Source organism: Cheilinus undulatus, linkage group 8, assembly GCF_018320785.1.
Source record: "Cheilinus undulatus linkage group 8, ASM1832078v1, whole genome shotgun sequence".
NCBI classification, from domain to species: Eukaryota; Metazoa; Chordata; class Actinopteri; order Labriformes; family Labridae; genus Cheilinus; species Cheilinus undulatus.
Genome location: NC_054872.1, coordinates 50,274,123 through 50,343,918, shown reverse-complemented (window position 1 = coordinate 50,343,918; position 69,796 = coordinate 50,274,123). Strand labels below are relative to the sequence as shown.

General features: G+C 40.7%; 2 protein-coding genes across 2 annotated transcripts; one reads left to right on the top strand and one right to left on the bottom strand.

Moving 5' to 3' along the window:
- Positions 1 to 10,039: 10,039 nt before the first annotated feature.
- bcan (brevican) lies at positions 10,040 to 56,784 on the top strand. Its single transcript, XM_041792549.1, has 15 exons — positions 10,040 to 10,159; positions 34,400 to 34,482; positions 35,367 to 35,759; positions 37,894 to 38,068; positions 38,439 to 38,566; positions 38,760 to 39,053; positions 39,574 to 40,485; positions 42,840 to 43,568; positions 46,599 to 46,826; positions 49,545 to 49,649; positions 49,744 to 49,902; positions 54,054 to 54,136; positions 54,274 to 54,418; positions 54,527 to 54,709; positions 55,282 to 56,784. The coding sequence occupies exons 1-15, from the start codon at positions 10,155 to 10,157 to the stop codon at positions 55,416 to 55,418; spliced, it is 3,759 nt and encodes a 1,252-aa protein (XP_041648483.1). The 5' UTR covers positions 10,040 to 10,154; the 3' UTR covers positions 55,419 to 56,784.
- Positions 56,785 to 59,673: 2,889 nt separating this feature from the next.
- hapln2 (hyaluronan and proteoglycan link protein 2) lies at positions 59,674 to 68,101 on the bottom strand. Its single transcript, XM_041792550.1, has 6 exons — positions 67,962 to 68,101; positions 67,681 to 67,785; positions 65,869 to 66,225; positions 62,825 to 62,941; positions 62,557 to 62,739; positions 59,674 to 60,241 (listed from the first exon to the last, which is right to left on the bottom strand). The coding sequence occupies exons 2-6, from the start codon at positions 67,757 to 67,759 to the stop codon at positions 59,964 to 59,966; spliced, it is 1,014 nt and encodes a 337-aa protein (XP_041648484.1). The 5' UTR covers positions 67,760 to 67,785; positions 67,962 to 68,101; the 3' UTR covers positions 59,674 to 59,963.
- Between the last annotated feature and the right edge of the window lie 1,695 nt (positions 68,102 to 69,796).

Here is a 69,796-nt window from a genome sequence, read left to right as displayed (position 1 = left end):
TTGAAAATGTTCTGTTCCAAAATCCAAACAATTTCCCTAAAATTTCAAAGAAATTACTGGACATTTCTGTTCCACCACTTTCCACATTATTAAGCAAATGACATTTTTCTCTTATTTTCCTAAATATTATTGCAAATGATAGAATATTTTTCAAGTCATCAGCCGTTAGAGCATAATTTAAATGTTTTTTAACAAATTTCATAATGATAACCATTAGTTTTTAAAAAATAAAAACCTCAAAATGCACGGTTCAACATTATTATGCAAAACAAAGTTTTAAAACATTTTGTAGGTTGTAAAGAACTGAAAATGGCCATTTGTTGAATTTGCAGTATTAGGAGGTCATATTTACTGAAATCAAAGCTATTCAATCAAAAACATCTTAACAAGTCCCAAGTTAACATAGGAGCCCTTCTTTGATATCACCTTCACTATTCTTGCATCCATTGAACTTGTGAGTTTTTGGAGAGTTTCTGCTTGAATTTCTTTGTAGGATGTCAGAATATTCTCCCAGAGCTGCTGTTTTGATGTGAACTGCCTCCCACCCTCATAGATCTTTAGCTTGAGGATGCTCCAAAGGTTCTCAGTAGGGTTAAAGGTCAGGGGAGGATGGGGGCCACACCATGAGTTTCTCTCCTTTTATGCCCATAGCAGCCAATGACACAGAGGGATTCTTTGCAGCATGAGATGGTGCATTGTCATGCATGAAGAAAATTTTGCTACAGAAGGCACGGCTCTTCTTTTTGTACCATGGAAGAAAGTGGTCAGTCAGAAACTCTATATACCTTGCTGAGGTCATTTTCACACCTTCAGGGACCTTAAGGCCTTGTTGGGACATGGTGGCCATCCACCAACCATCCACTACTCCTCCATCTGGACCATCCAGGGTTGCACGGCACTCATCAGTCAACAAGACTGTTTGAAAATGAGTCTTCATGTATTTCTGGGCCCACTGCAACCATTTCTGATTGTGAGCATTGGTTAGGGGGGGGCTGAATAGTAGGTTTATGCACGACTGCAAGCCTCTGGAGGATCCTACACCTTGAGGTTGGTGGGGCTCCAGAGGCACCAGCAGCTTCAAATACCTGTTTGCTGCTTTGTAATGGCATTTTAGCATCTGCTCTCTTAATCTGATGAATTTGTCTGGCAGAAACCTTCCTCATTATGCCTTTATCTGCACGAACCCGTCTGTGCGCTGAATCAGCCACAAATTTCTTCACAGTACGATGATCACGATTAATTTTTCATGAAATATTTAATGTTTTCATTCCTTGTTCAAGGCATTGCACTATTTGACACTTTTCAGCAGCAGAGATCCTTTTTCTTTCCCATATTGCTGAAACCTGTGGCCTGCTTAATAATGTGGAAAAGTGCATTTTGAGGGTATTATTTAAAAGAAAATAATGGTTGTCATTATGAAGTTTGTTCAAAAACATTTGAATTATGCTCTAACGGTTGAAGACTATTTTAAGCCAGGTATACACTATGTGATTTTTGTCCAATTCAGCCACGAATTTTGACTCGCACAACTCACTTTGAAGTCAGGCCAACTTTCAGTCGGATTGAGCGTCGTTTGTTGTGCTGTGTACAGGGGTGTACGATGGTTGCCCACAGCCCGACTAAGACTCGATGAGCTGCACCTGACTGGTTGGATGGATTTCTGGCACTTTTGATATTTTGGTCGTACGACTCCAGACGCTACACAGTGAGAGCAGGACCTCGAGCAGAATAAACACCTTCGGAGGATTGTTTTCCTTTGTAAACTCTCCTAAAATGTCCTAAATTACCATGAAAACAGCTAGGATGACTTTCTGATGCATCCCCACCATGATATAGGAAATACACATGCAGGAAATATTCCTACCCGCGGACCTGCAGCTGACACGGATGGTGGCGATGTTTGTGTGTGGGTGGTAGAGAGAGATAGTGGGAGAGAGAGACTGGGACTGGAAACACTTCATCCTCAGTGTGTGAGACTTTTTAAAAAGGAAACTCCACAGATTTACGTCACAGTCTGTCCTGACTTCACTCGTACAGTGTGGGCACTCAGGCCGTGCACGACCAGGGGATCATACAGTGTGAGCACATAAATCATGCGTGGTAAGTGATTCAGTCCCACAGTCTGAGTTGACATTCTGCCACGACTGTCGTACGGTCAGCTTTCGTTTCTTCAGTGAATGAAATTCCTTTTACCTCCTGTCAAAAAATTCTCCTGTTGTGGTCAACAGACTTCGTACTTTGTCTTCATATTCCTCCCAGGGTTTGCAGAGCCTTATGCTGTCATTCACTTAAGTCTTTTTACTTAAAGCTGTGTTCTCTCATAGAAAAGTGGGCTTTAGGGTGTCCTTTGACACTTCATCCAAAGAAAGAGGAATGATCACTGGCTGTTTGAGCAAGATACAGATGGATATGGAATCATTTTTGCAGTTAAAATCACTTCTGGTGCACAAAATCAGAATAACACTGCAGAAATTTATAGATCCATCCTGGTTAAATTCTTTAGGTCACAAACCAGTTCACACTGGAGTCTGACAGAGGCCACGTTTTAAAAATAGGTGAAAAGACAAAAAATCCAACATGAGCAAAAACATCAAAATTATTTTTTCTTGCAGTGTGAGCTCAGCCTTACAGTGAGATGAATGTCAGAGGGGTGAAAATGCATTATTTCCCAGTTTTGTTTCTGCACTGAGACTTGTCTTCAGTTTCAGTACAAGGGTTGAAAAATATCTAACCAATGTTAAAGAATTTGCATGAGGAACATTAAATCCTTTAAAGATGAAAAGACTGACTAAAAGCTCCATATTTGAGTTTCTCTGCAGAGTTGACGTTAGCCACCACCTTGTCTGTAATCTGTAGTCCTCCGTTTGACTCTGCTCCACTTTTTTGTATCCTCTGGCAGGTGTTTGTCCTCAAAGGTGAGCGATCAGCACTATTACCCCGCTGTGAAAGCAACACCAGCTCATTAATTATACAGCACGCCATCCGTCCTGAAAAAGACACACCAGACACAGCCGCTGGCACCGAGAGGCTCATTAAAGAGGAGCAAAAACACACCAAACCTCACCATGATGCAGCAGCACTTTAATGTCTGATCAGGCACATTTTGAAGTGAACGTGGAAGTCTGTGTGAGGTTTAAGTGCAGCCATGCATCCTGGTTTTTGGCAGAATTTTAGTGGAGTCACATCTTTCCTCTACAATGGGGCGGTCTTGTTCATTGTCTGCAGACCTAACAGGCTGCTGAAACGTCCCCAGTATCACCACAGAGGAGGCCAAAGCATCCCACGGTCACAGTCTAAGTAGCTGGCAAAAGAGGCCAACAAATCCCCGCTGGAAAATTCCTAAGCTGTGAACTCCACAGTGTTTTAAGGACTGAGTGGAGGGGAGGAATATACTAGAAATCCAGAGCCATGTTTTAAAAGGGCTTAAAGTATTTTAAACAGGGATTCAAACCAGGAACTTTTTAGTGTGAAGTGACGGCGCTGACCACAGTAACACTGCTCAGCCCTGGCCTTATTTATTCAAAATAATATCTTATTGACTTTACACTTCATATTTAACGGGGTATTAAACCCTGCACCATGTTTGATCTTAAACACACGAAGGATTTGATCATTTAAGATCATTTAATTGTGAGTGAAAGCCGACCTCCAAATCCAAGGCCATGGTTCTCTACTGGAAAACGTTGGATTGCTCCCTACTAGTAGGGAGTGAGTCTTTGCCCCAAGTGAGGGAGTTTAAGTATCTTGAGGTCTTGTTCATGAGTTAGGGTAAAAGGGAGCGTGACATTGACAGGTGGATTGGCTTAGCATCAGCAGTACTGCAGGCATTGTGCTGGACTGTTGTGGTGAAGAGGGAGCTGAGCTGAGAGGCAAAGCTCTCAATTTACTGGTTGATCTACCTCCCAACCCTCACCTGTGGTCACGAACTCTGGGAAATGGCCGAAAGAACGAGATCACGGAAACAAGCGACCAAAAAGAGTTTTCCCCGGAGGGTGGCTGGGATGGAGCCAGGAGTACAGCCGCTGCTCCTTCGCATCGAAAGCGGCCCGTTGAGGTGGTTCAGGCATCTGATCAGGATGCCTCCTGGTCGCCTCCCTGTTGAAGTTTTCCAGGCCAATCGGCTGGGAGGAGACCTCGGGGAGGACCTAGAATGCACTGGAGGGATTACATATCCTGTCTGGTCTGGGAACACCTTGGGATTCCCCAGAAGATGTTGGAAAGTTATTGTTTGGCTTTAAATGTCTGCAGCTGCTAAACCCACCCCAAAATTAATATAACATTTAATATTGAAAAAGTTTAGAGTGACTAAACATTTGATCTGTAATCATCGATTATAAGTACATTTTTTAAAAATATGGTTTAAGACTGGTGGAAATGTCGCAGAAATGTCCAGAGAAATAGGTAAAAAGGGGTTAGATGGCAGCAAAATGGGGTGTTGGGTGGCTCAAAGGGATAAAAAAATTGGCTGGAAAAGTGGTGAAAAGAGGTTAAACATGGCTTAAAAGAGGAAATGAGGGGAAAAAGGGGCATAAAGTATCAAATATGGGTTAAAAAAAAGTGGCCAAATAGTTGAAAAGTGGCACAAATTTATAATAAAGTGGTACAAGGGGATAACAAATGAAGGAAAAGTGGTAAAAAGGGGTTAAAGCACAGGTGTCAAACTCAAGGCTCGGGGGCCAAATCGGCCCATGGAACGATTATATCCGGCCCACAAGATCATATCACATTTGTATTTTAACCGGCCCACCAGTGTAAGGTATACAGATTTCTTCCAGTATAACAATGTAAACTTCAGCTTGATTATTTAAAATATCCTTGTTAAGACATAAGAATCTGAATAATTTGTGTTTTATTTCATTTTTTTCAATTTTGCATCTCAAGATTATGACTCAAACTTGTGATTTGACATTTCATTCCATGTTTTGACCTTTTCAACTCAGAATTTAGACTTTAAATGTCACATTTTTATCTTTTAGATTGCCAATTCTAAATTTTAAGTCATATTTTGACCTTTTCAACTCCTTACTTTGGCTTTTTAATCCCATATATTGACGTTTAAACACATGATTTCAAGTTCTTCTCATATTTTGATATTTTTAATTCATAATTTTTACTTTATATATTTTGAACTTTCACCCCCCCAATTTATAATTTAAGTCATATTTTTAACTTTTTAAATCATCATTTTGAATTCTAGCTCATATTTTGACATTTTCAACTCCTAATTTATGGACCAATCGGACCCACAATTTAAAATTTTAAGTCATATTTTGACTTTTAAACTGATGTTTTTAAACTTGATCTCATATTTTCACCTTTCAAATGAATGATTTCAACTTTCTCCTTGTGTATTTGCTCTTTAAAAACATAATTTTCTATTTTGTAATACCGTGTTCTGATCTTTTGAACTAATAAATTTGAATTTTCATCTCAGATTTGAGCCTTTAAACTGATAACTTTTACTTTTTTTAAATTTCCAAATGATTTATCATCAGTGCTGTTTTTATATATATATATTTTTATTACTGGTGAAAATGAGATTGACAGTTTATGGTTTGATGTTGATCCTGTTAGGCCCTCAGGTTAGACCTAAATCCAGAATCCGGCCCCTGCTGTCATTGAGTTTGACATGCCTGGGTTAAAGGATTGCAAAAATTAACTAAAATTGGCAAAAGTATAGCAAAAATAGCCTGGCAAAGTAGTGAAAAGGGGTTAAAAAGTGGCACCTGGGAGCGATATTTGGCATTCAAGTGGCTTAAAGGGGTTAAAGAGTGGCAAAATGGGCAATAAGTGGTAAAACTTGGTTTAAAAGTGGCAAAAAATGTTGCAGAGATGGCTGAATGATGTAGTGAAAAGGGATTAAATAGTGTCAAAAATGGGTTAATATTGGAGCTAAATCACATTTGGGGAGGGCCCATTCCCCAGGATTCGAAAGAAAATACTAATACTCATACAATAATATTTTTATTTGACAGAGTCTCTGTCAAAACTAAATCTGGCCCTTGTGCAAATTAACCCTTTCTAAATCTCTATGAATGTAGAATAACATGAATAATTAGATGTTAAGCGCTGGTATTGGTTCAATGATTAATCAAAGCTTTAAACAGCTTTGGATTGAACTCTGTGGTGTTACAGCCAAACAGAATTCACTCCTTCATTTCAAACATGTTATGGCCTCACTGATCCTTATTTGTGAGATTTAAACCTTTGACTTAAATATTAAACAAACAATAAGATTAAATGTTCACCTGCTGCATTAATCAGACTTAATGAAAGATCCCTGCTGCTCTCGTTAGGACGATACAACAGAGTTTGTTTTTATTGAACTGCCTCCCTGGGTGAAGTTACTGAAGTTAGACTCTACAGATTAACCTTTCCATGCAAACTTCACACAAATGCATTAGTCATGTTTAATTCGTTTTTTATTACAGGAATCTGTTTACGGAGCACAGCACAGCTGACAGGGCCTGCGTACTTCAACAGTGTTTCACATTTGTCAACAGAAAGTCTCAGAAAATATGCAAAAAAATGTTTTCACAACCCCAATTCCAAAAAAGATGGGACCACAGCTGGGAGTAAAATGTACGAACTTAATGCAATGATTTGCAAATGTCATAACATATCAGATGTTAAACTGAGGCATTTTACCATTTCGGGAAGAATATTAGCTCACTTTGAATTTGATGGCAGCAAAACATCTCAAAAAAGTAGGGACAGGGCCAGTCATTGTGTAGCATCCTCTCTTTTTCTTTTAATCAGTAAACGTCTGGGAAGTGAGGAGACCAGTTGCTGGAGTTTTGGGAGAGGAATGTTGTCCCATTCTTGTCTGATGTGGTATACAAGCTACTCAACAGCCTTGGGTTTTCTTTGCCATACTTTTGTTTTCTGATGCTCCAAATGCAGGCAGGCCAGTTCAGGAACCAGAATCTTCTTCCGTGAAGCCATGCTGTTGTGACCATAGACTGTATAAAGAACTGGACAAAGCCTGTGAGACGTCAGTCGTCTGCTACAATAGATGGACTCAAACAGCTCTTGAAGCCAATCCGTGGCGGCTTTAATTTTGAAATCGCGGTCTCAACCGAACTTTGGATCAACCTAACAGCCCGCCCACTAAGCTCAACTTCCTGTCAATCAAATGAGACGTGCTGATCAGTCCACAGTGAGGTTTTTCCTAAATATAATCTAAACGATTGTGGTACAAAAAAATTCACCCTCCCACCCAGCCATTAGCTAATGAGACAAGTTTGGTTTTTTTGAACCAGGCTGTAAACCAGTTTATTTCTAGTGTAAAAACCGGCTTTTTAACGGGTGTCCGGACGGGACTTCCAGTGTTCCTGCAGCCAGCCTAAAGTGGACACTTGCCATATTGCAATTTTTGTCACTTCTGCATTGGCTTCATTTTTCAGAACCGAAGGTTGCCGCTTGGTTGTTACAGATGTGGTATGTGGTTTAGCATTGTATGGCTGAAATAGTCAAGGCTTTCCCTTAAAACAGACATTGTCTAGATCAGTGCTTTTTTCAAACGTTTTTTGAGCCCATCCCAACCTGAGATCATGCCAAAATCTCAGGCACACCATCTTCATATCAATGCTAAACAGTCTCTTTAAATTTTCATACAGTATCTTTAGTCGATGTATAGTTGTAGTTAGAGTGCATGGTTGTTTAACATCATATCACTACACTATTTGAGAACTACTAAAACACACATATACATGCCAAAATGTATATTTTTGCAGCATACTTTTCAGACATATCAAAGTTCTGGATTAAAGCAATGTACTTTAGCAAATCCAAACCATTTGATATCTGTTACAAGTAACTTTTAGACTATATTATAAAAAATATTCAGTAAGAAAATACCAGAAATACCGCAGAAAGTTTGAGTTTCCTAAAATGCATCCAATACTGACCTTCAGCCTTGTCCCTTGCTCACAGAGATTACTCCAGATTCTCTGAATCTGTTGATGATATTATGGACTGTAGATGGTGGGAGATTCTAACCTTACAAAGCAGATGGATACGCCCATTTCTGTGTTTCTCAGTGGAGAATCCATCTTGCAAAGCTCCTTTCTGAACCGTTTGGGCTCGGTTAGAAAGTGACAGGACCAATCAGCGACAAGGGGCAGCACTTTGGGCGTGGCTGAGTCGTGACGTAAGCAAGCAGCAACAAGAGGCTGGTGCAGTTATGGTGAAAAACATGTCGACTGTTGACATACTATTCCTGCGTGAATTCACTTTGGGGTGCGGTGTAGTCGTCCTATGTGGAAATTTTGGGCGAAGGCTGTGACTTTGCAGGGCTCCTGGTCCTGTCCAACTATTTTCAGTTTAAAAATTTGTTTTTCAGCCCTTTTTTCCCTGGTGATGCTCTTATCATGGCTACTAAACTGTGGACACAGCCTCTGACAGAAAGAAGGGCTAACTTATGGCAACCATAAGGGCACACTGTACTGCAAGACCGAGGAGTGACTGAGGAGTGATCAAGCTACACAACTCCTGGGACAAGTTACAGGTCCTTCCGGCTGTGAAGAGGATGGTAAATCAGAAAAAATAGTAAAATAGAATAAAAATCATATAAATTGAATAACCCCTACTGTCTACTTTAATTTAACAAATCCAACAAAGCCTAAGTTGCAGAGTTTAAAGCACATCATATAAGACTAACCTTGCAAAGCAGATGGATACGCCTGTTTCTGTGTTTCTTACTGGCGAATCCATCTTGCAAAGCTCCCATCTGAACCATCTGTGGCGGAGCTGTGACATTAGCAAGCAGCAACAAGAGGTCGGTGCAGTTATGGAGGAAGAGATTAGCATGGATGCTGCTAAAGCGCCAGTTTAATCAGAACTTGATGACATTTCTTTGTTAAAAGAAAAACAAAGAACAGCAGTGAGTTGTTTTCTTTACAAACACGACAAATGTCAAGTACTTACATGTCTGTAGCCGCCATGGTTCGCATTAAGCAGTTCTCTATGGAGCTTACTCCTCGGTAAGCCTTGTCGGTAGTGGCCACGTCACGTGTTTTGTTGCTCTGGTTGGCCTGTTAAAGATGTGATACAGAACGTTAATCCGCTCACCCTCTGGGTTCTTTTTCAAAGACTCTGCCCTTTCCCAAACATTGTGTATGAGTGGTTTACCAGCGTGTCAGGTTAGGGAGATCCAAAGTCCTTGCAAATTTGTGTTGTGGAACATTTTTTGAAATTGTTCCACAATTTTTAGACACATTTTTTTGTTGCAGATGGGTGAACCTCTGCCTATCTTTACTTCTGAGAGACTCTGCCTCTCTAAAATGCTCCTTTTATTCCCAGTCATGTTGCTGCACTGGTGCCAGTTGATCTCGTTAGTTGCCATTCAATTCAAAATGAGCTCATATTTTCATGAAATGGTAAAATGTCTCAGTTTCGACATCTGATATGTTTTCTCTGGTCTTGTGAATCTAATATTGGTTTATGGGATTGAAAAATGATTGCATTTGGTTTTTATTCACATTTTACACAACTTTTTGGAATGGGTAGATGCAAAATTTTGTTGCCGCTCAGGCCTTCCACAGATTTCTTCTTGGACTACATAAGAACCTGCTGGACACCATCAGCCTCGTTCTTAGCTCTGGCATTGTTTATGTTTGTTAAGTTGAGGGGAAAAAGAGTACCCAATCTATTTTTTATTTTCTTCAGTTGAAGCCTTTTTCCTCAATGAGGACTCCTCTGCCCTCTATGTGCCATATTAAAGAGTTCTAGGCACTTTAATGCATATTTATTCTTTACCTAAAGTCAAGGGCAAAGTATCTGTAGTATCTAATCTGGGTTCCTCTGAACGTGGCTCCTTCTGCTCTTTAACTACACAAAGACGAGCATCCTTCACGTTTCTCCTCTCAGCCTGTCCTTCCTCTTTAGCAGGGATTAGGATTTTCAGGGCAGCAGCTGCAGCAGCAGGAGGAGGAGGAGGAGGAGGAGGAGGTGTTGGTCCTTTAACTCTGCCCTCATCATCTGTCTCTCCTCTCTTCACCTCCTCTCCTCCGGCCGGTCACAGCCTCTCTGCCTCTGTGCGGCTCAGAGAGAAGAGATCGGAGGCTGCTGAAGGACTTTAGGGTGAAAAACAGAGAAAAAGATCGAGCTGCACACGCCTGGAGGCTGCACGGATACGGAGAAGAACAATCAAAATGAAGTAAGTCCAAATCTCCAGCTCTGCTTGTCTTTATTGTTTCTGTTAGCCTTGAACTGTGCATGGGAATGTCACTGGGACCAAACTTTGGATCTCTGAGAATGCAAATGATCAAAATCTAATGAGGATAGTTCTGAAAAAAAGAGGGAGATGTGGCTGATTAAGCTCACTGTGTCACCTGCTGCAGCATCACTGTTTAAGTGGCTTTAACTGTGGTATAAAAACAATTTTTAAATGTTTGTCTTTTTAATAAGTGCATTGTTTGTGCATGGAGCTATAGAAGTTTTAAAACCACATGCATTACAGTCTCTGAGATTTTAACAAAGGCTGTCTAAAAAGCTCTAATAGAAATGCAAAGTTTTTGTGCAATTTAGACAGTGAGTAGATGTTTGCATGCAATTTTTAAAATTTAAAATAAGAAATTATGACTTACTAACTTATAAACTCTAAAAATAACATTAAAAAACAAAATAAAATCATGTCCAGATTTTTATAAAGGTGTTTCCCGTGCGCATTAGATGAATATACGTTGCTTTGGTGGTATTATTACTGGAGGTGACTTTACACTAAAAACCCACTGGTGTGAGATCTGAGATCACTTTTTTAAAAGTGTGAATTTAACCTGACAAAACACACTAAAATTGTAATGAAGAGAGAGTCTCTTGCGCTTCACCCCCACGAGTGGAGGTTGGTGCTCACAGAAAGGACCAACAACAAACAAGGGTGTTTCAGCTGATCTACCAGGTAAATCCAGTGAAGAAACTGGAGCACACAAATCACCATGCCGTTTAATCAGGTGCAAAGGACTAACGTTTCGATGTGCACTGTGTCTTCATCAGATAAAACAGTAACGGTGCAGTTTGAAACTTTTAAATACCCTCCTCATAGCAGAGTTTCAACCCTGATTGGTTGTTTAGAGTGCGACATCAGCCCACAGTGGACCAATACTGTGACAGCACTCATGTCTAGCATCTATTCCAATCAGAAACGTGTGAACATAATTTACAACAAATACATACAATATATACAATATGTACTATATACATAGACCAACGATAAGTTGTACTCAGCAACCAAAACTACATATTACAAAAACAAGAGAGGCTAAGTTCTTTATTAAGCCCAAATGGTTAAACCGTGTTAACAGTGTTAATATCGTCGACTAAAACTATGGCTAAAAATGTTCGTTGACAGCCTTTTCTTCTTAAGCAGATGGATACGCCTGTTTCCTTGTTCTTCACTGGCAAATCCATCTTGCAAAACTCCCATCTGAACCGTTTGTTAGAAAGTGACATGACCAATCAGTGACGAGGGGCGGTACTTTCCGGCACAGCAGAGTCGTGACGTAAACAAGCAGCAGCAAGAGGCCGGTGCAATTATGGCGGAAGACATTAGCGTGGATGCTGCTAAAGCGCCAGTTATATCAGAACTTGACAAAATTTCTTCGTTAAAAGAAGAACAAAGAACAGCAGTGAGTTGTTTTCTTTCCGAAACGACAAAAGTCGTGTACTGACATGTCTATAATCGCCATGTTTCGTGTTATTCCTCAGTATGGTCAGCTTGATAGCGGCTACGTCACGTGTTTTGTTGCTCTGATTGGCCCGTAGAGATGTGACAGACAGAACGTTCATCCAATCAAACTCCGAGTGTTTTTCAAAGCCTCTGCCTTTTCTCAAACGTTTCCTATTAAAGCTTTTCCAGATGGATGTGTGAAACACATCCATCTGACGTGTCAGGACAAAAAAACTAGACTAGGACTAACAAAAATAGATCTGTAAAGACTAAAACGGACAAAAGCTAAGTTTCGTTTTCGTCAAGATGACTAAAACTAGACTAAAATGTTTTAAATTTTGTTGACTAAGGCCGGCAACACACTGCAGTATTTCAAGCCCGATTTGCCTCCCCCGATGATTGTGGGGAAGTATCCCGAGAGGAGCTTCGTCAAAAAACGACTGTTTGTCTGAGTAATCTGCATGTGTGTGGTGTCAACACGATTGTTTTACTGCTCCGAATCGCGTCCTAGCCTCCAAAATCATAATATATCCAAAGTGCCTCCCTCCTGAGGAGCTTGTTGACCACGTCACCACCCCTCAGGGAGGGAGAGATTTTCTCAATGCCCCAGAAGCGGAGAGTTGCAGCGGAGCCGTGATTTGCCTGTTTGTAGTGTCATGCTATTGCGTAGTCCATGTTGTTGTGAAGTGTTTGGTGTTAGAAGAGTTTGAGCAGTGACCACACCTGTAGAAACTGGAAGGAGGAAACAATAAAAGCGTACTTCTTCCCCTCTTGCTCATTCGTGCCTGAAGTCTAAAGCTGCAGTACACTGAATGATGTGTACCATTAATTTGTGCAGAGCAACACTGATGCCAACCAAAATCTGATTGGCCACGCCCATACGACCTCGAGAGACAGACTCAATTCACACTGCTTGTTTTTGGGTGGCACTCACCTCTTTGTCACAGATTTACAAGGGGTAGCGCTGAAACTTTCCCCTGACATGAACAACCCTTCAAGATCCTGACATGTCATCAGTTCAGTCAGAATGGTGTTGAGGCTGTTCTGGGATCCACCTGGCCTTCAACGGGCCTACTAGCAGGAACAGCACATATTCCTGCCTCTCCTGTGCCTATAAGGAAAGCCTGAGGCAGGGAGAGAAGCAGCAAAAAACCCAGAGCAGAGCAGGAATCAATAGCTGCGTTTAGAAATTTGAATTACAAAAAACCTCTCAAATATCGCAAAAAAGGGTTTACACTCTCATGATGAGGTTTTTTCAGATGTTTCCATACAGAAGTATATCGCAAAAGTGTAATGGAAACACTTTTTCTGCATTTGCAAGTCACAGGACGTGACATACGGTGTCACATGACCAGTTCACTCCGAGACAACATGACGCAGTACGTGTGGATAGAGGAGGAGAAAGACTTTTCTTATAGTCATACTTACACCCTTATCCGTGACTGTTGCCATACATACGGACTTTGCCCCTGAACTTTCATCTGTTGCCTTCATCTTTTGTTCAAAATTATCAAGGCAACCAAAACCGTACCAACACGCAATAGGTGTTGCTTCCCTGCAGTGGATTCACGTAAGATGAGATTTTACGAGAAATGCAAGGCCTATGCCCAAAACTCCCTTTAATGGATACTCATTCAAAGCTTTCAAACCCAGCTAATGACAACAGAATGGTACTGATTAAATCAGAAGTAGAATAAAGGAGGTTAGGGGGGAGGAGGGTCACAAAAAGAGGCTTGCAGAGGGAGCAGCTAGAGCAGTTTAAATAAGGCAGCAGGAGTGTGATTAGCCAATAGCGAGCTCAGACAGAATCAGCTGGTTGTCAGCTGATGAGGGCTTGTTTGAAATCAGCTGATCTCATTTATATGGCAACACTAGACCCAATGGTCTGCCTGAACCAACGCTATACGCCCAATTTGTCATCAACAGCAGAAGCAGATGGAAGCAAAGAAACATTTCTACTCTGAGTGATCAGAATGATTGAATCATTTAATTTTGATCATGATTGTTGTTGGTATTTTATTGATCTTGCTGCCTGGCATGCTTGAGGCATTTTGGGAGATTTTCCATAACACCTGGTTTGGTGTGTGCCTCTAGAAAATCTCTAAATCTCCACTCAAACAAAAATCGTTTGACTAAAATGAAAATGTAAAAATTAGGGCTCTCAGAATAATAGATTTTTTTTTTTTAAATCCTGATCAAGCACAGAATTTTAGTTCTCAATTGAGTGATGAATCATGTAATTTTATTGCATTTTATAATTCCACTATTTGCATTCAAAACTATTTTTGTAGGGGTTAGCGCTGTTGCCTCACAGCAAGGAGGTCCCTGGTTCGCTTCTCAGTCAGGACGTTTCTGTGTGAAGTTTGCATGTTCCTGTGCACACGTGGGATCTCTCCGGGTACTCTGGCTCCCTCCCACCACCAAAAACATGCTCCTTAGGTTAATTGGTGACTCTAAATTGGCCATAGGTGTGAATGTGAGCATGCCTGTGATTGACTGGTGACCAGTCCAGGGTGTACCGCGCTTCTCGCCCAATGACAGCTGGGATAGGCTCCAGCCCTCCTGTGACCCTGAACAGGATAACTGGTATAGAAAAGGGATGGATGGACTATGTTTGTGTCATTTTGATTTTTTTCTGTTTCCCTGAGGGTAAACGTTATCCTTGTTTATAGGTAGGATGAAAATTTTAGCTCAACTTTGGCCACATGAAAAAGGAACTTGTGATGGAAAGGAAATAAGGGAACTGTTAAAACGAAAACACAAAGTGTGCACTGTGCTAAAATTGGACATTAAGGAGCAGTGGTGGAATTATTTCACATCTCTGTTGCTGCAGGGGGGCCCAGACGTTTAACAAAAGTGTGCTGAAAGGCACGATAAAGCATGCAATTAACTGTGAAAAAATACACAAACTGTCATCTTTAAAGTAGGGGCATTATCCCTTTTTTCAAAGCGTTACACCATCTCTCTGATACCCACGTAGTAGCATTACATGGTTTACAGCTCAAAAAACTCCTCACGTTTCTCACACTGGCGTCCTGAAAAACCCTTTCTTTAACCTCCGTCTGAAACGCTACGTTTTTGCTGCTGTGTCTTTAACACCCTCCACTCCATGGACCTGCTTTCCTCCGATTGGTCGATTTTCCGGAGGCTGGCCAGCAGCAGGACTCAATGTTTTGTGCCCGCCCCCTCTAATGTGGCTAATGTTGTTATGCTGTAAGCTTTGAATGAACCGGTCCGACTGAGTAAAATATGGTGAATTTTGATGTACGTCCGTACGTGTTAGACCCGGAGTCTAAAACTAATAGTTTGAAGAGAGAGGGGGCAGAAAACCAGCAGCAGCGAAGGATAGAGCAGGACGTATCTGTTTGGTAAGTGTTTAATTCCTGTTGCTAAATGCTAAAAGGCCTTGTGGGGGCGGTCTGTTCCACTTTGCTGGCAGCACGGACGAAACAGTCAGGAGATCCTATTGTGATGACCTCATCAGTTTGCTCCATCGAAATCTTGTCTCGGGAGAATCTCGGAGAGATTTTCGATAAACAGTTTTCATCAGTTTACACGCTAATTCCAAGATTACTGCCACATATGTTTATCTTACGGTTTGAAAATTTGCAGGAAGGACACCCAACATTGTGACTTTATATTTATGTTTTAAAAACCGGAAAAGTATAATACCCCCTCTTTAATATTTGCAGTTAATTCAAATACTCTCAACAGCTTTTGTAAGAACTCAACCAAAATATATAGCATAGGAGAAGTCATTTGTAAATTAATATCAACGTGTCAGTGCAAAAACTCTTCATACTGCACCTTTAATCTTTACCTGTAACTCTGCAGATACATCATAAATGGAATCAGATGTGTGCCAAGCAGTGTTAATTTTGGCAGCTATTTTTAATTTTATTTTTACTTTTAGTCTTTAAACGAAATCTATTCTAGTTTGGTCCCTGCTTTCTACAGCTGAGAGGCAGAATAGTTACAGAAGGACTGCATTTTGACAGATTTACCCACAATGGAGAAATATCACAGATTTTGAATGTCTGATGAAAACTACATTACATTTTATTCTAGTTTTAGTCATCTTGGCAAAAACTAAACTCAGTTTTTGTCAGTTTTAGTCATCACAGATCTTTTATTGTAGTTCTGTACTTATGGTCTTTGTCACCTCTTTAAAAGTTTTGCCCTGCGGCACCCAGAGTCGGCTAACAGCTAATCAGACATGGCTGCTGCTGCTGCTGGAGGCCGCCTCGTTCCAAATCAGTCGAGTGAACTAGACGTCTCTCTCAGCACTCAGTCATGCTGGACGACTCTCTTTCTTCCTCACTCTCTGCCACTCTTTTCTCCGAGGCCTCCGGTGCTCCAAGCCCTCCCCGGCTGCTCCTTGCTTCCTGTCAGATTGAGTCAGTCGGGGGGGGGGGGTTGCCCCTGGAGATGGGCAGAGCGAGTCATTTGAGGTGGTGTGATGTGGGACGGGTGGGCCCGGCGTGATGAAGGAGCTGCTCGGGGGCAGGAGGTTGGTGGCGGTGGTCCGTTCTCCTCGTGAGAAAGCAGAGGGGGTCCAGCGAAGGGGAAGTGGAGGCGTTGGGTCGGTCCAACGACGGCCCAGCGAGAGGTTCTGAACTCTTTTCTAAAATCTGAAAGAGAGAGACAAAGCTGGGACAGACCGAGGCTGTGTTCGACTCTGTCGCTGGGTGTGAAAGGCTCGAGGTAGTTAGGGTCGCTCGGTTTGTTCCTGTTTATTGATTTCAGATCTCTTTCTGAATCTGCAAAGAGGTTTAAAGAATATCACATTTTCAACAGTTCCCTTCATAGTGCCACCTCATGTTGAAGAAATGTTTTATTTTTAATGATCATCTGCGTACAAAAGTACCAAAACTTTAAGGGAATGACATTTTTCTCCAAGACAGGAGCATAGGAAAGGAGTGAATCTGTTAAACAATACAACTCATGTGTTTCAAATGCAGAGCATAACTCATCCATCCATCTTCTCATGTTTATCTGCGGTTGGTTAACTTAGCCATAAATTGCACAAATACACTGAGGTGGATTTACTTTCTCAAAACTTTCATGGTGTTAAAAGTAATTTGTCAAAAAATGCACCAACTACAGTAGCAGTTAATCAGCTAATTCTGTTAGATTTTTACTGAAATTACCATTAGGTATTTAAAAAATGGACACAAGCATAAACTTTTTTACAAAGCCAGTAGATCTGAGTTCTTAGAGACCATAAGAACTTACAAAACTCAAATGTGTCTGTACTAAAAAACCTAAAATATTAGGGGTTTAACGGTTTCAAGAAAAAAAAGAAAGAACAAATGTGACAGCATTTACCCGTCAACCTTGGATGCAGCACTGCTGATAAGTGTTTGCAAACTGCTTTTAAACCACCAATGAAGAAGACAAAGTAGCCAGCATTTTAAAACACACGAACAAGGAAAGTCTCCTGGCTCCTGCAGCGAGACCTGCTGCACTTTTCTCCCCCTCCTCATCTCTGATAACCTGACACGCCAGATGGATGTGTTTCACACAAGCATTTGGGAAATCAGAGCAACAAAACACGTGACGTAGCTGGGACCGAGGTGTGCATGCGCAGCTACCGAGGAATAACACGAACCATGGTGACTGTAGACATGTCAGTACTCGACTTTTGTCATTTTTAAAAAGAAAACAACTCACTGTTACTGTTTGTTTTCTTTTAACGAAGAAATGTCATCAAGTTCTAATAAAACTGGCGCTTTAGCAGCATCCACGCTAATCTCTTCCGCCATAATTGCACCGGCCTCTTGCTGCTGCTTGAATACGTCACGCCTCTTCTGCACCCCAAAGTACTGCCCCTCGTCGCCGATTGGTCTAACTGGGCCCAAACGGTTCAGACGGGAGCTTTGCAAGATGGATTCGCCAGTGAGAAAGACGGAAATGGGCATATCCATCTGCTTTGCAAGGTTAGAGTCTTACATGATGTGCTTTAAACTCTGTAACTTAGGCTTTGTTGGATTTGTTAAAATAAAGTAGACAGTATGGGTTATTTAATTCATAATTTATATCATTTTTATTCTATTTTACTTTTTTTTCTGATTTACCATCCTCCTTACAGTCGAAAGGATCCGCGGCTTGTCCCAGGAGTTGTGTAGCTTGATAATACTCCTCAGTCACTCCTCGGCCCTGCAGTACGATGTGCCTTTATGGTTGCCTTAAATTAGCCGTTCTTTCTGTCAGAGGCTGTGTCCACAGTTTAGTAGCCATGATAAGAGCATCACTAGGAAAAAAAATGGCTCAAAAACAAACTTTTAAATTGAAAATAGTCAGACAGGAGCAGGAGCCCTGCCAGGTCGCAGCCTTCAGCCAGCCATGGTCACGTGACCCCCCTCGCCATTTATTTTTTACTAATGTTAGTGCAGCTAATATTTTATTTAGATGTTTGAAATACAATTTGAAACAGTCGATCAATACTTAGTTCCACCTAGTGTTAAGAACTATCAGTGATAGTTGGTTCAGACTGTGAGGTATTAAACATGAGAGGAAAAGCAGGAAAACAAAAAAAATATGCAAAGTGGAAAGTAGCCCAATATCTCATGGTTTACAAAAGTAAAATACATACAGTTAACCTTGCAAAGCAGATGATTCGCCTGTTTCCTTGTTTCTAACTGTCGAATCCATCGTACAAAGCTCCCGTCTGAACTTTTTGGGCCCGGTTAGAAAGTGACAAGACCAATCAGCGATGAGGGGCAGTACTTTCAGAACTGAACAGTGCAAACACATTTGTACTTTCAGTTTTTACCGTAAATTAATTTAACTTAATTTATCCACAAATGTCATGAAGCAGTTTGTCGGTGGAGTTATAGGTCCATCTATCCATCCCTTGCTTCCTTTTATCCGGGGTCAGGTCGCATTGGCAGCAGGCTAAGCATGTCTACCCTGGCGTCTCCTTCCAGTTGGACGCACCCCGAAGACCTCCACAGGAAGGTGGCCAGGAGGAATCCTAATCAGATGCCCGAATCACCTCAACTGGCTCCTTTTGACGCTAAGGCGAAGCGGCTATACTTTCAGATCCTTCCGGATGTCCGAGCTCCTCACCCTCTCCCTAATGCTGAGCCCAGACACCCTCCTGAGGAATCTCATTTCAATCGCTTGAACCCACGATCTTAATCTTTTGGTCATTACCCAGAATTCATGACCATAGGTGAGGGTGGGGACGAAGATCAACCGGTAAATTGAGAGTTTAGTCTTCCTGCTCAGCTCCCTCTTCGCCACATTATGGAACAATCTGCCTGGCAATTTTGCTGTCACTTCTACCCTTACTTGTGAACAAGACCCTAAGATACTTGAACTCCTTCACTTGGGGAAAAGACTCTCTCTAATAGGTCAGTTTATTTTGAAAGGCTTCTATTGAGGTAAACTTGTGGGTTTTTTTAATGTTTATTTAAATGAAAGCTCTTCAACTAGACCAAACATAACCTCAGCAGAGAGTGTCTCTTTAAACAAATGTCGAGATTTTTCTCTCTGTTCCTTGAGGCGGATTGTCCTTTAAATCCTTGCTGACACAGGCAGAACTTTACAGTCTTCTGTCTCCTCAGAATCTGATGAAGCAGATATGCTAGACCTTAATTACTACAGCCCTTTACACAGCTACTGACACAGCTTCTGATTCACTCCTGCTTCTCACCTGAGTCAGAGATACTGTGATAAAATAACCTACTGGTTCTTTTTTTGTGGACTGACCTTGGTGGGTTTATGTTGAGCCTGTATTATTCAGTATTTCAAAAATAACTGAAGATGTTTGTTTTTAGTTTGGATACGTCAAATTCAATATCCATCCCGGATGGTACCCTTAACCTGAAGCAACTTTTCAGGCTTATTTTGACATAATTTATATTTCCACTTAAAGGTACAGTGTGTAGAAGTTGGCAGCATTTCACCGAACAGAAACGATGTAAATGAGATATAATGTTTATATATTTACGTGAAGTATGTTAAAATAAGTGTACAATCATCCCCTTAAAACTTTTGTTTTCTTTTTACAAAATTAGAAAAAAGCTTTTAAAAGTTACATTACTGTGGGTCGTGCTCACGGAGGCTGACATAACGAACCGCCATGTTGTCTACGGCAACGTTTTTGGGACAGAAAGAGCGAAACAGGATTTTTAAATACGAACCTGCCCGCCGGTCCTGAAATCTACCTGGAAGGCAGGCGGAGAAGAAGATTGACCTATAATCTATAAAAATAATGGTTATAAAAATGAATGCATAAACCCTCACCTCGTCAATGCTGTAAATGATGTCTGGCTCACGATCCTTTTCGGTCTTCACAGGCTCTCGTTGCCTAGTGATGTGATGTTTTGGTAACGTTCTAAAATCTGAACGCTAGATGTCGCTAAAATTCCAATTTCTACGCACTGCACCTTTAAAGCTGAGACTACAGGATTGTTTGTGCAAAAAATAGGGACTAGGATTACTTTTTCTGCAACCACAGATTGCATATAAAGACTAACCTACTGGTTAAATTTCACCCTCAGGCATCACTTTAATTTACTACCCTTTAAAGCCATTAAGGACAAAAATGTCCACTTCTAAAACACTGCTTTAAAAACTTAACAGATAAATATTTTTTCTGCCTTTTTTCCATAAACCTCTTAAACTACTTAAGCTGTGCTCAAAACTAGTAAACATTCAATCATTTTGAGGATTTTAACCCTTTAAATACCAGTTTGATTACTTAAAGATCAAAAATGTGTTTTGAATGGGAGTCAATGGGACCTTTCTGTCCAAAAGTGACCCGAAAGGGTAGTAAATTTTAAATCGGATGCTACACAAAACCTGAAAATGCATCAAAGTCAATATTTTGGCTAATGTTTGACATACCCAGGACTGATTTAAAAAAACATCCTCCACCCCCCCAACATTAGTTATCTGGAAAATAATTACTGTTTTGTGTGTTTTTTTTTTTTTAGAAAAAATATGACCATCCTGTAATCAAACGGGTATTTAAAGGGTTAAACTCCTAAAAATTTTTCAGTAATCAATGGTTTTGATTAGAACTGAAGTTGATCAAAAGATTTGACCAAAAAAAGGCAGAAAAAAATATGAATGTATACTATTTTTATTGCCGTTTTTGGAAATTGACGTTTTTGTCCTTAATGACTCGAAAGGGTAGTAAATTTTAAATTGGATGCTACACAAAAACTAATAATGCTTTAAAGTCAATATTTTGGCTAATCATTGATAATTTCAAGCTGGATTTAGAAATAATGCCCCAGCCATCCAACATTTGGTTTAAGGAAGATATCTCTTTTTTTTTTTTTTTTTAACTTTTTTTCATAAAAAACAACATTGACTTTAAGTGATCAAACTGGAATTTAAAGGGTTAAAATCCTCAAAATGATTGAACGTTTGGTAGTTTTGAACACAGCTGAAGTTGCTTAAGAGGTTTATGGAAAAAAGGCAGAAAAAATAGTAATCTGTTTTTATAGCAGTTTTTTTGGATGTGGACGTTTGTTTGTCCTTAATGGCTTTAAAGGGTAGAAAATTTGTTTCAGTGTTCCCCTGACCTATTAGAGCAATTGAAATTTAAATTCAAAAATTTGCCTGGAAAGACACTTATTTGCAAAAAATCAGACCGTATGCACTAACACAGCCAAAATGGTGAGCAGAGAAAGAGGAAACATTTGCCTAAATGGACAAAAATGTCCTTAGTGATGCCTGAGGGCTAAAAGGCCAATGCTGAAATTTGAAAATGCAAACTTTCTAATGGCCAACATGGGGAACTTCCACAACCTGCATAAACACTGGGTGTCACCCGTTTGGGTTCTGTTTGAAAAGGTGGACAGCGGTGATTGCAGTATTCAAATGGATGTTTCCATCTAACACTTAATCAAACTAGTATTCAGCTTTCAGTCATGTGACCTTGCAGAGGTCTGGAAGACAAATAAGCGACGACAATGGCAGCTACCATTGACCATTAAGTATAGCTGCAGCATTTTCTCTTTTCTGATGCTCCAAATGTGTTCTGTAGGTGAAAGGTCTAGACTGCAGGCAGACCAGTTCAGGACCCGGACTCTTCTCCTGTGAAGCCATGCTGTTGTGATGGATGTGGTATGTGGTTTAGCATTGCCTTGCTGAAATAGTCAAGGCCTTCTCTGACAGAGACATTGTCTCTAAATCCTCTCTCTACTTTTCAGCATTGATAGTTCCTTTCCAGATGTTAGAGCTGCCCGCGCCATAGACACTAATGCAACCCCATACCGTCAGAGATGCAGGCTTTAGACCTGAGCCAGGAGAACAAGCTGGATGCTCCCTCTCCTCTTTAGTCTACAGGACACAGCATCTCTGGTTTCCTCTGACCACAGAACAGTTTTCCATGTTTCCTCAGTCCATGTTAAATGAGCCTTGGTCCAGAGAAGATGGCGTTGTTTCTGGATCCTGTTCACAAATGGCTTCTTCTCTCCATGATCCCGCTTTAACTGTCATTTGTGGATGGCACGGCCAACTGTGTTGACAGACGATGATTTCTGGAAGTGTTCCTGAGCCCATGCAGTGATTTCAGTACAGAATCATGCCTGTTTTTAATGCAGTGGCCCCTGAGGGCCCCTTCAGCCTTGTCCCTTGCTCAGAGAGGTTTCTCCAGATTCTCTGAATCTTTGTTGATATTATGGACTGTAGATGGAGGGAGATTCAGTCGTCACAATTTTGAATTTTGGAACATTTTTCTGAAATTGTTCCACATTTCTTAAATGTAGTTTTTCACAGCCAGCATGTCTACATGGGCCCCATATGGGGCCTGCAGTATGGGTCCCATGATCGTGGGTTCCATGGTAGCCCCAGCTGTAGTTGTCCATGCAGACTTTAAGTGGGGTCAGCCCACATGAGACCCATATAGAGAGTCCCGTGCCAGCCCATATGGACTTTGAGTATCCACCTGGGATCTCTGAAGCCCACATTGGATAGTATGTAGTATATAACAGTATATAACCCATATGGGGCCCACGCTGACATGTTGGCTGCATGCCTTTACTGAGAGACTCTGCCTTTCATAGATAAAATGCTCCTTTTATACCCAGTCATGTTACTGACCTGTTGCAAACTAAGAACGGTTTTAAGTGGAATAATAAATGCTTGCAGTGAGTGGAAGCAAAGAAGCAGAAAAGATCTTGTCTGCTGGTTTCTAAGGGTCGTGTAAATGTGAGGATGAGCTGTCTTGTCTGTTTGAGCTCCACTGAGCTCTCCTCAGCAGCACCAGTCCTCTCATTACACACCGGGTAACCTGACAAATGGGCCAAACTCTCACAAAGCTGCTGCAGTCCTTTAAGAATGTAGTTCACCCCCTTCCTCCCCCTTCCTCCCCCTCCTCCTCCTCCTCCTCCATCCAGCCTCAAATGACCTTTCCTGGCAAACCGAGCGGTCAAACACCCTCTCTCTCTCTTTTTCTCTCTCTCTTTTGGCCCCTGTCGCCTTTTTCTCTCAAGGTGAAGTCATTGACTATTCAGCCACTTGTGATGCCTGTCTCTGCACTTGTGATGTTGCCTGGGATGCGTCCTCTGCCCGCTCTGCCTCCCCACATTTAAACCTCCTCTCTCTCGCTCACTGCTTGCTGGAAATGAAGGCATCGTTGATTGGTAGGAGGCTGTCAGGAGGAGATAAACGTGTCCGTCTCTTGTCTATTTGATGGAGAAAGAAGTCTGACAGGAGGCTGAGAGTTTGACAGCTAGTTTATCCATCTACGGTCTCTATACTTGGTCCAGGTTCCTTTCTCTTTCTACTTTGGAAAATTTACTGAAGGTTATTTGTCTTTGTTTGTTGCTCAGATCCATCAGTTTTGCCTCTAAAGTGCGGTACACAGGACAAGATAATCCAGCAAATTTTGGGCCTAAGTCCCTCCTTCCTTCCAAAGTCCTCAAGGCCGGATTATCAGCAGTTCTGGAGATTGTCTTGGCATTCCTGTTGTTGCCATAATTCTACTTGTCTTGCAGCACAATCGCTGCCATGTTTGTGCCAAGTGCAAAGGTATGCTCCATCAGATTGATGGTGCATCCTGGTCAATTGTTGGTATTTTGGAGGCTGGAATAATTGTTTTCTTTTGTTACTTACTCGGAAAGGAAGGGTCATATTTTACTGTGAAGATCCCTAGAGCATTGGTTCTCCAGCCTCAGGACCCACCAGTGTCCCTTAGGACAAATTGTGACCCAAATTTCCAAAATTTTCAACAACACGTTAAGTTAACAGATAGTTGCAGTTTTGAGTGTGATTGGACCAAAATACATGATGTGAAAAGTAGAAAGGGCAAAACTGACAAGTTTTACACCCTATTTTTTTCCAATCTTGCAGAGATCTTGAGAAATTACTTCATTATCATGGGAAAAGAAGCTCTATCATTGTAAGAAAAGGAGAAAAAGTAGTTGAAATATTTACTAAATGTTTATATTTACCTGTTTTCACTGTAAAACAGGGTGAAATGAAAGGTATGGATGAATGTCCACTAAAGACTTCTGGGCATTTTGCCTCCGTTTTTTATCAGACACCTATTCACGACCCACTCAAAACTGCTCTGCAACCCACTTTTGGGTCCTGACCCACCAGTTGAGAACCACTATCCTAGACCATCATAAGTAGCTGTCTGGTACTTTGAGTAAACTATAAATTAATTACTTTTACTTTCACAGATTTATAGACCAGTACTTTTACTTCTCTCAAGACGCTGAAAGGGGGTTGGTGTTCCTTGCTTTCAGAGCCTTTGGACATGGGGTTTGCACCCCCAACCTTAAACTACACTGCATATGGGGCGCAGGTGACTGAGTAGTTAAAGCGCGCTCCATGTACGCGGACGGCCTAGGTTTGAATCTGGCCTGAAGCCCTTTACCACATGTCTCTCCCCCACTCTCATCCCTGTTTCTGAGTCTTTCCACTGTCCTCCTCCATCAAATATAGGCACAAAAATGCCCAAAATAAATAAACCTATAAAGAGATATAAACTACATTGCATACAAACACCTACAAATGACGGAGCCATGCAGGTGAAATACTCCTGACACTGCAGCCTTCATTTGTGAGACTAGAAGAAAATCCCTGTGCAGCAAACGTTGATTTGGTAGGTTAAAGTGGGGGTATTATGCCTTTTTTCAAGGCTTTACACCATCTCTCTGATACCCACATAGTAGCTTCACATGGTTTACAGCTCGAAAAACTCCTCATGTTTCTCACACTGGCATCCTGAAAAACCCTTATTTTAACCTCCGTCTGAAACGTTTCATTTTCGCTGCTGTGTCTTTAACCCGGCTCAGCTTGGAATTACCATCCCTGCTTTATCTGAGGTGAAACGCTGTAGCACTGGTGAGACAAGTGTGGGTCAGTAGACCTACTACTGCAGACTTGGCCTCATGCATGGGACAATGGGTTTCTGGGCAAGGCATTGTGGTGTTATCTGAGGATGCAGGTGAAAGTCACAGTCTTTTGGCCCTTGGTACACCTGGTCTTTCTAAACTCTTCTCAGGCCTGGACACTGACTGTTCTCATCCGCAGATTTATGGGTATCGCTGGCAAGACCATGTGTCGAATGCTGATGTGCTCAGGACCCTGTTGGCTGGACCAGAAGCTGGGGATGACTGCATGTGTCAAGGGCCATCAGAAGGCCAGAGCAGTACAGGGCCAAGGGTGATGCGGCGAAGTGCCAAACTGACATATGCCAGAGGTCGGATGTCGGAGCTGGGAACGTTCATCTGAAAAACTGATTTCCCAGTAGTTTGAGTTCTATTTACCACAACCACAAGGAGTTGGAAAAACATTGGATGCTGTTCTCACTTTAGCCAGTTATTGTTTTTAGCAACATTGACCGGCTGCTAGTCGAAGAGCCTTTAAAGCAACACATTACGCAGTACTGCATTCATTACAAGACTGTTGCTGCACACTACAGGCGACCGCAGGCTAGTGCTGTGTCACAGCAGGGGCCGGATTCTGAGTTCAGGCCTTACCTGAGAGCCTAACAATGTCAACATTAAAGCATAAACCTCATTTTCACCCCAAATGAATTATGGGAAAAAACACTAAGCACTGATGGTACATGATGCTGTGATTACAAACAGTCAAATGATCAGTTTAAAGGCTCAAAATCTGAGATTTAAAGTCAAATTATGCTTTGAAAAAGCAAATATATGAGATGGAGGTTAAAAAAAAAAGGTCAAAATATGAAATCTTCCATTTTAAAGGTTAAAATATGAGATAATTCTGAAATCATGAGTTAAAGGTATAAATATGGGATAAAATGTCAAATTATGATTCTAAAAGTTCAAAATAGGGGATTAAAAGTCCAAGTTAGGAGTTTAAAATGTCAAAATAAAAATTAGAATTAAAAATTTTGACTCTAAAAGGTCAAAATATACAATAGAATTTGAAATCATGAGTTTAAAAGGTTTAAATTTGTTATACAAAGCAAAATTATGAATTTAAAGGACAAAATATGAGATACATTTTTCAATTATGTTTGTAAAAAGTTAAAAAATGAGATTAAAAGTCAAAGTTTGGAGTTCAAAGGTCAAAATATAAATTAAATTTTAAAATTGATCATCTGAAAGATCAAAATATGAAATAAAAAAAGTCAAAATCTTGGATTTAAAATGTAAGATTATGAAATACAAAGTTTTAAAGGTCAAAATGGGAGATAAAATTCAAAGTCATGAATTAAGATGGTTGAAATATTGATCTGATTTTAAATTATGAGTCTAAAAGGTCAAAATTGGTGATTAAAGTCAAAATCATGAGTTTTAAAGGTCGAAATATGAAATATTTAATTTTAAAGCTCAAAATATGGGATAAAATTTATGGGGTTAAAGGTAAAAAAAATAAGATAAAATTTAAAATCATGAGTTTAAGAGGTCAAATTATGAATTAATATTTATAACTGTAAATCCAAAAGGTCAAAATATGAAATAAAAAGTTAAAATTATGAGTTCAAGTTGTAATTGTGACATGCAAAATAGAATTTATGAAATGAAAACACAAATTAATTTCTTACCACATTGCTGACTAATATCTAAATATTTTTACCCTTTATGTTTAAGATTTTTCTGATTTGACAAGGATATTTTCAGTTATCAAGGATAAATGTTCATTTTTATACTGGAGGAAATCTGCAGAGCTCATACTGGTGGGCCAGTTATAATAAAAGTATGATATGGTCCACCATGGTCCACCATGTTGTGTCGTGGAGGTCGGGGTGCTCTGTGAAAGAACGGGTTTACGCTTCTAAATACAACTTGGGGAGACGTTCCATTTTTCACTTCCGGTAGAAACAAGTCGTAATGTGAGTTACGATGGCAGATGGAAAGCAGCATATGTAGGCAATGCCTCGGTATAATACTGGCGTTTCATGCAGTTTAGATAATGTGAAGGAGTTTGGCTGCATTTTTTTAAACTAAAAGCAAATAATGACCTTGTGACTAGTGCTTTTATTTTTGTGACATTTAAGAATGTTGTTTTAAGTCTTCTGCAAGGATGCTGCAGGACTCCAATCTTGTTTCACAGCTGCAGGCCTTTAACCCTAAATTATGTGACAATATGACTATAATAGTATCATCAAAATTCCACTCGGTATTTTCTGGATGTCAGGATCTGTCAGTTTGCAGCTCTGTTTAGAGGAAAAATATGAGCAGCTCAGTTAGATGTCATGTGGCATGCCTGCAACAACCCGCTGCGTTTGGAGTGACGGGGCCGAATTCAGGCGTTAAAGAATTGCTGACAGATTATTTATTAATCCTGGTTTGATTAGAAAAGTGCCTCAGCTCAAACGACATGGAGGGAAGTTTGATTTAAGGCGTCATTTTCCCATAATGCAGCTGTCTGCTGTCTGTCAAAGAAAAGGACTCACTGACATCCAGGAAATGTCACATCTGTTTAGAGACACGCAGATTTTCACCTTCTTTGTACTCACCACAGATCATTTAAACCACATATTAACATGGACTTAGATCCGTTTTTTATTTATGCATTTGGATATCAGGTGGTAATCCTTAATGCTTTGTGATATCTGGATTGATTTCCGATAGATCAGACTGCATATGAAGGTGGTCTGGGATCCCTTCATCCTGATGGGACTGGTCACATTTTAAAGACAACTCTGTCCCTGGATATGCACTGATAGTAAACAAAGACATGGCTTTATTTAACGCCCAGCTTTTTCGCAGAGTGACGGGGGTTGCAGCTCTTTTTAGTGATCTGGATTATTTGTCTAATCTCAGTAATAAGAGTCAGTCTCTAAGCTTCCAAATGGCTCTTCATGTGGTGTTATTTAGCAATTTTTGTCTTTAAAACAACAACAAAAATGTGCACGAAGGAGACCTTCTCTCAAACAAGATCCAGCTCCTGCCTCTCACAAAAAGAGCCAGCTTTTAGAACCGGCTCGTCCACGAATGTCACATCACAACTCCCATGAAACGTTTTAGTCGAACTGAGCTGTCCTTTCAGTTAAACCAGAACCCACCTAGGTTTCTTTTGCTAAATAGTAATGGGTTTTTGGGCCAAAAATCGACCATTTTTGAAACAATCAAGATTTGACCAAAAACCACCAAACCCAACCCTGTTTTAGTTTTTTGGGGCCAGAAATCAACCCCTTTTAAAACAGGTCAAAATTTGACAGAAAAACCCCCAATCGCAGCCCTGTTTCATTTTTTTTTGGCGGCAAATCAACCATTTTTGAAACAGGTCAAAATTTGACCAAAAGTGAGCACCCACTACCCTTTTTCAGTTTTCTGGCAAAATATCAGCCATTTTGAAAACAGGTCAAAATTTGACCGAAAAACACCAAACACGGCCCTGTTTCAATTTTCTGGCCAAGAATGGGCCATTTTAAAAACAGGTCAAAATTTGACCAAAAACCACCAAACTCGGCCCTGTTTCACTTTGTTTTGTGCGACAAATCGACAATTTTTGAAACAAGTCAAAATTTGACCAAAAAACGCCAAACGTGGCCTTGTTTCATTTTTTTGGGCGACAAATCGATCGTTTTTGAAACAGGTCCAAATTTGACCACAACACATCAAATGCGGCCCTGTTTCAGTTTTTTGGGCAAAAAAATTGACCATTTTTGAAACAATCAAGTTTTGACCAAAAACCACCAAATGCAACCCTGTTTTAGCTTTTTGGGGCCTGAAATCAGCCCCTTTTAAAACAGGTCAAAATTTGACCTGTCAAAATTTGGCCACAAAATGTGACCCTGTTTCTCAAAGTTTCACCAAAACACACCAAACGCAGCCCTGTTTTCCTTTTTTTGGGCAACATATCGACAATTTTTGAAACAGCTCCAAATTTGACCAAACAACACATCAAATGCAGCCCTGTTTCAGTTTTTTGGACAAAAAATTGACCATTTTTGAAACAATCAAGATTTGACCAAAAACCACCAAACCCAACCCTGTTTTAGTTTATTCTGGCCAGAAATCAGCCCCTTTTGAAACAGGTCAAAATTTGACCAAAAAACACAAAATGCGGCCCTGTTTCTCAAAATGTTACCAAAACACACCAAATGCAGCCCTGTTTCATTTTTTTGGGCGACAAATCGACAATTTTGAAACGAGTCAAAATTTGACCAAAAAACACCAAACGTGGCCCTGGTTCAGTTTTCTGGGAAAAATCTGCCATTTTTTAAACGAGTCAAATTTTGACAGAAAACCACCAAACTCGGCCCCGTTTCACCTTTCAGGCAAAAAAAAAATCAGCACTTTTTAAAACGGGTCAAAATTTGACCAAAAACCACCAAACGCACCCCTCACATTTCAGTTGAAAAATAGTGTTTTTATTTTTTTATTTTTTTATTTTTTTTTGCTAAATAGTAATAGGCATGTCCTTTCATAGGTATGTAACTGATGATAGGAGAAAAGCTGTTAAAGAGACAACAAGCCTTGGTTGCGACTAATTCACCCCCATTTATTCACCAGCAGCTCTCCTGCACACAGCATGTAGGGATACCACGGTAAGAGAGCCACAGAGATAATGCATGGACTGTTGTTAGAGTAAGGGGAGAGACAGAGAGTTCTGATATCAGCTCGTCAGTGAAGCTGTATTGTCAAAGCATAGCATTGTCACTTACACTGGAGTGCAGTGGTATCTGCATGCTCAAAAGGCACCATTTTGGCTTGATATAGACAGGACCAGAGACTTAAAGGCATGATTTGGCTCCTCCAGGTGATCTGTTTGTTTATTCATGTCTACAGGTCTGACCGGTCTCTCCTTTGTAGGTGAGGGGTCAGCACAGTGTCAGAGGTCACCAGCTGTTTCCTGCTTGATCTTGTTTGTTTGTTCCTGCATAATTAACAAAAATGAAGTCGACTGGATGCACAGCAGGTACTTGCAGGTTTTCTCCTTCCTGCAAAATCTTTGGTTAGTTAAACAAAGTTTAAAAGTAAAACTAAACTCTCACCTTTACCAGACAGTGATGCTCTTTCTGAGATATTTTAAGCCTAACTAAAACATGCAAACATCACTTCTTCTCCCTTGTCTTTCTTCACTGCTTCCAGTTGAAGCTGAAGACACGGTGACTTTAAAAAGCATTCAATTTCAAATGTTTTAACCTTTCATTGATTTTATAAATCAGTTATAGTCAATATAATTTGGCTATTTTGACAAAGAAAAATTAAAGAGACAAAGTGAAAACAGTCAATAAGTCACTGGATAAATATTCACCCCCTTCTAGTCAGTCTTCAGTAGAGTCACCTTTGTCTGCAGTCACAGCTCTGAGTCTGTGTGGATGGGTCTCAGTCAGGCTCAAACATCTGGACTCTGAGATTTTACTCCATTCTTCTTTGCTAAACTACTCAAGCTCTGTCAGGCATGAACAGCCCAGCCTCAAATTCTCTTTTGGATTGAGGTCTGGGCTTTGGCTCAGTCACTCCAGAACATTCCCCTAGTTTTCTTTCAACCATTTCTGTGTAGCTTTCTCTGGATGCTTTGGTTCATCTTCTTACTGGAAAATAAGTCTTCTCCTAAGCTGAAGTTCTCTTGATTGTCCTCCAGGATTTTCCTATTTTTTTGCTGCATTCATTTTACCCTCTACCTTTGCAACCCTTCCAGGGCCAGCTGCTGAGAAGCATCCCCACAACATGATGCTGCCACCGCCGTGCTCCACAGTGAGGATGGTGTGTTTGTGGTGATGTCAGTGTTTGGTGTCTGATGGCTCCATTGTGGTCTCATCAGACCAAAGAACTTTCTTCCTCTTGACCATGGAGTCTCCCACATGTCTTTTGGTGAACTCTAGTCCAGATTGAATCTGACTTTTCTTCAACAGTGTCTTCCTCTTTGCCACTCTCTCAAAAAGCTTTGACTGGTGAAGAACCCGGCCAACAGTTGTTGTCTGCAGAGTCTCTCCCATCTCAGCTGCTGAAGCTTGGAACTCCTTCAGAGTAGTCATAGGTGTCTTGGTGTCCTCTCTCACTAGTCTCCTTCTTGCACGCCCACTCAGTTTGTGAGGACGGTCTGATCTAGGCAGAGTTACACATGTGACATATTCCTTCATTTCTTCATGATGAATTTAACTGAACTCTGGAAGATGTTCACAACCTTGGAAATGTTTTTGTATCCATCCCCTGACTTATACTTTTCAATCACCTTTTCTCTAAGCTGCTTGGAGTGTTCTTTTGTCTTCATGGTGTAATGGTAGCCAGGAGAGTGAGAGTACTAGCACCAGCTGGCTGGACCTCTGTTAATTAGATCGGTCATTTTAAAAGAGGTATAAATTTACACAGTCACTTATCTAACATTACATATTATTGTTTAATTGACATTACCTTTTAGAAATCTGTTTTCACTTTGACATTAAAGGGGAGTTTTTTTTTGTAATTTTTTGGTAAAAAAGGCCAAATTATACTGACAATGATTGATTTATAAAATCATTAAAAGGGTAGAAAAACCAAGGGGTGAATACTTCTTATAGGCACTGTAGTTTGTAGAGTATTCCATTCTATTTTTGCATGCTAGAAACATTCTGTTTTACTGAGCTCTTTAATGTCAATTAGTGCGTCTGTATTGATTGATAAAAGCTACTTTTTCTGTTGCAGTAGAGGGGAAATTTCTAGAGAGAAGTGAACTTCAGATTTGAACAAAAGAAAGGAAGCTGTAGTGCAGACAACAACCAAAGCTTGTAAGGTTGATACACCTGTTGAGATCTTTCAATTTTGACACTCGGTATGGCTTTCATGTAGATCTATAGCAGCCAGAAATACAATGTAGAATCTGTGTTTGTTAGAAGCTTTTAAGGGAACTCAGCAGCTCTGTGTAGTTTAACAATGCTGGCCTCTACCTCTGCAGAATTGAACCACAACTGTTTTCATGAGACGCTGTTTTGTGGCATTTTCTCCTCTGCAGCTTCTTGTTAAGATTTCAGTTACCAGTTGTTGCACAAAACTCTTCAAATCAGGGATCAGCTGGTGAGTTTGCCCGTTGAAGTAGAGAGAAGAACAGAAGAGAAAACTCAGAGCAGGACAAAAGGTGCAAGCAAAGCTGTGCAGAGGAAGCGGGATCACAATAGGACAAAGAAAAGCAGGATGTTACCAAAAAACCTCAAAGTGAAAGTATGGCAGGATTAAAGGAGAGGTAATAAAGGTAAATCTAGTTAAGATGGTGTTGGGCTTCAGTCCGACCCTCCAGGGAGTTTTAGAAAATCAGGATTCAGCTCACGGTCTGCAGATCCTCCAGTCTGACTCACAGTGGGGAGAGAGAGAGAGAGATCCAAGGACACACAAGTACTGTTTATATAAAAATGCACGCATACGAATGGTAATCTAAAATATCTCCAACATTATTACACTGTAATACTGTTTCTTTGGATTTTTTTTAGAGCAGGGGCTCTCAAATTTTTCAGCCAGTGACCCCCAGACCAGGGACCGGGACCCCCACTGTACCTGAAGGTGGTTGAACAGCCATGCACAATTCAGAATAGCCATGTAGAGACAAGGCTGCCCATAAGGGAGGAAAAATGGGAGATCTTTCTGGCACCCAGACAAACTGGGGAACCATGGAGGTCAGCAGAATCATGGTCCACTTCAAAGTTGAGCTGTGATATCCATATTTTATATTCAACCTGAAAAAAAAACCACTTTAATTAAAGAAAAAAATATACTTTTTTTATCATTTGTGTTAAAATGGGTAAAAAGTTGGATAAAAATGGCAAAAAATGACCAAACAATGGCAAAAATGGGTTAAGGTGGCAAAAGTTGAAAAAATATGGCAAAAAATGACCAAACAATGGCAAAAACTGGTTAAAGTGGCAAAAGTTGACATAAATAGTGGCAAAAGGGAGTTAAAAAAAGTGGTTGAATCGGCTTTTAATTGGCAAGAATGGGTGGAAATTTGGTGAAATGAGATGAAAATTGATTAAAAAAACAACATAGGGTTAACTAAGAAAAAATAGTCCAATATTGGCAGGAATTGGTTTAACTAGCAAAAATGGGCATATGAAGTAGTGAAATGTGGTTAAATTGGGAAAAGTTGGGCTTAAAAAGTGGTAAATAGTGGCAATAATGGGTCAACAGAGGCAAATTTAGGTGGCAAGAATTGGTTTAGGCATGGCAAAAATAGACAGAAAAAAAAGTGGTGGAAAGGATTTAAGATGGGCAAAATAGGTGTTACATGGTAAAATTGATGGGAAAATAATGATAAGGTGTTTTAATTTGGAAAAATTGGTTTAAAGGGCAAAGGTGTAATTTAAAAAAGAATCTCAGTTTTTTTAGGGCATCTGGAGACCCCCTATTGGTGTCTCACACGGCGATGTAATTTCCGTGCCTGCGCCAGATTCTGACTCAACCCATACACTGAAATACGTCACCACTGAGCCAAGTGACGGTGCAGTAAATCAACACTTTGTTGGAGAAGTACAGTTAAATTCAAAAGAGTGAGGAGCACGAACAGTACACTGGTGTCGGCCATCTTTGCTTTGGGCTTCCCATCCACGCATGCGTTATAAGCCTACTCACGCATGGATATTTACTGCAGTGCGCATGTAAGTTTTCAGAAAGTGCCGGTTTCCCTGTTTACATGGAGACAGAGACAGAGGTGTTTTGAAAAACTTCCACCCTGGAGCCCATTTCCGAAAAGTTCTGTTTCCAGGCACCAAAACGCTGTTGCCATGTAAATGGACAGCCAAAACACTACAAAACTTTTGCGTTTTTACTCGAAAACGTTGTCATGTAAACGGGGCATTAGAGGGAGACAGTTTCACCAACAAATAGAAGAAAGCTGAATGAGAGAGGAATGATGAAACGTGTGCACAGGAGTATTGAGGACAAAGGCAGGTTTAAATTGAGAGTCTGTAGTAAAATCTGAGGATTTAATGAACAAGTCATGCTTTCAAAACATTAAAATGCACTCTTAAGTTCTGCAACTGTAATGACTCCATTTGATACAGACAATATGAGAGAAAACAGTTTGCTTAAAAAATAAAAAAAATATGTATCTTTCTCAAACATTTCAGCAAATGTAAAAGAAACCAAAACCATGTGAGTCTTGCCTAATGATCCATGTGCATGTTTGTGGAGGAGAATGTGGTTAAAGGTTGATTTCCTTGATGATTTCAGAGAGGTAAAAACATTTTAACAACAGCAGGGATCTTTTAAAGACATTAATGAGAACTGAAAACTAGAATAGCAGCTGAGGATGAAAATAAGGACACAATGATTCACATCCTGTCTGAAACTGAGCTTGTTGGTCCAGAGTTTATTGTCATTCTGTTCTCAAACATGCTGCCCTCCTCCTGTGTCTCCACAGCCTGGACGTGTCTCACCCTCTGCTGCTGTGTGCCATCTGTCTGCTCGTCCTGCCGGCGTCCTCCACCTCCCTCCTGGAGTCAGGTACGAGCCCCTCCCTCTGCGTCCCCATCACCTTCGCCGCTCACATCCGCATCCTCATTAAATCACAGCTGACCTCTGATCTCTGAGGGCAGGGGGGGCGCTCTTTAATCATGTCCTGTTGCTCATTGTTTTTGCTGACACGTGCAGACCCTGGAGGCCTTTTACAGAGTGTCAGAGAGAATCAAGGTTATCTGAGGGGCTTAGGATACAGCTGTTTGTCTCTACCTTTACCTATGTGAAGGAAAGAATTGTTGTACATTCTTATTTCAGAAATTAGATAACAGAAACAGAGCCTACAGATCTAGAGCATTCACACTGAACAATGACTGGAATTCTCTTATTTTTGGTTAAAAATCAAAGTTTAAGCCCGCTTGTATTACTGACCTGATGATTGCACCGAATCTTAGAGTCAGGGTTATAAAATCCTTGCCCTAATGCCTAAGCTGTGGCTGTAATTGGACTCCCTAAAGCAGTGGTTCTCAACCTTGGGGTCGGGACCCCCTTGGGGGTTGCAGGACACCAAGAGGGGTTGTCCAGGGGGTACATTGCTGGCAGCATAGGTGCGCTCCGCACCCCCGGTACCATACCAGGGAAGAAACTTTGGGTGGTAGCAGTAGTGAGCGGCCCAGTGGGTTTCAGCCCGAGGGAGACAGTCGCAACTGAACTCAACTCAACTGTAACCTCAGCTTAAACAGTAAATCCCAACTGTTATAGTTTATTTGGAGTAGTCCTGAAGAAAGACAAAAAGCATCCACTGCAGGCCTCTTTGCCATCATATGGCTGAATAGATAAAGCAGAAAATAACATTTGGGGATTTTTTTAGCTTTGAGTTTGTAGTCCTTGGAGTCTGGACACTCATATTTCTGAAAATCTCTCTTCCACAGATGATTCAAAGCTCCTCCAGGTGACCATCCCGGCCTCCCCTCCTGTGATCGCTGTGCTTGGTGGCTCTCTAACGTTACCCTGCCTTGTTTCCCTGGCTCACCCGCCGCCATCGCCCTCCACAATCGGTCGCCACCGCGTGCTATCTCTGCCTCGAGTCAAATGGAGCGTCCTGACTCACGGTAAAGAGACGGAGATCCTGGTTGCCCGTGGGGACAGGGTCAGGGTCAGTGAGGCCTACAAAGAGCGAGCCTCGCTACTCAACTACGCCTACTCCCCCGCTGACCTTACCCTGCGGTTGGAGAGCCTGAGGCACAACGACACCGGATTCTACCGCTGCGAGGTGCAGCAGGGGCTGGAGGATGCCGATGATGTGGTTCAGGTCAAAATCAAAGGTGAGAGATAGACAGAATATTAGTATTTTAAAATGAAAATAGAAACCAGTGGAAGATGCTTTAGAAGTCAATAGCAGTTTGGAAAACCACTCAAGTCTCAACAAGGCCGCCCATAAGTGGAGATAAAGGGGAGGGCTATCTGGAACCACTGAAAACAACATATCATGGTCTATTAAGAAAGTTACGATGTGATAACTGTTTTTCTTTTACCTGAATAATAACCACTCTTATCAAAGAAACATATATGTTTTTTATTTATTTGTACTGCAGTATACAGTCTTATTAAAAAATGTGAACTTCTTTTCCTTAAACAGAATTAAAATACGTTAAAAGTGGAAGAAATGAGCCATAGAGGTGGGATTTTAAAAGCAGTAGAAATGGGTTGAGGCAAAAATGAGTTTATAGTGGAAAAATTGGTATTAATTTCAAAAACGGTTGGAAATGATGGTGAAATGGAATTTAAAAGAAGCAAAAAGAGTCGAGCAGTGGCTTCAAGTGGCAAAATGGGTTAAAATTGGCAAATACGGGCATACTAGTAAAATTCCGTTAAATTCTGTTAAAATTTGCAAAAATGGGAGAAAAAAACTGGTGACAAGGGGTTAATAGAGGCAAATATGGGTCAAATGAGACAAAAAGTGAAAAAAAAAAGTCAAAAGTGGCACAAACTGGCAGAAAAAGGGGTAAGAGGTTTAAAAGTTTTGATTGGATTAAAATAAAAGCAGCAAAAATTGGTTTGAGGGAAAAAGTGGGTTGAAAGTTGCAAAAACAGGTTTGAATTGGCCAAATTGGTGGAAAAGGTTTTGAAATTGTTATTTTAAAGTAGCAAAAATGAGTTAATTGTGGCAAAATTTGTTTAGTTACATGAAATTATTTAAAGGGGTAAAACTTTAGAAAATGGCACCAATGATCTATATATGTGGTTAAGTGAAATTAAAAGAGGCATGGTTAATGGGTTAAAACAGACAAAAAATAAATAAATAAATAAATAGGTTTAGAGTGGCTAATTGGGTAAAAATGGCAACAATGAGCAGGAAAGGTGTTTTAAAGCAGATGAATGGGTTATAATGGCAAAAATGGGCTAGAGGAGGCAAAAATATGGTAGAAAGGGGCAAAATGGGTTAAAATGGGCAAAACCAGCAAAAAAAATGGCCAAGTAGTGAAATGCAGTTAAAATGTGAAAAAGTTGGTGGAAAATGAAGTGGTGGATCAAATGAGGCAACAAAAGGCAGAAATTGATCAAAAGTGGCAAAACTGGCAGAAAAAGTGTTGGGTGTAAAAGTGGCAGATATGAGCCATAAAGATGGTAAAATTGGATTTAAAAAGTTGAAAAAACTGGTTTACATGGGCAAAATTGGAGGAAAAGTTTGGGAAATGGGACTTTAAAGTATCAAAAATGAGTTAATAGTGGCAAAATGTGTTGAGAGTCACAAAAATGGGGATATGTTGAAGAAAATTAGAGACAGAAATGCGTTGAAGACAGACAAAAAATTGGTTAGAGTGATCGTCATTGGGTAAAAATTGAAAAAAAAAAGTTAAAAGTTGTTTAAAAGCAGAGGAATATTTAAAATGGCAAAAATGGGTTAGGGGATACAAAAATATAGCAGAAAGTGGCAAAAAATGCATTTAAAGGGGCAAAACCCAACAAAAAAAGTGAAAAATGGCCACAAGTGGAAGGATTCATTAAAAATTGCAAAAATATGCATAAAAAGTGGTGAAAAGAGGTTTATAGTGACAAATATGAGTCAAAAGAGGCAACACAAGGTAGAAAATGGCACGAATGGGTTGAATTGGCAGAAATGGGTGAAGAAAAAGTGATGAAAAGGGGCTAGAAAATGGGTTTAAAGGTAATTAAAATGAATTATGTCAACGTCATAACACAATAAGTTTCCCACACTTTTTAGCTCCAGAATAAAATATCTGTTAGCCAGGATGTTAGCACCAATGCTACTGATCCAGCACATACGCACTGATACCATCAATTGATCACGAGTGGCGAGGGCCCATTCTCTGGGCCCGTTCTGTGGTCGGGTCTGAGTCTCAAACATTTTAACTAACTTACTGCATCATTTCAGTCTCTCCTGTCTTGCTGAATGATTGGGTTAATGTGACAAGAGCCAAAGCGTCTGTTTTTCAGGTGTGGTCTTCCACTATCGTGATGCTTCCAGTCGATATGCCTTCACCTTCGAGCGGGCCAAAGAGGCTTGTGAGGAGATCGGGGCTGAAATCGCCACTCCAGAGCAACTTTTAGCCGCCTATCACAGCGGGTACGAGCAGTGTGATGCCGGCTGGCTCTCAGACCACTCAGTGAGGTGAGCACAACAGGAAACGGTACAGTGTCACTGAGTTAACATCACTTCAGTGGCCTCTCAGACTGATAATATGCACGATGGTCTATGCAGGGTTATGCATCCTAAATCCTGCACACAGCCAGACTAAAACAACACTCAAATGTCAAAATGATGTCCTTCTTTTTTTGTTCGGGGGTTTGTGGGTTCAAAGCTCTTATCTGGCTTTTGGCTACGAGTCAGGGTGGCTTTTACCTGATCTAAAACCCAACAGCTCTCCCCACTTCACATTATTTAGAAACACAGCTCAACAAAGTGTGATGTTTGTAGTGCTGCTGTTACAAAACAACAGGGCACTCAGAGTTTCAGAGCTGTGCTGTATTTCCACCCTCAGATATCCCATCCAGATGCCCAGAGAGGGCTGCTTTGGGGACATGGATGGCATGCCAGGAGTGAGGAATTATGGGCTGCTAGAGCCGGATGAGCTATATGATGTCTACTGCTATGTGGAGAATATAGAAGGTAAGACAACCAAAATTACAACCAGAATTCCAAAAAAGTTGGGGCGCTGTGTAAAATTAAATAACACAGAATATGAGGATTTGCAAATCTCATAAACCCACATTTTATCCACAATGGAACATAAACAACATCAGACTCAGCACAACAAAGAAAACGGTCATCTAAACTTGACACCTGTCTTCTGTCTGCAAAGGTGAGGTGTTCCATGGCTCCGCCCCCCAGCGTTTCACCTTCTGGGAGGCTAAAGCATACTGCCTGAGTCACGGGGCCGAGCTGGCCACCACAGCTCAGCTGTACGCGGCCTGGAACGACGGGCTGAACCTCTGCAGCCCGGGCTGGCTGGCAGACGGCAGCGTGCGCTACCCCATAGTCACCCCAAGAGAGCGCTGTGGAGGAGGGGCACCAGGGGTCAGGACGGTCTATCGCTACAGCAACCAGACGGGCTTCCTGGAGGAGAACAGTCGACATGACGTCTACTGCTTCAGAGGTTAGAGAACAAGCCTGTCTTTGGTAAAGGTCCTGGTTTATATCCTGGACGTAGATGGTGTTATATGTTATAAAGAGAATAAACCAAGTGTGTATAGCACTAATTTATATCTGAAATTATCTCATAACACTTTACAAAGAGGGCAGGTCTAGACCATACTCTCTGACGTGGCTTATTATTATAAAAATCAGTGCATTATTATGAAACCTGTGGCCTGCTTAATAAGGTGGGACATCCTTCTTAAGTAGTTTTCCTTTAATTGGTCTCACCTGGCAAACTAATGATCACAGGTGTCTGAGAATGATTTTAGTGATCCAACGAGCCCTGCAACACAAAACCATCCATGAGTTAAATAGAAAAATAATCATTTGGAACGTGGTTTAATGACTAAACCTTGTTGATACTCCTTTTTTGTCAGATCAAGACTGAACCAAGACTTTCCTTTAAAGGTATTAGGGAGAGTTTCAGCCACCTCCTGTAAAGTGTAAATAACATTTTCTAATTCTGCTCTTTATTCTAGGCGACAGTAGCGCTTACACAGAATCCCCTCAGGAGTTTCTTGTCACCGAGCCAGAGGACATCGGCCAGGACGTTTTCTTAACTAATCATGCGGGGGAGGAGTTCAGCCTGAACGAGGGGACAGAGAAGGGGGGCGAAGACGTCCAACACGCTCAGACAGTCAGTCCTCTAAAGCAGGGCCCTCTGGAGGCTCAGCCTGTTACTCTTGGTTATGAAGAGAAACAGACGCTGACGGTGGACCTTCATCGGTCTGTCACTCCTACGGCCGAGCACCAGGAGGAGGTCATAGAGAAGGCAAGCTATCCTGAATCTTATCAGCCAGCGCCTGAAGAAATCACAGACACGGATCATGCCGAGGTCCATGAACTCACAACAATCCCACCATCAGCTGATGGTGAAACGACTCTCCATGAAGATGCCACCTTACCTTCTACTGATGCAACGACCACAGAGGATGGAGGCATCACAGAGCATCATACTTCCATGACTGAGAGCCTGGATAATACAACATCTGATCCCTACGAACACCACGACAGCTCGACTGTGGTCCCCCAAGACGGAGATCTTCCTGTTCTCCAAGAAGACCACACCCCAGACGTCCACCTGGCCCATGACATGGAGAACGCCACCTCTCAGGATGTTTCTGTGCAGACAGAAGAGACTTCAGCTGGTACCAGTGAGGAGGTATCGGTGCTGACTACACCACCACACACTGATGAAACAGACGGACACTTCTCCACAACACTGGTACCTTTTGACAACAGTACACCCGAGAATCATCCAACAGAAGACGAGTCCACCGAGGAGACAACAAGTCCAGCTGTGGATGAAGAGACACATGGTACTGTGACTCAAAGTTTGGTGGGTTTGGACACGTCAGCCACCGCTGAACTAGATCATATGACTGATTCAGGTAAGAAAACAGTGAGAATTATGGTTGGGTTATCATTACTCTCACAAAACAAGGGCAAACTGCATGCACCATAACATCTTCATGGGCATATTTGTGTCTGATTTTTATTAGAGCTGTCTGCTTTTGTTAATTAGATCCCTGGTCCCTAATTGGTGGATTAGAACCCAAAAGAGCACTGTTATTTTGACAGCCTATTTTTAGTGGGTCACGGATGTATGCCTGGAAAACGGGACAAAAATTTCATGATGTGCTTTTATTTTGAAGGATATGCCTCCATCTCTTTGTTCCATCACATTGTTTGTCCAATCTCAAGTCCAAACTTCTCATTTTTTCCATTAAAACATTTGGTTATGATTGAAAAATAAGGCCCACAGTCATTAAGGAGGAGGAGGAGGATCCTGATGCTGGACCAGTTTAGGACCAGTAAATTAGGCCTCGACAAACACAAAATAGAAGGGGGCAGCCCAGTCCTTTTTGAATAAAGCAGAGAGTATGTAGTGGTGCAAAACTCCTCCAGCTCTGTAACTTTGATGGTGATGTTGTTTGTCTTTGACCTTAAAGACGGCTGTGTCCCTGGAGCTGAGATACAACAATGATTTATGATTTCAGCCCAAACTGACCTTTGTGTAAACCTTACCATGCTAACCACGAGCATTTATCTTTTATAATATATATCAGCGTGACTCAACCCAGCTAAACCAAAGAGCCAAATTGTTGGAAAATGCCTTTGCAAGAGTCACAATCTAAGCAGTGAAAATGGGTTAAAGTGGCGATAAAATAGTAAAAGTGGTTAAATGGTCAAATAGTGGTGAAAAATGGGTGAAAGTTGGCAACAATGGGGAGAAAAAGTGAAAAAAGGTAATTAAAAATAAGTTACAGGGGGAAAAAATCTGGAGAAAAACAGTCAGATGTGGCAACTAAGATGGGCAAAAGTGGCATTCAATGGCAAAAGACAGCTTAAATGTGCAAGAAATGGCAAAAAATGGCAAATAGAGGTGAAAATCGAAAATAAAGTGCAAACTAAACAAGGCAAAAATTGGTGAAAAATGGCAAAAAATGATACAAAATGAGTTACATATGGCAAAATTAGTCAAAAATGGTAAAAATTTTGCAAAAATGAGTAAAAGGTGAAAATGTTCAAAAACTGGCAAACGAGTGGCAAAAAAGGGAAAATTGGCGGAAAAAATTTGGAGAAAAATTGGCAAAAAATGATTAAAAAATGAGTTACAGGTGGCAAAAATGGTCCAAAAACTCAAAAAATATGGCAAAAAAATGAGTGAAAAGAGACTTAAATGGACAAAAGTGGCAAAAATTGGGGGAAAAAGTGGCATAATATGATTAAAAAATGAGTTACAGGTAAAATGAGTACAGTAAAATGTGGCCGAAATGAGTAACTAAAATGGGCAAAAGTGGCATTCAATGGCAAAAGGCAGCTTACATGTGCAAGAAGGGGCAAAAAATGGAAAATAGCAAAAAGCAGGCTAGGCGAGGCAAAAATAAGTAAAAGGGGCTAAAATGGACAAAAGTGGCGAGATTGTCAAAAAACTGTCAAAGAAGTGGCAAAGAATGGGTGAAAATTGGCAAAATTGGGGAGAAAAAGTTGCAAAAAGTGATGAAAAAAAAGAGTTACAGGGGGCAAAATTGGTCAGAAAACATTAAAAAATGTTGCAAAAATTAGTGGAAAGAGACTAAAATGGACAAAAGTGGCAAAAATTGGGAAAAAAATGGCATTCAATGGAAAAAGGCTGCTTAAATGGGTGAGAAGTGGCAAAACATGGCAAAAAAGTGGAATAAAATTGCAAATAGCAAAAAAACAGGACAAAAATCGAAAAAAAACAGGTGAAAAGGGGCAAAGAAGTGAAAAATGTGGGCTTAAAAGCTGCAAAAAAGGGGGAAAATTGCAAATAAGGGCAATGGAAATACACAAATAAAAAAGTAAAGGATGAAAGTTTAAGCCAGCTGTACAAGAGTGGGAAACAAACTGAATAATGTTACTTGCAATTTATAATTTCTGAGGGTAAAGTTGACCTTTTTAAAGGTTTTCTGGGGGAATGATGTTTCAAATAAAGCCACATGTGGCTCTAAAGCCACACGTTGAGTATCACTGATATATATATATTGCTAATGTAAGCACACCAGCATGCATTGTTGGTGTTACAAAAAGCTAATTCTGGGACTGGATGCTGAATCTTAAAACTAAGAACAAACACAAACAAGCTTTAAACCATGTCATAAGTGCAGCCAACTTAATACTTTTGAGATGTCACCCTTTCCTTTTCAGACCCACACCGTTATTCTTAGATTTCCTGCTGAAGTTTCCCATCCCTGCTGATGATGTTTCTGTGTTTTCACAGGTTTTGGTCCCACACAAGAGCACACAGATGTCACCACACACTCATCTGTCCCCATCTATCATGGTGAAGATGATTTCAACATCACTTCAGAGGAAGCAGCAGCTGATAATTCAACCGAGCAGAGTCTAAATCCTGCAGAGATCCTAACAGAGGTCCTCACAGTCACATACGACTCAGACTCGTCTGATCCGGTCACATTATTGACCTCTTCTGTTCCTGTAACACTCTCCCCGCCTGCTGTGGAGGTTGAAGCCAGCTCCCCAGAGATTTTAACCTTCATAAGTAATTGTTCATCTGGAGCCGACCCGCTGGAGGACATGCAGGACAAACTTGATCAGGATGGATTGGGAGAAAACCCAGAAATACTTCTCTGCACGTCCCAAAATAACACAGACACCAACCAGGAAGAGAGAGAGAGAGAACAAGGAGTCAGAGAGGGATCAGGGGAATCATCCGGAGAGGACCAAGAGGTTACACCAAACCCGACACTCTCAATAGGAGCTGAGGGTGATGACGGAGCGGACTCTTCTCCTGAATCAGAGGTCAAAATCACCCTGATCCCTCACCCGACACTCACACCTGGCTGGGAACCAGAGACATCCACGTCCACGCTGCAGGAGTCTCGCTCAGATCGGGAATACAGCGCAGAGCCGCCTGTCAATCTGGAATCTGATGATGCATCCAAGGAGCATGATGGCGAGGGTGAGGGCACGACCAGCAGCAACCATGGTGAGTTTAAAGAAACAGTCCACCAGGCCTCTAACTTCAAATCTGATTAACACTAATTTAAATTACATTTTGATCAAGGAAACAATCAGCAGCAGTCCAGTTTATTTTACACAGGGTCACAGAGTCTGCAGGAAGACTATGTAACATGGTCAGGCCAAGAGGAGCTAACATGAGCAATGTTAGTGTCTTCGATCCTCTTTCAGTGCCCACATTCCTGTGCCCCAGTTAAATGGTAAAAGGAATTAAACCTGACACAGCCTACACAGGTTGGGAATGAAATCCTGCCCCAAGTAGAGGAGTTCAAGTATCTCGGGGTCTTGTTCACGAGTGAAGGAAGAATGGAACGGGAGATTGACAGGCAAATCAGTGTGGCATTGGCACTGATGTGGTCTCTGCATCGGTCTGTCGTGGTGAAGAAAGAGCTGAGTCAAAAGGCGAAGCTCTCGATTTACCAGTCGATCTACGTTCCCACCCTCACCTATGATCACGAGCCGTGGGTAGTGACTGAAAGAACGAGATCACGGATACAGGCAGCTGAAATGAGTTTCCTGTCTGGGCTCTCCCTTAGAGATAGGGTGAGGAGCTCGGCCATCTGGGAGAGACTTGGAGTAGAGCCGCTGCTCCTCCATGTCGAGAGGAGCCAGATGAGGTGGCTTGGGCATCTGGTCCAGATGCCTCCTGGACGCCTCCCTGGTGAAGTGCTCCAGGCAGGTCCCACTGGGAGGAGGTCCCGGGGAAGACCCAGGACACGCTGGAGAGACTATGTCGCTTGACTGGCCCGGGAACGCCTCGGGATCCCCCGGGAAGAGCTGGACGAAGTGGCCGGGGAAAGTCTGGGCTTCCCTGCTTATCCCCATATTTGAGATCAACTTCAAACTAAACTGCTCCTGTGGGATGCTATCAGTGCTATCAGTCCTGCCTGTTTGCATCCATTGTGTAAGATTATAGCATAGTAGCCATCAACCAGAGCAACAGTGGCTATTAGTGGAGGGCAGCTACAGTCTAGACTACTGATCATCAACTGGCGGCCCGGGGGCCATATCAGTCCCCTCAAAGCTTCCTGTCCGGCCCCCGAAAGATCATTAAATTCAGAAAAGGAGGAAAAAGAAGATGTTGTGGTTTTAAGAGTATCCTTTGGCTTCAAATGTCTGCAGCTGTTAAATCCATCCCAAAACAACTAATATTGAAACAGTTTTAGAATGACTTCACATTTGATCTGTTTTTATAGAAATTTACTGTCATAATTAGTAGATACTTAAAAGGGGTTAAGCTTGGCAGAAGTGCTGCAAAAATGACCAGATAAAGTGATGAAAAGGGGTTGGAGAGCAGCAAAAATGCGTGATAAGTCGCAAAATAGGTTGTGGAGTGACACAAAGGGACATAAATTGGCAGAAAAAGTTGTAAAAGAGGTTGAACATGTGGCAAAAATTGGTGAAAGAGGTAAAAAGGGCAAAAAGTATCAACTGACTTCAATCATTTAGCTGGCTAGTCATGCACATGTTCCATCCAAAACCTTATTTCTGGTTTCACACTGTAGGCATATCCATACATCCATCTTCTACACTGCTTATCACATTTGGAGTTGCAGGGGGCTGGAGCTTCATGTCATTGGGTGAGATGCGGGGTATACCCTAGACTGGTCGCCAGCCAATCACAGGGCTGACATGTAGAGACAAACAACCAGGCACACTCACATTCACACCTACATATACTTCATATTTCTGTGCAGTAATTTCGGCAATGTGCAATATAACGAGGACCTGAGCTCTCAGGCAGCTAGCACTCTGCACTTTAGCGTTTGGCACTTTAGCACTATGGCACTTTAATTAGCACTAGCACTTTATAATTCACTGTGTATAATTACCATGGTCCCCCAACTCCCTGCCCATTTTTATCTTTGGACTGTATGTCGTTTAGGTTGTCTACGGCTTATGTATGTTGCTAGTCTTTTAATACGCTCTGTGTGTTTTATTCCCATCATTGCTGTTTGTTTTTGTTTTATATATTGACACCAACCTGCTAATGGGACTGGGGATAGAAATTAGCCACTGAGCTATAATCCCATGTATTTACATGCAAATGTTCATAGGACTCTTCTTTCTATAGCACCAGAGCTAATCCCATAGTTGGCATGTCCAACCAGCAAATTCCATCCACTCCACCCGGACCTGATGTCAGGGAAGGCTGCCTCCATTGTGGAGGGTTCAGGTGGGAGGATACCTGGGGAGATGGGGTGTGGGCCCGGCACAGGCCTGGACTATGGCCATCAGGAGTCCAAAGCAGGCCCAGGTTGACTCACTGAGGTGCTGAACTGGCGGAATATGCTCCTATACCTGACCTGAATCCTGACATGCTGTGGGTTTGCTCTGCGATGACAGCATTTTAGGCCACTCTAAAAAAAATTAAAAGTTAATTTTCAAGTTAAAAAAAAACAGAATTTTTGAGATTATGAAATTGCATATTTCCGTAAAACCTAACGCAGAATTTCTGAGTTGAAGAAGTCAGAAATTCAGAAAAAAAGAAATTTCCATGTTTGAAAAGCTGGAATTTTTTTATATTATAAACTCAAAATTTTTAAGTTCATGAAGCCATAAATTTAGGAGAAATGCCGTGATTCTTTGCTAAAAACCACCACTACTTTCATTGTCTAGTCCCTTTAAAAGCATCATTGGATCAGGATTTCAAGTGCAGAGAAAAACAGCTCAATATGATTTTCCTCCACACAATCAGCTATTTTCGACTGTATAATCTCGAAAATTCCAAATGCTTATCTAGAGACAACTGGACTTATTCTCGATCAAGTCCAGTTGCCCCATTGACAATGATCTAGTCACAATTCAACGTTTTGCTTCTTGTAAATTTGTGACTTTTTGAAGTGGACAGAATCAAGTTTTCGGTAAATTTTCCCCTTTTTAACTCTGACATTTGGATTTTTTCCCCCCCTAAATTTTCATGGATCCTCTTTATTCTTCTGTTGTCTGCATGTAGAAATACCCTGATGTTAACTCATAATAAACTGTCTCCCTGTAGATCATGTCTCAGAGGGTGGGGATGGAGAGACCAGCACAGACGAGCCTCCTGCTAAAGTCTGCACGTGGCGTCCGGATGAGGAGGAAACCATCAGTCAGACGCTGAGCGCTGATGTTCCAGACACCGATCCCACCATGAACCCTGAGTATTCTCACAGAGAACAGACGGCCATGGCTGCCTCTCGGCCTGATGTTAAAGTGTCAGCTGCCAAACAAGGAAGCTCTGCAGGTATCTGGAACAAAGCACTGATGTCTGAATATTACAGATGGTCTGATTAACTGCACGCTAAAGCAGAAAAGAAAAATAGCTTCTGTCATACATTTAAGGGTTTTCAAACCACTTTTAGACATTTTCCTTAGTTTTAATTTCAAATGTATTTCCCAGATCTTTCCTTTAGATTCAGGCAGTATTTTATGTCTGTCTCTATCCAGATGTTCTCATAATGCTCCTGGAATATTCAGATCTGAACTCTGTGGGGGTCAAACATGCCTGTCAGCCTTTTAAATCAGCTGTTTTCCTCTCCTGATATGTTTTGCCTGCATTAACAGAGAGTTGGGAAGCTGGAAAAATAAGTGTTCCCTATCAGGCTTTTCCAGAATAATAAATTTGATAAAACACAACAGTAAAGCTGACGGGGGGCTTGTAAAGGTGCACAGCACTCTGCCTTGTTTCCTGTAGTGCTGCAGGAACATGTCACAAAGTATTCAGCTGAATAACCAGTGTAACAGCGCCCTCTGCTGGCTGGTATCAGATATTTAAGAATAGTTCTAAATCATGGAGCAAATGTGTGATCTTTTGGAAACTACTTAATTTAAATCATGGAAAAACAGGAGTCAAACTGTCCAATAATAAGTCCATTAAAATGATCAGATACATAAACATGCATTCATATAGGTATAGGTTCTATATGATTACATAATGCAATTATGTTATTAATTATGGTGCAGGTTTGGTCATTTATTTGGCTTATTTGCTGATTTAATTTGCATAAATACAGTCTACATTTTTAACAAAAACAGCAATAAAAAGGAAAAAAATATGGAGATAGAATGGAAGCATTTTTCATTCCCCTCCTCATTATAATTTTTTTTAATTGATATTTAATGTTTGTACTTAAAAAGTTTCTATTTCAGCTGCTCTAAAACTGTGTGCCATTAGACATGTCTAGGTCTGCCATAGGAAGTGTGTTCAACCATACTCTCACTGGCCACTTTATTAGGTACACCTTGTTAGTTAGTTTCAAAAAGGTGTTGGAAACATTCCTCAGAAGTTTTGGTCCATATTGCCATGAAAGCATCATCCAGCTGCTGCAGAATTCTCGGCTGAACATCCATGATGCAAATCTCCCGTTCCACCACATCCCAAATGTGCTCAACAGCAATGGTTCTCAACCACTCCCCTGAAATAAAGGTGCCAGAGACCGAGGACCCCCGTTGTTCCTGAAGGTGGTTGAACAGCCATGAACATTGAAGAATAGTCATTTGCAGACAAGGCTGCCCATAAAGGGGGATAAATGGGAGAGATTGCTAGGACGGAGCTAAACTGGGGGTCCATTGAGGTCAGCAAATCCATGGTCCATTGTGAAGTTAAGCTGTGAAAAACATTTTATATTTGACCTGAATAACCACTCAGAACATAGAAACACATATCTTCATTTATTCATTTGTGTAGTAAATAGCCTTCTTCCAATTGAAAATAACTAAATAACTTATAAAAACATAATTGAAATTGGTTAAAAATTGATAAAATTGGTGGAAAAGGTGATGAAATTGGATTTTTAACGAAAGTAAATGCGTTAAAAGTGGCAAAAATTAAATGAAAGTAGAAAAAGATAACCAAAAGTGGTTTAAAGTAGCAAAAATGGGCACAAAAAGTGGTAAAAGGGGAGAAAAGAGTGGTTGAAATGGCTTTTAAGTGCAAAAAATTGGTGGAAATTAGGTGGACTGGGATGAAAAATTGATATAAACTGGCAAAAATGGGTTAATTATGGCTAAAATGGGCAAAAAGGAGTGTAAAGAGTAGTGGATAGAGGCAACAACAGGCAGAAAGTGGCAAGAATTGGTTTAGAAGTGGCAAAAAAAGGCAGAAAAAGGTGATGGATGGTGTTTTAAATGGATAAAAAGGGGTTTTAAGTGGCAAAAATGTGCTAAAATTGGCTAAATTGGTGTTAAAAAGTGAAACAAAGCATTAACATTTGGTCAAATTGGTGTAAAGTGGCACCAGTGCCATATAAAAAAATATTCTTAGTTTTTTTAAGGCATCTGGTGACCCCCTCTCAGTGTCTCGTGACCCCCCAAGGGGTCCAATCCCCAAGGTTGAGAACCACTGCTCTACTGGACAGAGATCTGGTGACTGTGGAGGCCGTTGGAGTTCAGTGAACTCACGGTCATGTTTGAGATGATTTGAGCTTTGTGACTTGGTGCGTTATCCTGCTAGAAGTAGCCATCAGAAGATGGTACACTGTGGTCATAAAGGGATGGACATGGTCAGCAACAATACTCAATACTCTGTGGCGTTTAAACCATGCTTGGTTTGGTGCTAAGGGGCCCGAAGTGTGCCAGGAAATTATCCCCCACACTATCACACCTCCACCACCAGCCTGAACCACCAATACAAGGCAGGATGATCCATGCTTTCATGTTGTTAGGGTAAATTCTGACTCTACCATCTGATCCCTGTAGATCAGCAGCGTCTGAAATACTCTGACCAACAACCACCCCATGTTCAAAGTCACTTAAATCCCCTTTCTTCTCCATTCTGATGCTCATGTCTACATGACTAAATTCACTGAGTTGCTGCCATGTGATTGGCTGATCAGCTTTTTGTGCAGTTGAACAGGTGTACCTAATAAAGTGGCCAGAGAGTTTACATTATTATCTGATTGTCTCCTCATAGAGTTGTGCCTTTCTGTAGTTTTGAACACTAATCTTCTGTTTTTGGCTGCAGACTCGTGTCTGGAGAACCCGTGTTTAAACGGAGGAACATGTGTCGACGGAGAATCGCGGAGCTGTGTTTGCCTCTCCGGTTATGTAGGAGACTTCTGTGAGACAGGTTTGTAGTCGGAGTTTATAATCATACAAATACTAGACAGGCCTTCTTCCTGGGTGATAACTGAGTAATTTCTCTGAGTGTTGTCCCTGTCCAGACCTAGAGGTCTGTGAACCCGGCTGGGAGAAGTTTCAGGGTTTCTGTTATCATCACTTCACCATGAGGCAGAGCTGGGAGGCAGCGGAGCAGCACTGTCGCATGTGTGGAGGACATCTTCTCTCCGTTATGACCCCTGAGGAGCAGGACTACATCAACGGTACAAATGCACAAAGAATGTTCCCACATAGAGACTTTGTTGAAAGTTAACAGTCAGTTAAGCGCTGTTTTTCTGTTCTTTGTGAGGTAAATTTACCAAATCTTTTAGCGACAGTGGTCTATGGATCATTGAAAGCATCAAAACAGAGATTTGAGCCAGAAAATGGACTTTGTCAAAGGTCAACAAAAGGTCAAGAGGCAGGATAATGATGTGAGAGCTTTCCTCCAATCAGATGGTTGCATTTTTTTTTATTTGAGAGGATTGCATTTCTCCTGAGTGGGCGTGGCTTCAGCTCATTCAAAAGACACGCCCACACCATCCTGGAGCAGATTTTACTGCCTCATTTTTCATGATTTTGAAGCTTAATTTTCTAAACTTGGAGATGTTTTATCTGACTGAAATTTGACCTGGAGGTTCATAACACAGTGAGCTGTCATACAACAAATCTAAATACAGATTTATTTTCACTGTACAGGGTCTGTAGCGCCACATTATGTAATAACCCTAACCATAGGACTTAGTGTGGGTTCCAAGTTTGCCCTACCCAACTACCTTGCCCTAACCCTAACCCTAACCCTAACCCTAACCACTAAGTGGCTTATGTCTAAACCTAACCCCCCTTCAGGGCTCTAGACCAGTGGTTTTTAAAGTGTGAGGGGAGCCTCCCCTGTGGGGCGCCACAGAGCTTCAGAGGAGGCGCGGAACCATAAACCTGAAAAAAGGTGATCTGCTTTGCTAACCTCTGCTGTGCATGGAGCAAAATGGATAGACTTATAGTTACTATAGAGACCATGCTATAGAGCAGTGTAACTCAACCAAAGAGCAAAATTGTTGAAAAACACCTCTGTGAGAGCCACAATCTAAGAGGTGAAAAGAGGCGAAAACAGCTTGAAGTAGCAATAAAAATAGGTTAAAGGTGGCAAAATGGTCAAAAAGCAGCAAAAAAATGGGTGAAAATGGGGAGAAAAAGTGGAAAAACGGTCAGAAAGTAGCAGAAATGGGTGAGAAGTGACAAAAAAGTGAGTGGAAAGTGACTGAAAAGAGCAAAAAGTAGTCAAGAGTGGCAAAAATGGGCAAAAAAAGAGGAAACAAATGGCATGTAATGGCAAAGGGTAGTTTAATTGGACAAAAAGTGGCAAAAAACGGTTAAAAAAAAGGGCAAAAAATGGGATAAAAGTGGCAAAAATTGGGAAAAAGTGGCAAAAAAATATTGAAATAGGGCAAAAAAAATGGAACAAAAGGAAACAAGTGGTATTAAATGGCAATGGGCACCTCAAATGGACGAAAAGTGGCAAAAAATGTAAAAAAAAAAAAAAAAAGGGCAAAAAATGGGAGAAAAGTGGCAAAAAATGGAAAAAAGGAATATTTAATGATGAAAGGTAGCTTAAATGGGCAAAAAGGGGAAAAAAGGGCAAAAATGGGATAAAAGTGGTAAAATCAGGAAAAGAGGAAAAAAGAAGTAGTAAAATGGCCAAAAAATATAAAAAAGGGGTATTTAATGGAATTATAACTGAATAAGAGGGAAAGGCAGATGTTTAAGGACATTTGCAAACCAAAATATCCAAAATATATTAATGTTAAAAATGTTTAAAGATTAGACATAAGTGTTTGAAATGTTGTTTCATTTTTTTCCAATTTGAATCCTTTTTGTGGGTGGGGTCCACCGAACGAATCATTTCTTCTTAGGGGAGGCTCACTCTTCCACACTTTGAAAACCCCTGATCTAGACTAAACACCTAACCTTAACCCTAGGACTTAAGGCGGGCTCCAGGGTATACCCTACTACCTTGCCCTAACGCTAACTGCTTAGTGGCTTACAAAATGCGGCGTTATTACATGATAAATTGAAAAGATCAAACATCTTACATCATTTTCCATTTTTATGCCTGTGAAAAAACTGCATGCAACAACGAAAAACATTTCTTTTCAGGGTAATCAATAACCTTCATTATTCATCATCATTATCCAGACATTGAAAAATTGACAGTAAAGTGCATGTTTTGTGCTTATAACCCAGAAATCAATCCCAGCGGGGAAAAAAGAGCTTACTTTGACATCATGAAGGATGCCGACACTGCACACTGTGATGCCCGCCATCTGTTCTGTACCCTAACTATTGCATAAGGCCATAAATATAATCCTTAACAGTAACCTTAAAGATGTAATTAAAGAAAAGACACTGAAGGCTGGGAGAGGATGGGGTTTCTATGGTTATTTAAGCTTTTCAAAATGACTCCTGCCTCATATAAACACGTTTTTCTGCAGTAATCTTACCTGAAATCTTTTCCTCCAAACAGATTCAGACTCTCTAAAAAACCAAAGTGATGGTTTTATTTTAACAACATGGCCGTTTTAGAACTCACCCAGACCAGACACAACACCAACCTTTCATGTCTCTCCTCTTATTGAACCCTCTGTCCTCCAGAAAACGTCACGGTTTTGAAGTCTGTGTTGGTATTTGGTCTAAAATTGAGGCGATGAGATTGCTATCTGACATTCCTCTGTTAGTCTGGAGGCTGTTACCATGGGTAACGGCTGATGCTAACGCTGTTTAGTGAGAAAGCAGAGGGTGTTTGTTATATAACAGAAGCACCGGTAAAGGAGCGCCGATATCCAAGTGGTTATGTCTGCAGGTGGCTGTGGTTCAAATCCAGTCTGTGCCTCATCAGGTCACAACCTCTCTAGGGGCTCCACTTTAGGAAACACTGATCTAAATAAAGGCCTAAAAAGCTCAATAACTAATCTTAAAAAATACTGAGTACTTGAGTAGGCCTCCAGAAGGCCCTCGCTTAACCCTCAGAGCTCACCCCTTGGAAATTGCTTGGTAACTATTGAACTGTAAGTTGTAGCCACTTGTTTTTTTCTCTGAAAGCTCTTCGTTCTGTCTTTCTAATGATGTCCTCATTTGCGAAGCGTCTGAGGATTTTACACCACTTTTAAAGCGCAGACACTTGTGCCCCTGCAGATACGTCAAGCATTAAAGAGGCCTCCTAACACCTCCTAAGACCTGCGTGTAGGACAGAACAATCTGGCTTTCCTACAATATAGAAGGAAATTCTGATACAAGACTTTTTGAGATAGTTGTGTAGAAAAATTTTTAGTTATATGATGCAATGTCAGGGAAATTTGCTTTGAAATTTTTTTAGGTATTTTCATACAATTTTGGGGGCATATTTTTTATATTTTTAATAGTTTTATTTGATGTTTTTATAGGGTAATTTGACCTGAAACTTTTAAGCACTTCCATGGGAATTTCGGAAATTTCTTTTTATGTTTTAGGGAATTTGATTATAAATTCAAAGTTGGAATTTCGTCTGACATTTTCCCGAAGTTTTATGGAATTTGTTTGGCTGTTTGGAGGAAGGTCTTTGGAGAATGTCCACAATTTCCCATTAAATGTTTGGGGAATTTATTTGCAATTTTCTCGGGAAATTTCATTGTAAAATTTGATTGGAATTCGACTCAAAATTTTCAAGATTCCTCAAGAGACTTTTTGGTGAATGTTGTATTTAAATCTTTTGACTTTTTTTAAGTTTCACTTTAGATTTTTAGGAAAATTTGAGGGCATTTTATTGTATTTTTAAACAAATGTTGACATTTTCACAGTCATGTTTGGTAATGTCTTGAAAATTCAAGAGATTATTTAATGTCATGCAAATCTCTATTTATTTTAGAGAAAATGCTCCAAGCTCAGCAGATTTTTAGGGGAAATCTAGTACAGACTTGGCCTTTACAAGTTCTTGTGGTCCATCATCATATGCAGACTTTACTTTTTGGTGAAAAATAATTCATGTTCAAAGTCAAGTCTGAACTTTTCGACTTCCCAGGTTCCACTCATCCAAAATAAGTGAAAGAATAAAACTGCATTCCAAACAAAAGCTTGAGTCTCGGGAGGTTAAATCAATATCAACTAAAATAAGTTTGGGAATAACGGCATACCTGATACCATCAAATTCCAAAATAATATTTATATCAGGAAAACGAGGCTGAATTTGGCCATCATGGAGCCGGAGAAAGTTCCCCTCCTATCAGCAGCCCTGCAGGTTAGGTCAGAAAAATTTGCACATCTTTGTTTAAATGATTGCTTTTACAAAGAAAACAGTCTTAAAGAAAGCTGACCCCTCTCTTACCTTCTTGACTTTAATAAATAGAAAAATATAAAGAGTACCAGTGGATCGGACTGAACGACAGAACCATCGAGGGAGACTTCCGCTGGTCAGACGGGAACCCTCTGGTGAGTTTTAGCTCTCTGTAAGAGATTGTTTAACAACCTGCACTTTCAGGATACCAGAAAAAGAATCGCCTTATAGAAGCGAACAACCATGGGATGGTGTTGTCCCCTCCTTATACTCTGCCCTCTTCCTCCATCAGCTCTATGAGAACTGGTACAGAGGCCAGCCCGACAGCTACTTCTTATCTGGCGAGGACTGTGCCGTCATGGTGTGGCACGACGGCGGACGCTGGAGCGACGTTCCCTGTAACTATCACCTCTCCTACACCTGCAAGAAGGGCATGTGTGAGTGCATCTGTTTGATCCACACGTTTATGAGGCTTTTTTTTAACAGTACAAGTCATCAGAGGAGTAAGGGAGCAGAGGTGTTTCTGCCTGTTTTTATTCTATCAGCCTCCTGTGGTGAACCCCCCACTGTTCCCAATGCTAAAGTGTTTGGAAAGAAGCGGTCCCGCTATGAGACCAACACTAAGGTGCGGTACTACTGTGAGGACGGTTTCATCCAGAAACTGAAGCCTGTGATCACCTGCCTGCCTGGCGGCCAATGGGAAGAGCCTCTGATTACCTGCATGCCGAGTAAGTTCATAAACAAACTGATCCACCGATGCAGAAATCTGAACTGTTAACAGGCGGTTTTATCCCTCTGTGACTTTACTATCGTTGGTGTTTCACGTCTCTTTAAAGCTGTATAAAACACACACACTCTCCCTCTCCCTAGCAAAAATTTCCTACTCTTTCTGAGGCATTCCCAGGCCAAATGGGATATAATTCCCCTTGACAAGTTCTGGGTCTGCCCGTGACCTAAAAGTTGGGTGTCCCGGGAAAACAGACACCCGAAAGGCAGCCCTATCAGATGCCTTACAGCCCATAGTCGTGGTCCTATAATGAATCCTACTGCGCTCCATGCCTAAAGCTTGTGCACATAACTGTATTTTTTTCTTTATAAAATTAAATTTAAAAAATACATTAAAAATCCTGGGAGTTTGTAGCAAAATGATTGTACATATTTTAGGTCTAATTTGTTAAATAGTCACATGTCTGCAGCCATCATTGGATAAACCATTACTCCTCCATAAACTTTTGTGCTTTATTAAAATATAACTGAGGTTTGTTGATCTTGCAGTCTGTAATCCTTTATTATTTTGCAGCTCATTCAGTGGAAGACAGCTCGGTTACTCCTCTTCCTGACCAGCAGGGGGCGGCGGTGGAGGCTGCAGAGGTGATGGAAGCCATGAGCCCGACCACAGAGAAAGCAGCTCCTCTTTTCTGGGAAATTAAGTTTTAGTTAGTTGATCTAAATATGATTTTTATTGTTGGACTTTGACAAGCTTTAGGTGAATTTGGTACGGAAGCCCAGAGAGGTGAGGGAAAAATCCATTAATCCTTTATTCTTTTGTTTTTTTATGATTTAAAAGCAGGCAAATAAAATAAGCCATTACAACCATCCTTAGTTCTGATAGTTTTTAAATATTTCTGACTTTTAATCCAGCTTGTAAAGCAGACATTCTAACCAGGCAATTTGCAAAACTGTCTTTAGCAAAGTACATTTACATCCCGTTCAGTTAAACAGCCGCTGCAGTGCACAGGTGTCTGAAAGTTCACCATCAGGTGAGGAGATGTTGATTGCCAGTGATTATCTGCAGCTGGGACGCCTAACGAGCTGCAGGCGTGACCGTCCACGAGTGATGGAGCTGAATTGAAACTTGAGTGGGCGTGGCTAAAGTTTTACCCATTTTTACTCCTCAAATTTTCCTGTGCAGCAGAAGAAACAGCAGCTGTGGACGCAGGTCTTAATCACTCTGCCAGCACGTCTTTTTGACCATAAATGCTTTAAGTGTGAGCTAGTCTGAAGTTACAGGGTGTTATGAAATAACCATTTAGAAAGAATGAAGGATTTTTTTGGTCATTTGTCTCCCTGGGCAGAAAAACAACCACTAACGTTGCTCTAAATATCCTTGGAGTTGTATCGCACACACAGAATCGGAGCATCATTAAAATACTACAGTTTAATTCCACATCCACTTTCATTGTTGGATTTAAAATCATCCTGACTGGATATAAAAACAGTCCAGTTTGTTACAGACAAGTCGTAAGATCGTCATCTGCTTTTAAGAGGACATTTTCATGTGAAATAGGCAATAACAGATCTGAAATCTCCTGCAGATTAACCCTAAACCGTCTCAGTTCTTTGGAGAGATTCATTCATCAACATCAACACCAGAAAACTCAGATAAATAAGAGTCTTATCTGTTGAATAAACCAAATTAAATGCAGGCTAAACCAGTACTTTAGGTAGAATATTGTTTTAAGGATAAAGGATGATGTTCCAGCAATAATCTGGAGTTTTAAGGCAGTGGTTCTCAACTGGTGGGTAGGGACCCAAAGATGGGTCCTGACAGTAAAGTAAAAAGTGTCTATGAAATGCTTTTAAAATGCTTTTTTTTTAAATGTATTTTGAACCTCCTGAGGTCCAGCCTGCACAGTTTTTCATTCATTTAAAGCCACAGTGATTCAGTAAAGACCCTGTAAAATGAAAATAAATCTGTATTTGTGTTTTTAGTATGATAGATCACTGGGTTATCAACCTCCAGGTCAAATTTCAGTCAAATAAACCATCTCTAAGTTTATAAAATTAAGCTTCAAAATCTTGAAAAATGAGGCAGTAAAATCTGCTCCAGGATGGTGTGGGCGTGTCTGTTGAATGAGCTGAAGCCACGCCCACTCAGGAGAAATACCATCCTCTTAAATGAAAATATGCTACAATCTGAATTGAGGAAAGCACTCATGCCATTAGCCTGTCTCTTGACCTTTTGTTGACCTCACATTGTTGAAAAATGCCTTTGCGAGAGCCACAATGTAAGTGGTGAAAGTGGCAAAAACTAAAGTGGCACTTTAAATAAGCAAAAGGTGGCATAGAATGATCAACAGAAAAAGTGGCAAGAGGGGGAAAAACAGGCATAAACTGGCAAAATGTGGGTGAAAAGTGAAAAAACAGGGAGAAAAGATGGCAAAATGGGGCAGAAAGTAACATAAATGGGTGAGAAGTTACCAAAAATGAGTTGCAGGTAACAAAAAATGGCCAAAAAATCAGTAAAAATATGGCAAAAATGAGTGTTAAAGTAACAAAAATGGCCAAAAAGTGGAAAAAATTGTCAAAAAGCAGCAAAGAATGGCAAGAATGCTGAAAACAGTGGCATTTAATGTCAAAATACAGCTTAAATGAGCAAAAAGTGGCAAAAAAGGAAAAAATTGCAAATGGCAAAAAGCAGAATAAAAGGGGCAAAAATGGGATAGAAGTAGTAAAAATGGGCAAAAAGTGGGCTAAAAGCAGTTAAAATGGATTATAAGTGGCAAAAAAAAATGGCAGAAAATTGCAAATAAGGGTGATTGAAATATACAGACGAAGAATAAAGGTTGACAATTAAAGCCAACTGTATAAATGTGGGGATTTAAACTGAGTAATGTGACTTGTAATGGATAATTTCTATGGTCATAGTTTTCCTTTTTAAAGGTTTTCTGGGAAATAATATTTCAAATTAAGACATAAAAGAGCCACAAATCAACACAAAAGAGCCACACGTTGAGTATCACTGCTTTAAATGATCCATAGATCACTGTGGCTGATAGATTTGGTAAATTTTCCTCACAATGAACAGAAAAACAGCATTTAACTGACTGTTAACTTTGAATAAAGGCAGTGACATCAGCTAACAACAGACTGGACTGAGATGAACTGCTCTGTGATTTTAGATTGTAGTGTTAGAGGGGCGGAGTCATTCCCACTGCGTGTTGGCCCCGCCCACATTAAACCCAGCCAGGAAAGAGGTGAAAAACTTTCCAACAGTCTAAATCCAGAATTTAGTCACATGTAGATCTCAATGTTTTCACATGTTTACATCAACCACGTTCCAACATTTCTAGAGTGTTAGGACACAAATTTTGGATTTCACTTTCCAGGGTCTTTAAGTCGTTGATGGTGCTTTCTGAGGCTAGACCAGTTGAGAACCGCTGATTTCAGGAGTCCAGTGCTATTTAAAACAAACTGAACTACTTCACTAACTGTGAGAAGTGACTGATATGTTGATGTGCTTTATTTTCATTTCTCAAACCTCTTTGTGACTGACATTTTTAAAGACTGTGGAAATTAAAACAACTTCAGCGACAATGTTGAATTCCTGAATTTGACAGCTATTACTGTTTGCCACTAAACACTCCCTGGTCTCATGTGGTCTCCTCTGAGTACGCAGACTGCTCGCCCTCTGGTGCTTTTTATTCTGTAGTCTGTGGTCTGATATCATGAGCTGTGTCTGTTTTCATCTGGAAGTGTATGAGCACAGAGAAAGTTAGGTAACGCTAGCAGAGGTTCTTATATTGCTGGAGATATACTTACTGTTAACACCGATGCATGAAGGCTGCAAAAATCCCTCGAGTTCGTGCATGTACTTAAGAATGAGCATTATGCAGATGCCAGATGCAGTGCAGATGTGTGGCAAGGGCAGGGGTGGTTGAAGTAATTTTGAGGCCCTGGGCAAAGACTAGTACGAGATCGTTCTCCATTTAGCCAAAAGCAATAATAGAAACTGACACAGCCTTGGTCATGTCGTTTCATATCACCAGGGGCATGGGAAAGAAATCTGCCAGATGTAAAACAGCCCATACTAAAGCAATGCCGTTGAGCTTGACCTTGGCTGCAGAGCGACACCCGTAGCTAAGCCTGCATCAAGCTTGACTTTGGCATCCCACATGCCTAAAACCCATGCACATGGCTGTATATATACTGATATTTTTTCTTTGACAACAAATAGTTGTGACAGTACCAGAATTATCTGGTCAGCTTCAGTCAAAACACACTCCACTGCATCAGCTTTGGCCCATGCCCCATCTCTGCAGGTATCCTCCCAGCTCACCCCTCCATGCAAAGACCTGGTCTGACCCACCAGGTCCCAGGCCCTCAGTTTGCAGAGGCATACATGAAAGCAAGGTGAAACATCAAGTACATCTCCAGCCTCTGGGATAAACATGATTTCATGTTGCATTTTTCTGTACCTTCTGTATGTTTAGATTTTAAAGTGCTCTAATAGATTAAAGCTGATCTACTAAATGCAAATTAAATAGATATAATAGTAGGAATAGTATAGTTGGATTATTGTAATACCAATGAAGACGTTTAAATAAAGTGTAATTTTTTAAATGCTGTCTGAATTTTTACTCTTATTGTGTGTTTAACTGTGAAAGTATAACCAGGGCTGTAACATGAGGTGGCAGTCCAAAAAAATGCATTTAAGTTCTGAGTCAAATAAACTTAAACAAGGACATCAAAAATATTTCCTCTTTTTACTGTCCTTTTTAGTTATTTATGGTACTTTCTATCCATAGCAAATTCTTGTTTCCAAGCTTAAAGCTGACAATGCACTGTCTGATGCACTTAAGTTCTTATCCCCCCCCCATCTAGGAATCACTTCTTCAAATTCAGTTCACTCACGGACAGATCTTTATTAAAATCCTCTGCAGTTAATGCACAGATCAACCAGTTCACCCAGACAGCAGCTGAATGTTATCTATTGTAGACATTAAGCCTCCATGAATGAGTCTCCTGTTATAAAGACACGCTGGGAGATGCAGTTATCATTAAACAAATGTGCAGAAGGCTGTGAAGCTCAGCAGACTTTATCTTTAAAGTCCATGTATCTTTATTATGGATTATGGCTAATTATGCATCTGACAAACAGAGCTGAAAACTGTTTAGTGGATTCCGCTCTTCCTCCATCTTCTTTCCCATCCTCACGACTGAGACACTGATGTAGAAAAAGATCATGTATTTTATGTCTGACTACCTATAACAGTAGGCTCCGTAAAGATGCTTCTTCTTGTCGGGGAATCCAAACGAGCGCACGCCTGCCTCGGGGATGCCTCCACAGCGCTCTCTGGGGTTACTGATGGGAAACCTCACGCTGCCGTCCCTCAACCATCCTCCATCACACTGGTCGTATTTCTGGAAATGCCAGGCGGAGTAGAGATGGCCGACCAACGCCAGCTCAGCGCCCTGACGTCCGCACGCACGTTCAGCCTGCTCGAAGGAGAACGAGCCGGAAATGTAGGAAACAGAGCCTGCAGGAGACAGAGGGATTTTTGAGAGCACATTCAGAAACGTTTAACCACATGCATGTTGACAAATTTTGATTTGACTAGAACTCTTTCAGTCTGTTGTTTTGACTCATCTTTCCAGGGACAGAAGGTCCAAATATTCTCCCACAGATAAACTATTACATCATGTCTAGTCAAAAGACTTTACTGTCCTCAGTCATCCTACAGTCAGCCTCTCACACTTCAGATGCTGAAGCTCAGCTTGTCACTACATGAAGAGTTTCAGCATCACTACAGTGTTTCTGTTCCCTTTGAATGTCGTTGTTTTTCTCTCAGGTGCTCCTGATAAGTCGCCATGCCTTCGTATTTTAAGACGGATGAAGATGACGGAGCTCTCTGGGAGACTGTTTTGTTGATTTCTGTAGTTAATCATAATTAATCACATCCTTTTATCCCATTTTAATATTCCACTATTTTGCATTTAAAACTGTTTTTTGTTTTTCTTTTTCTACAGTCCTAAACTAAGGGGAGTTTACCTTCTTTTTGGATGCAGACCTGCTTTTCAAGCAAGGCCGATGATATGATCATGAACTTAAGCTGGGAAAAAGGAACTCGTCATGGATGCGAAAGGATCTAAGGGTAAAGAGTCAAGCGCGACACATGTTGATGTGTGCTGCTCTGCAGCCGAGGCCAAGCTCAGTGTTAATTTGGTCGACTAAACTTGTGATCAGTAATGTTTGTCCACAGCTTTTTTCCATGAGAAGGACAAGTCTTAAGGTGACCTTACCTCTAACGACTTTTCCTCTGATTTCAAAGTCACAGATAAAATTCCAAAGTCGGAGTAAAATCATGGGAGTCTTGCTAAAGTCACAGCTCACTCCTGTTGTCTGTTGTTAGGTGTAAGGCGGTGGTAAGACTCGATTTTAGCTGTTTTAAGGCCTTTCTTCAGTCTTTCTTGCTAAAACTCTGAAAAGACTCTAAACAGACTGACACCTGAGATCCTCTTACACCTAAAGACAATCTGTCAGCAAGCTGTTGAGTTTTTAGTGTCTGACCATAAGACTGTGGATTAACTCCAAGACTAAAATACAATTCCTTTTGAGATTATTTCCCATCATGCATCTGGTGGAAATTCACAGCAACAATTTTCACACAAATCACATTTGAATATCTCTTATAATCTGATGTTTTTAAACAGTTTACATTGAGTAGAAATGAAAAGAAAGTTAAACACAGAGGCAACTTTGCATTTTACTGCAACAACCGAGAAACTATCCCGGAAACACTTTAGAATAAACTTGCAAAAAAGGGTTCGCTGAGGCAGAAATGGTCAGAAACTGGCAAAAATAGGCCTTTCAAATTGTAAAATGTGGCTTAAAAAGTGGTGAAATGGGTTAATAGTGGCAATAATATGTCAACAAAGCCAACAATAGGCAGGGAGTTACAAGATTTGGTTTAGAAGTGGCGAAAACAGGCAGAAGAAGGTGGTGGAAAGGGTTTAAAATTGACAAAAAATGGGCTTTTAGTTGCAAAAATAAGTTAAAATTGGCAAATTTGGTGTAAAGTGGCAATAGTGTAATTCATAAATGTTCTTAGTTTTAAAGGCAGCTGGAGACCCCCTCTCAGTGTCTCGCGACCCCAATGGGGTTCCAACCCCAAGGTTGAGAACCCGTGCGCTAGGCGATGCTTACTCCCCACATGCACCCTTACTCGTCCCTAAAGGTCCCATGCCCCTGGTAAAATGCAAAGACATCCAGAGTAAGACAGGAGTTTGTCAGTCCTCTTCCCCCCCTATGGTGCTCTTACTTCAGCCTCAGTTTTGGCCCAAACAGTCCCAAAAGTACAACACTGTGCATTTATTTTTTGTTGATTTTCTTGCATTACCTCAAATACATTTTCAGATTTGCAAACCCGCTGCCTGGCACGACAAGCTCTACAGCGCATTTCTTGTTCTGAATTAAGGTCTCTGTTCACTACAGCAGCTCTCCATGAGTTTTTTTTTTTTTGTTTTTACTAAATTATAAACCAATGTTTCATATCCAGTGATTACATTCTCATAATGAAGGAGAAAAGCTGTTAAAAGTTCCCCCCAGGTTTGATCTGCAGGCAGCTTACAGTGGGAACACAGAGGGGAAATATTTACAGCTTCCCTCCTGAATTAGCTAAAATTCATCAGTGAAAACAAAACATTATTTTACTGTTTATAACTAAACCTCACGCAAACATCAGAGACAGGTGTAGCTGATTTCTACCCGTCATCTTTTGTCATTGTTTTGATTGAGAGCCCCCTGGTGGTGGAACTTATACATTGCGTGTTTACGAGCGAGTTTATCTCTTACCAGCGGTCTGTGAGGTGAAGCAGAAAGCATCAAACTGATCCTGTTTTTTATCTTTTGGTCCATAACTTCTGATACCAGGAAGCACCTCTCCTCCACAGGCAGGCCGGGGCTGAATGATGGGGTAATGAACGGTTCCGTCCTCTAACCAGCCGGCGTTACACCAGTCCAGACCCTCTGTCCACGCTGCAGGAGGAGAAACACTGATTTAAGCTGACACAGCTGCAGACAGATGATAATTCACTGAAACAGTTTAGATAGTGTGTGGTACCTCTGAACAGCTGGCTGTACGAAGCTAAAATACCGTCCTGCTCGGTACAGGCATCCTTAGCTTCTTGGAAGGTGAATTTGTAGCGTCCATTTTTACCCTGATATGGAAACACCACGCCTGGAAATAGAAGCCAATATGTCAGTGTTTGTACTCTGACATTCTTACATAAGTGTTTTTCAGTGTTTTTCACCCATAAACCTTCCCATCCTGATAAATCTGCATACTGGGAACATTCAAACAGTCATACTTGGATAGTTTGCACATTTTTAAAATCTTAAGTGCTGCTCAAACAGTATCTTTTAACTTCAGCCTTGTTCAACATTTAAAGCAGGGACGTCAAACTCAATCACACTAGGGGCCGAATTCTGACTTTGGGTTCAACCTGAGGGCCAAACAGGTCAACATTTAACCATAAACTGTCAACCTCATTTTCACTAGCAATGAATTATGGAGGAAAAAACCTAGGAACGGATGATAAATGATTTTGAATTAAAAATGGTAAGTTTAAAGGCTCAAAATCTGAGATACAAATTCAACTTATTTGCTCAAAAGGCATTTAAAGTCAAAATCATGTTTTTAAAGGCAAATATATAAGAACAAAAGTTTAAATCATGATTTTTAACGGTCAAAACATGAGATAAAAAATTGAAATTATTAGTTTTAAAGGTCAGAATATGAGATAAATTAGTTTCACAGGTTTAAATATTAAATTTAAAATTGAGGATACTAAAGGCCAAGTTATGAGATGAACGTCAAAGTAAGTAAGTAAAAAGGTCAAAATTTGAGAAAAAAAAATCATGAGTTAAAGGGTCAAAATATAACTTAAAAATTCAAAATTGAGGTTAAAAATGGTGGAAAAAAAGATAAAAAGTACAAAATTTGAACTGAAAAGGTCAAAATATGAAATAAAAAGTCAAAACTATAACAGTGAGATGGTAAATCCAGAATATGAAACAATAACAGAAATTTATTTTCCCACATTCCTGACTTTTTAATCTAATTATTTTAACTTTTTCTTATTTTTATGACAGAACAAGGAGATTTCAAATCATCAGGGTTAGGTTTACATGTTTAAACTGGAGGAAATCTGCAGATCAGTGGGCCAGTTAGAATAAAAACATGATCCGGCCCATGGTACAACTGTACCATGGGCCGGATTTGGCCCCTGGGCCTTGAGTCTGACACCCTTGATTTAAAGGGATATTTCAGTGTATTTGAGCTGGAGCTGCTTGAGCTTTTGCTTGAAAGTATCTCAAACTTGGATGCACTGATATTTAAATCTGCAAACTTTCAGTCTGCTTTGAAAAATTAAAGCAGAGCTGTAAATGGAGAGGAAGTGGAGCATTTCTCCAGCTTTAACCTCCTGAGACCTGAGCTTTTGTTTGGAATGTATTTTCATTTTCTCCCACTTATTCAGGATAATTTGAACCTCATGAGTTTGAAAACTCAGCCTTGACTTTGAACAGGAATTCATTTTGACCAAAAATGAAGTCCAATATCAATACAAAATCCCTAAAATTCCAAATAAAAAACCTAAAATATCAGTGAAAAATTCTGAAAATACATTATTATTATTTAGGTTGTCGAGTTTTTTTTTTTATTATTATAATTAAAGTGTCGCATAAAGAACAGCCCTAAATTTCTTTCAATAATCCTCAAGCTAATGAAAAATTCCTCCCCAAACTCTATTTACATTCCTGAAAAATTCTCAAAGAAAATTCCGTAAAACGTACAAATATGTTCCCCAAAATTCCTTGAAAACTGATGGAAAATTCCCCCATATACCAACTAATTCCCTGAAAATTCCATTAAATTCTAGAAAATTCAACGGATGCCCCACTTCCCAGTTACCAATCAAATTTCCAAAAGTAGAAAATAAATTTCCCAAGTTTCCATGAACATACCTAAAAATTTTGAAGCAAAGTTTCCCAAGATAAATACAATTTTCCAAAAATTACAAACACATTTCCTGAAGTAACACAAAATGACACTTCTCAAACAATCCTCCAAATATCCCCAGAAAAAAATAAAAGTTTTTCATGTAATTATTTAAAAGTTTCAATGCAAAAACACATCCAGTAAGGCTCTCAAAAATAGACAAAAATCGCCCACATTTTTCATGAAAATTCTAGAAATGTTCCAAGATATATCCCAAAATTCACAATAAAATTTCCTGAAAATTTGATAGCAAATTCTCACAGTACTTTAAACAAAAAATTGAATCTTCATGGACAGTATAGTAATTTTTCTCAAAAATTCTACTGGTAGACATTGTTATTATGTTGTCAGAGGGCCAGGATGTCATGTCCTCATATGTGCACGCAGGGTCTGCATAATGAGAGCATCCTAACATATGGCTGCACAGTGTGGTACTGACGCTGCATAGCAGCAGAGCAGAGACCTTCAGAAGATCATCGAAACACTCAGAGGACTGTAGGCTCCCCTCTTCCATCCCTCAGTGACATCTACTTGAGTTGTCTTCACAAACTGGCCTTATGATCAGTGGAGGCCCAGCCCATCCAGCATACTGCACGTTTACTCTCAGAAGAATAAAAACACGAGCTTTAAAACAGCTGAGCTGTGACGAGCTCGTGAACCCACAATCCCCCTCTCCAAAAGGGACTAGAGCACATTAATGCACTTTACCTGTCTATTTAGGATGCCACCTGTGCAACAAGTCCAGTGGTGAAATTTCCTCGCTCCTAATTATTCCAGTCAACTGTCAGTGGTATTATAACAAAGTGGAAGCCATTGGGAACGACAGCAACTCAGCCACCAAGTGGTAGGCCATGTAAAATGACGGAGCGGGGTCAGCAGAAAGGTCACCAGCTTTCTGCAGAATCAATGGCTACAGACCTCCAACCTTCATGTGGCATTCAGATCAGCTCGAGAACAGTATGTAGAGAGCTTGGTCTAACCCAGTAGCAGCAACAAAGAAGGGCAGGGTTTGACTAAAGCTGTAGCCTCGCTTTGACTGCAGTTATTTCTAATTGGTGGATATTTAAAAGTTGATAAAGACAGAGTTAAGTAATAGCTACAGCTACCTTCAATCCTCAGAGAGACGAAGACGCTCTCGTCCTCGATGCCGTTGATGAGCTCGCAGCGATACGAGCCGCCGTCCTCCAGCTTCAGTCGGCTGAGCAGCAACGAGGCGTCCATGGTGTGAGCTTTCCTGAGAGCGGCCCTCGGGCCGAGATGGCCGTACTGTTTAAAGGAGTGTGAATTTGAGATCATAATAATGTTCTCCTGTCCTGTGTTTTCTGACTCCAGCTTTGTCCATTTCACTTTATAGTGGCTGGGTTTGGTTCTCAGGATGCACGGCAAAGTGACGTTACCTCCACGTCGACCTACGACCTCGGCGTACACTGGAGGCTCCAGGAGGTACTTCAGCTTATTGGACCCTGCAGGTGTTAAAGAATGAAGCAGGTATTAACCAGTGTCAGGGTTTTCTTATTAAAATCTTTGCAAACTTTGGGATAACTCTGATTTACAAAAACAGAACAAACTGGACCAAAACTAGTCACACAGAAGTGTAAGTTTCATCTCTAAACCACTGAAGTCAAGCCTTTAAAAGCTCAGTGTTTAGTGGCAAATACTCCATCCAAGTGCTGACTAGGTAAAGTTAGAACTGGGAGCCATTATCAGACACATTAAGACAGTGATACTCACTGTGTGGCTCTTCTGTGATAATTTGTGGCTCTGTTACGTCTTAATTTTTAATATTATTCCCCCAGAAAACCTTCCAAAAGGAACCTTTTTCAACCTTTTTCTCCATTTTTTTGCCACTTTTCACCCATTTAAGCTACCTTTTGCCATTAAATACCACTTTGTCCCTACTTTTTTGCCCATTTTTGCCACTTCTTTGCAACTTTTTACCCATCTTTTATCCCATTTTTGCCCTTTTCACATTTTTTCTCCATTTTTACCCATTTAAGCTACCTTTTGTCATTAAATATTACTTTCTTCCTCGTTTTTGACAATTTTGCCACTTCTTTTTGGCAATTTTATACCATTTTTGCTCTTTTTCACGTTTTTTTTTTTTTTTTTTTTTACCACTTATTGACTATTTAAGCTACCTTTTGCCATTAAATACCACTTGTTTCCTCTTCTTTGCCTGTTTTTGCCACTTCTTTTTGTCATTTTTATCCCATTTTGGCCCTTTTACAACACTATTCACCCATTTAAACTACCCTCTGTCATTAAATACTACTTTTTTCCTTGTTTTTAGCCACTTCATATTGGCAATTTTATACCATTTTTGCCCCTTTTTACCATTTTTTTAACCATTATTTGACCATTTAAGCTTCATCTTGCCATTAAATACCACTTGTGTCCTCTTTTTGCCCATTTTTGCCACTTTTTCTGCCACTTTAATACCATTTTTGCCCTTTTTCAACACTTTCCACCCATTTCAGCTACATGTTGCCACTTAATACCACTTGATTCCTATTTTTACACGTTTTTGCCACTCTTGACTGCTTTTTGTTCATTTTAGTTACTTTTCTCTCTTTTTTGCCACTGTTGGACCATTTTTTGCCACCTCTAACTAATTTTTTGTCACTTCTCACCCATTTTTGTTTCTTTCAACCCATTTTCTTCCCCATATTTGCCCTTTTTCACCCATTTTTGTTGCTTTTTTGACCATTTTCGCCTCCTTTAACTTATTTTTTTTACGTCTTCAAGCTTTTTTCTGCCACTTTTGACCACTGTGATTGTGGCTCTTGCAAAGATTCAACAATTTGGCTCTTTGGTTGAGTAACACTGTGTTAAGATTATAAGGCAAGCATTTCCATCCCTTATTCCTAAGCTCAGACTGACCCATCCCTCATCTGTCCCGTTCACTTTGCTGACTGTACCTGCTCTGTGGGAGGTGTATATCACTGATGACCAGGTGAAGCAGCCTGATGTTAACAGAAGAATCACAGCACAGTTCATTTTGAAGGAAGGAGCACCTCCACTTCCTACAATGAGAAACATGCATGAGAAAAAAGTGCAAATGCATCAATCAGTTTTGAGTTTTGGTGCAAAAATCCCACAATATGTTGAATTATTGCTCATCTCTTTGCAAGTCAAACACTAAAAACTGAGGTCCTCCATGAATTTTAAATCTATAAATAAATAAAATAAAGGTTCAAACCTGTAGGTGTGAGGTTCAGGTGTTTTGTCTTCTTCTTTTGTTGACCCCCCACATGATGCAGAAGCTTTCGAAGGCTCTAAACTTCAGGATTTTTCATCATTTTGCGCTGTAGAGTCCTCCATTAACCCTGTTGGCTCCTGTCTCCAAGCTCTGAATGTTCAGCTGTCAAAGCCTCTTCATCTCTCTCTCACTCTCACCCCCCTCTTCTCCTCTCTCTGGTCAGATGGTCGCTTTGTTGTCAACAACGAGTGAACAGGATTGTTGTCTCTGCTACAGATGTTGATGACCATATGAGGCTCTGATAAACAGCCCTCTTTCCTGTTTTGTACTGATTTTCTTCCTCATGTGCTTCAAGATTAAACGCTCAACCAGTCTGAGTGTAATCGCTGACATTTCACTCTCTGAATAAGGCCCACTGCTCTATTCTTAGTTTTTGATCATAACCAGTGCCTTTTCTGAGCATTAGTGATGTACATTTCACTGTTATTGGTGAAAAGGAAGTATAAGTACAGAAACATGGGTTGGGACCTATCAGCAACCCAGAGTCAAAAGTTTATGACAACAACAAACTCAAAAACAAACATGGCGACTGTGGAGGAGGTATTGATAATGTACCTCTTGCATAAAGAACAAAAATGGAGACAGCGTTTCCAACCAACTTGCACAACTTTTCCTCAAAAAGTTCCTCCGTTGTTAATTCTTCTTCGTGTCTCACTAGAGCTACGTATCGGATAGTGACAGCAACACTGCCCTCCACGGTTTCAGGTGGTACTGAGTAAGCTTTATGGAAACGTGCAGAAATACAGATGAAATGAACGCGGAGCATGGACAGAAGGCTCTGTCCGTATCTGGATTCGTATTTAACGTTGAGCATAAATGGGCCTTTAGACTGTCAGAAAGACATTAAAGTCTGGATGGTGCTAAGGCTAAGGTTTTTAAATTCTAACAAAAACAAAACTGATCATTTTTGGCCCCAGTGCAGCATGGGATCTGGACCTCCTGCTACCTTATTTTAAACTAGGAGTGTCCAAACCATGGCCCAGGGGCCAAATGCACCCTGTGGTCCAATTTTGATAGGCCAATTCCTGATTCCTAAGGAGAGGGAGTCCTCTGATTTAAACCAGTTTAGAACTGTTTTACTGCATTCACAACAGAGCAGTTTGGTCCGCTTTAAACAAACTCTGGTCTGTTTTCCCAGAAATTTCGGTTCGTTTGGAGTGGTGTGAAAACTCACACCAACTCTGGTGTGGACCAAACAAGCGGACTCTGGTCTGCTTGAAAACAGGGAGTTTCAGTCTGCTTCCAAATGAACCCTGGTACAGTTTGTTTGAGTTATGAAAGCAAAGCGGATCAACTTGTGAACCAAACGCAGGAAGTGGCATAAGGCGTAATGATTATCGGACTGATATGTGATTTAATACACTCAGATACATGTCAGTACCATGCTTGGCACCTGTGTAGCCATAGCAACACGTTTTAGTCCCTCGGTCATATGTTGGCTGGCCTTTTTCTTTGGTGCTGATTTATTTGTCTCATGTAAAGAACGACATGCTGGACAGCTCACCGCCTTGCTGGCTGCTTGTAATGCCCCAATGCAAAACTAGAAATCCCAAGACAGTATATTCTGTGTTTTTTCATATCTATGTGGAGAAAAAGACTGTCTAAGGACACGAGGCGTGCTTTTATAGACCTGGCGGGGGACAATATTTTGCCTTGAGGCTGAAAAGCCTTTGCAGGCCTTACTACAGCCCGCACTTCCTTCCACCCTGGTAGTCCTACATCCATACTGAACTCTACCTCTCATAAAGGTGGCATGTCAGGTGGAAGTCCTGACT

Bases quoted from the DNA above. Each gene is read 5' to 3' on its own strand.
- bcan (XM_041792549.1), top strand. The intron at 39,054-39,573 runs GTTAGAGAACAA...TCTTTATTCTAG, and splicing joins TGACGTCTACTGCTTCAGAG to GCGACAGTAGCGCTTACACA. The intron at 54,710-55,281 runs GTAAGTTCATAA...ATTATTTTGCAG, and splicing joins TCTGATTACCTGCATGCCGA to CTCATTCAGTGGAAGACAGC.
- hapln2 (XM_041792550.1), bottom strand. From the start codon at position 67,759: ATGAACTGTGCTGTGATTCTTCTGTTAACATCAGGCTGCTTCACCTGG. The intron at 66,226-67,680 runs GTACAGTCAGCA...TAACACCTGCAG, and splicing joins ATACACCTCCCACAGAGCAG to GGTCCAATAAGCTGAAGTAC. The intron at 60,242-62,556 runs GTAAGAGATAAA...TGTCTCCTGCAG, and splicing joins CTTCACCTCACAGACCGCTG to GCTCTGTTTCCTACATTTCC.